General features: G+C 55.1%; 1 protein-coding gene across 1 annotated transcript; it reads right to left on the bottom strand.

The window, feature by feature from the left end:
* Positions 1-18,601: 18,601 nt before the first annotated feature.
* FLT4 (fms related receptor tyrosine kinase 4) lies at positions 18,602-62,352 on the bottom strand. The gene is made up of 30 exons (XM_087816243.1): positions 62,274-62,352; positions 47,574-47,670; positions 46,716-46,960; positions 46,421-46,533; positions 46,135-46,297; positions 45,802-45,941; positions 45,298-45,466; positions 44,868-44,985; positions 42,499-42,653; positions 42,249-42,411; positions 40,699-40,822; positions 39,536-39,644; positions 38,172-38,534; positions 37,876-38,022; positions 37,658-37,789; positions 36,488-36,594; positions 36,078-36,213; positions 35,493-35,597; positions 35,035-35,148; positions 34,792-34,880; positions 34,512-34,662; positions 33,901-33,995; positions 33,397-33,519; positions 32,162-32,273; positions 30,921-31,020; positions 30,523-30,628; positions 29,850-29,998; positions 28,815-28,935; positions 25,895-25,980; positions 18,602-21,296 (listed from the first exon to the last, which is right to left on the bottom strand). Exons 1-30 carry the CDS (start codon positions 62,338-62,340, stop codon positions 21,098-21,100), a joined length of 4,098 nt encoding a protein of 1,365 aa, XP_087672369.1. The 5' UTR covers positions 62,341-62,352; the 3' UTR covers positions 18,602-21,097.
* Between the last annotated feature and the right edge of the window lie 1,582 nt (positions 62,353-63,934).

Below are 63,934 nucleotides of genomic sequence, written 5' to 3'. Positions count from 1 at the left end.
CCCTGCTAATTTCAGTCTCTCCCCTTCGTGACAATCCTACTAGTGCTGTTTGTTTCCAAAGTTGATTTGATTCTTCAAAACCTGGTCCATGAAATATATTGAAAATGGGAACGATGGTGTGACCAAAGCCAGACAGAAGAAATCTGCAAAATACAGGACTTACTTTCTGTTTAATATTCACAGTGGTGCAGATGAGGGGTCTAGGAAGTGTGTGCAGCTGTGAATGGAGTGGATTTCTGGTGGGAGTACACTTGAGTGGCTGGAGCACAGTGGGTGGTGCCTTTTGAACCTTGAGCCATATGCTGAAGCTAGAAGTTCATCCTGTAGGTGGTGGTAGAGAGTCATACAGGGTTTTAAATGCGAGTAGTAGCATTACCAGGTTTGCGTTCTAAAAAGGTTGCTCTAGCAGCACTGTGGGGGGTGGACTAAATAAGACTAGGTAACTGGATTCTGATGTGTTTTAGTTGACAGAAGATAAGCTGAGGACAGCTCGCAAGGCAGTAAGAGTAGAAAGGAAGGGACTTTGAAATATTTAGGAAATGGAATCATTAAGAACCTTGATTCCTGCCTCATTCACTTGTGTGAGAAAAGACAGGTGAGTGAGTTTTGTTCAGTCACTCGTCCCCTGACAACCCCTCTCAGGTGTTTATCAGCAAGGCTTTAATTTTTCCTTTGCTGAGCTGACAGAAACATTTGGTCATTTTTTATTCTGCAAAAGAGATCCAGTATGCCCCTACTAAACAGTTGATTAATCCAGAAAATACTAAAAGATAGCATTTGATGCTAATATAATTCTTTTAGCCTATTTTTCCTTTAGACTCTTACATTCTTGATAATGATTTAAGTGTAAAGAGATTGCATTAGAAAGTACTGTAATGAAGCAACACACAACAAATGGAAAAGACCCAAGAATTCTAAAACCAGTTGAGTTTCCCCTCATGTAACAGGTTACACTGTGGTGTTCAGTATGGTAGCTTTTAGCCACAAGTGGATTTTGAGTACTTGAAATATGGCTAGTGTGACTGGAACTGTAAAATGTTTTTCTGTTAAATGAAACATTGTTTTGACAGGACCATATTTCCCTTTATCTGTTGCATTGTGTAAGATATGGAACCAGTATATTGCTTGTTTGTATTACACACAAACATTACCAGTTGATGTCAAATAATTGATTCCATTCTAACAATGTTTTACTTATCAATAACATTATAATGTGTTGAATATTTTATCGAACAGCATGAGTTAACTGTACCTATGTAAGATAACTGTCGACAGATTACTAAATTGAAAGTCATTTCTGATACAGAACTGAGCTAGTACCACAACTGAAAAAGACTGGAAGACATATTACAAATTCCATGATGGGTGGCAATTGTAATTTGCTGCACCAGAGCAAAAGAAAAAAGTGGATGTTTACTCAAAAAAGAATAGACAAAATTAATCACCTGAAATGTCCAACAAAGTTTTTAAGCAATTTATAACAGGATATGAGCTTGTATATTTGGCTTCTATTTATGCACAGAAAACAATTTAATAGAGATGCTTTTTTTAAGTATTATGGAAATTTTGTTGGAAAATTATGAGGAAAAGATTAAAAATGTTTAAGAAAAGTGAAATTTCTTCAGTTAAGCCAACAGTTATCTATAGAATACAAGACCTAATACTACTAAAGGTCCATTGATTCAGAATTTGAAAAATTGAAGTGTCACAGTTAAAATTGTTTGGTAAAAGCAAGTGGGGAAATCTCTGGGATTGGATAAAAAGTAAAATGGAGAAATATTTTTTTGGTGGGGACAGGATAGTTTAATAACTTTTATAGCACAGAGAGATGGTATGAGGGGAACAGACAATAATGAGGGTTCTGTGGTCTCTGCTCTGGTGCCCTGAGGGGTCTGTAAAGGAGATTACTCTTGACATTTTAAAGGTACAATAGACAGGCTCACTTAAGGTAAAGATTTACCTTTGTCAAGGAAGTTACAGGCCAAGCACATGACTTCCACTTTTCTTTAGTTAGGAATTTTTATGTTCATACCATCCTAATGTGGTAACTTTCGGTTGCTGAGTTTGTAAGGCCCACCACGCAGGCCTCCCTGAGCTTCACAAGTTTAGTGGATGGCCCCTTTTTCGTCCACAATTCCAATTAAGATTATCTTGCAACAAGAGGAATGCTTCCCAAATACTCAGTAATCAGAAACAAAATTTGTCAGTGTGATAACACATTTTCTCACTATTGTCACACTGCATAGGAATGAACTAAAAGTGAAGCTCCAAAGACAGGAAAACCTTATTTGTCACCTTCACAGGCAGATACAAGAATTTGTTGAAACTTCATAATACAAATCATGAATAATGACTTTTGCACATTTTCGGACATTTACAAATTTTAACTTATCAGCATTTTGTAAATTGGCTGCAAAGTCTACAAGAAAAATTTGAACACTTGATAAATTTAGAGTTGCTCTTCAAATTATGCAACTATCCCTTTTGAATATTTTTTTTTAATATTTTTTTATTGATTTTTAGAGATAGAAACATCAATGAGAGAGAAACATCGATTGGCTGCCTTCTGCATGCCCCCTAGTGGGGATTGTGCTTGCAACCCGGACATGTGCCCTGACTGGGAATCCAGCCAGTGACCTCTTGGTGCGTGGGTCAACACTCAATCCACTGAGCCACACCAGCTGCCCCCCCCCCCCCCCCCCAATGTGATGTTAACCTAGAGTTGACAGAATTAGTATTTGGATAGAAAAATTCTTAACTTGGAGAGAAATTGGTAAGTTTTTGCTCTAAAGTTAAATAGATTCATCTAAAAAAGAAAAAAGTTTATTTGATGTGGATCCAAAAACAGTTTTAATGATTTTTGAAGATTTAACTCCATTATGGGAAAACATAAGTATATTTGGAACAATTTGGGTATATGAGTCTACTTTTTCAATTATATTTTACAAAATTGAGTATGAAAACCATTAAAGAAATTGAAATGTTACACTAGAAAATGTTAATGCAAAAAATAGTAGTAAAGGTTGAATAAAGGAAAATGACATGACACATTGAAAAAAGTAAAATGGCAGACATAAGTCCAATGGTGAGTAGATTAACAATCCATTCAAAAGACAGACTAGACTGGGTAAAAAGCAGTCCAACCATATGCTATCTACGGGAGAGGGACTTTAAATTCAAAGATACAAATAGGCTGAAAGTAAAAGAATGGGGGAGTATTTCAAGCAAACAAAGTTTGAGCAGCTCTACTGATAGACAAAATAGACTTGAAAACAAAAAATGTTACTAGGGATAAAGGGACATTTTTAAATTACAACCAACACTAAACAGTGCTAAGCAACTCCAAACATCATGAAGTAGAAACTGGCAGAATGGAAGAATGATACAGACAATTCATCAATAATAATTCACACTTCACTACCCCACTGTTGTAGATAGCACAAGGCAAAAGATCAAGGGAATAGGTTTGAACAACACTTTAAACCGACTAGACTTAACAGAAGTGTAGAAAACACTACCTTGACAGCAGGATGCATATTCTCAACTGCAAATGGAACATGCTCCAATAGATCATGGGCTATGCCATAAAAGAAGCCTCAGGTTTAAAAGAACTGAAATTGTACAAAGCATATTCTCCACTTACAAGGAAGTAAAAATAGAAGGGAAATTGGGAATTTGGAAATATGTGGAAATTATACTACACACTCCTAAATAGACAGTAGTGAGTCAAAGAAAAAAAAGAAATTAGAAAATACTTTGAAATAAATGGAGATACAACATACCAAAACTTAGGAGATGCAGTGAAAGCAGTGCTTAAAAGGAAGTTTATAGCTATACCTAAATTAAATAAATATCTAGCCCTGGCCAGTGTGGCTCAGTGGTTGGAGTGGTGGCCCTTGAACCAAAGGATGGCTGGTTCTATTCCAGTCAAGGGCAATGACACATACCTGGGTGGCAGGTTCGATCCCCAGCCCGGGTGCCTGCGGGGTCAACCAATCACTGTGTCTCTTTCACATTGATGTTTCTCTCTTTCCCACCACCCCTCCCTCCCTCTCTCTCCTCTTCTCCCTCCCTCCCTTCCACTCTCTAAAAATCAGTGGGAAAAGACATCCTCATGTGAGGATTAACAACGATAAAAAATACCTCAAACCGCCCTGGCTGGGTAGCTCAGTTGGTTAGAGTGTTGTCCCCATATGCCAAGGTTTCGGGGTTTAATTCAATGAATGCACAGCTAAGTGGAACAACAAATCTCTCTAAAATCAATTTTTTAAAAAATCTCAAATCAATAACCTAACAATAACCTAACTGGAAAACAAAGCACAAGGTAAACTTAAGCAGAAGGAAAACAGAATTAGAGCATAAAATAATGAAAGAATAGAAAAATAATAGAAAATTAAATAAAACCAATCTTTAGAAAGATCAGGAAAATTGATGAGCTTTTATATAGAACAAGAAGAGATTACTAAAATTAGGAATGGAAGTGGGACATGACCAACTCCAAAATAAAAGGGATTATTTTGGAATACTATGGACAATTGCATGCTAATAAATTAGATTACATTGATGAGATAGACAAATTCCTAGAAAGAAACTACTACCAAAACTGACTCAAGAAAAAAAATGGAAAATACGAATAAATTTATAAGAGATTGAATTATGAATGAAAAAAACTATATGGAAAGAAAATCTTAGGCCCAGATGGTTTCACTGGTGAGTTCTACCAAATACTTAAGAATAAATATTAATTCTTCACAAACTGTTCTGAATGTGACTCTTCCATGAGGCCAGTAATACCCTGATGTCTTAACCAAAGATATCACAAGGAAAGAAAACTACACGCTAATAATCATCTATGAATATAGATGCAAAAATCCTCAACAAAATACTAGCAAAACTGAATTTAGCAATATGGATAAAAGGGTTATACACAATGATCAAGTGGGATTTATCTCAGGATGTGAGGTTGGCCTAGTTTCCCCACTTAATGTCATACTGTGGCAATAGGATAAAGGACAAAATGACAGGATCAACTCAAACAGAAAAGGTATTTGACAAAATTCTGCAATCCTTCATTTAAAAATAACAAACACCAAACAGAACTTCCTCAACCTGATAAAGGGTGTTTACAAAGAACCCATTGCTAGCATCCTACTTAGTGGTGAAAGATGAAGGCTTTACCCTAAGATCAGAAAACAGACAAGATGTCCACTCATGCCACTTCTGTTCAGCACTGTGCTGGAAGTTCTGGCCAGGGAAATTAGGCAAGAAAATGAAAAGGTATCCAGATTGGAAAGGAAATAAAACTATACTGTATTTGCAGATAACATAACCCTGTACGTAGAAAATCCTAAGTAACCCATACACCAAAAAATCTGTTAGAACTAATAAGTGAGTTCAGCAAGGTTGGAAAATACAAGATCAGTATATAAAAAGCAATCATCCACTAGCAATAAACAAACTAAAAACAAAATTAACCATTTTATAACAGAATAAATAATTAGGGATCAATTTAATAAAAGGAAACAAAACTTGTACCCTGAAAAGTATAAAACATTGAAAGATGTAAATAAATGGAAAGATATTTCATGTTCATGGATTGAAACACTTTATACTGTTAAGATGGTGATACTCTCCAAATTGACCTACAGATTCAATGCAATACTTACCAGAAGCCCATCTGGCCTCTTTATTTGTTGCAGACATTGACAAACTGATCTTAAAATTCATGTACAGAGTATATTAAGGACCCCCAAATAGCCAAATGATCTTGGAAAAAAATGAAGTTGGAGGACTTAAACTTCTTGGTTTCAAAACAAATTAAATATTGGCATATTAAGTAATATTGGCATAAGGATGGCATATGGATCAATGGAATTGAATTGAGAGCCCAGAAATAAACCCTTATGTTTCAGGTCATTTGATTTGTGACAAAGTCTTCAACAAATAGTGCTGGACAACTGAGTATGCAAGAAGCAAAAGAATGAAGTTGGACCCCTACCTCACACCATAAACAAAAATTAACTAGAATCAAAAATCTAAATATAAGAGCTAAAACTTTTTTAAATCCTTAGGAAAATACATAGGTGTAAGTTTTCATGACTTTGGTTTGGGCAATAGTTTATTAGGTAAGTCATCTTAAAGCATAAGCAACCAAAGAAAAAAGTAGGTTAATTAGGCTTTATCAAAATTAAGAACCTTTGCTTCAAAGGAAAAAAGGAAAATGACAACCCATGGAATGAGAGAAAAAATTTGCAAATTATATCTGATAAGTCCAGCCTCGGAATAAAGAATTCTTAGACTAAAACAATGAAAAGACATAACCCAGTTTAAAAATGGATAAAAGGCTTTCAATTCTCCAAAGAAGAGTGACTTCTAATGGGTATGGAGTTTCTTTTTTGGTGCGATAAAAATGTCCTGAAATTAGTGATAATGGTTGTACAACATCGAACAGTCTAAAAACCTCAAATTCCATTTGCAGGGGTGAATTTTAATGGTATATGAAGCATCAAAAAATAGACATAAATGAAATCTTTTGTATCGCCTTTGTGGGGCTTGAATTATTTGGTCAGTATGTTGTAGAGATTCACTCATGTAAATGCATGCAGTTATGATACTGCATTGTGTGATACTTGTGTGATACTGCATTGTATGAATATTCCAGAATATATTTCTCAGTATCTCTGAGTTGTTTCTAGTTTTCTTCCACCTCCCGCCCCCTTATAAACCATTCGGCCCTGGTCGCTGCCAGAGTGCGAGGCTTCTCTGGAGTAAGCCTGGGGCTGGACCTGCTGGGCCGCAGGGCGCGCAGGGACGCGTCGCTGTTGCGGATCGCTTGCCCCATCCAGAGTGTGTTCCTACTCACCCACCTGCGGGTGATGAGATTTTTTTGGTCATTGTTCCATCACTTTGCCGATGCTTGTTTTTGTATGACTTTTCATTTTTGATAATCTGGTGGGTATAATAGTATTTCATTATGGTTTCAATTTATATTCCCCTTATTAATAAATGGCGCTTTTTTTTTTCTTTTGCTATTTCAGGTTCTCCTTATGATTTTATGTCTCTTGAGATTTTTGCCCTTTTATTACAGTTGGCTCATAATTCTTTACATTCTCGGAACAGTTGTCCTTTATCATTTGTGCTGCATGTGTTCTCTGAGTTCTCTTTTAATCTTTCCCTTTTTAAACTTTGTATTTTGAAGCGTCTCTGACATATATCCAAGTGTGAAGAACACTTGAATGGACTTGATTCACCCACCACCAAGCTTCAGTTACCATTAAGTGGCCACTCTTGATTCAACTAGTCCATCATTACGCACACCCTGGGTCATTTTGAAGCAAAGCCCAGACATATCATTTCATCTATAGATATTTCAGTGTCTATTTCAAAGTGATAAGCATCTTTTAAAAATATATATTTCCCAGTTTTCAAAGTAATGGGTTGATTTCCTTGTGTCCTCCAAAGATTGCATACAGACTATTTTTCCCTGTGTTAAAAACATGGATTTGGTCATATTTGATGAGTTTCATCCCTTGCACTTATTACCACCAATGATGTTTGAATTACCCCATCATTGGCCAGTGGGAGCTTTATTCAAACGGGACCTGTGTCTTTTCGATCCTGATAGTCTTTGGCAGCCTCCTGCTGTTCTGGTATGAAAAGATGTACCAGATTCTTTTACATTGGCTTCTCCAGACCTGAAACTGGACAGTGCTCCCAAGATTCCTCGTTCCTCTGGTGGGAAATGGTATCTGGATGCAGGGATTCTCACTGCTGCTGAATTGGTCTGTTTCTGGGTCCTTTCAGGAGACAGATTTTTTTCCCCGTAAAGATAAACTACATCAGACAATTATACTTCCAGCTCAGATCAAGCTGTAAGGTTTTACTTTAGCATTGATCTTATATCAGCATCTCCTTTCAACTTTGCCAGAAATCTCAGGTTTCAATGACATTAACTTAATGACTCATTTGACTTCTCACCGAATATGTGAAGAATGGCCTCAGGGTAGCAGTGCCACCAACAAGAGAAGTTTGTTTTTACAGTTCTTGTCCTGCCCCGGGGTACCCAGCCCAACCCCAGGAGGTAGAGTCAGGTCACTGTAGTTTCATGTTGCTTAGAATGGATCCTCTTGGGTGATTATACCACCACTGGGAACAAAGTTAGGTTTATTGGTTTCTTTTTATAATTTCAATTTTTTTAAGTTGCTATAACATTTTTTATTTGGTCTTTTATATCATGTAAAATCTTTACATGGTTACAAAGTGAAACTGGTAAAATAAGATATTTAAATAGCTTTCTCTTCCCCAGGATTATGGTTGGTCCCTTTTCCCAGGAATCTGTGGAAGGCGGGAAGCTAGACGTAGCAGGTAGCCTGGGGGCTTCACATGATACTCCGGGGTCTTCCTCCTCTTGTAGGCACTGTGCTGTCCCCTCTAGGGTTTCCTGGGAAGGTTCTCTAGGTGGGAGGTAGCCGGGCCACAGGATGGAAACTCTGACAACCCCCAAGCCCCCCAGCAGTTCCAGCAGCCCCTGTAGCATTCAGTGTTCCTCCAGAGATTCCACTGAGTGTTTTAATCCACAGCATTAACTGAGGAACTGCTACCAGACAGCCTGCCAAGCACCTGGGTGTGTAATGTTGGGAGCAACTGGCCAGTCAGGTGGTGGCCCCGCTGCCCTCTTCACCAGAGACGCATAGTGATCATCTCACCGCTTCATTTCTGCCCAGACCAGAGCATCACACCTCCGCTCAGAAACCCCTGAGGGTCTCAGGGCCATGTGTGACAGCGAGATTCAAATTCAATCTGGGTCCAAGTGGCCTCCTTACTCCCTGTTGTAGTTTGACTATAAATGTGCCCAAGTGACCAAAAATTAAATCCCTGAATACCCTTGTCAAGATGGAAAAGGAAAAAAGTCAGACCCATGTTTTTAATATAAAAGACGCGAAAGTGAATTTAGTTTGTCCACAGTGTGTTGATGGGCAAGGCAGGGAGAGCCCTTCCCAGGGAACATGACGCGGAGGTGCCTATAGGGCTGTAACTGATCAAACCAGGGGCTTCCGCTGCGAAGTCCCTGAGGTGGACACCAGTGTTCGCATTTGGGGCACTTCCACCACCACTGGTAGGTAGAAGGAATCACAGCCACGAGGTTATTTTGCTGAAACCACAGGGAAAGCAAACCATCAGTAGACTTCCCATGGCCCTCAATCCTGCTCCTTCCAGGGAAGAAATCGAGATTCGGGGAGGAAAGCAAACACTCTCAAATATTGGCAACAAATGGCTTTGTTTGGAGAGTTCCTGCCAATCTTCAAGGGTTAGACAATTCCCCTGCTTCATAAACAATTACAGACCGTAATGGGGGGAAGCTCCCAGTCTAGTTTTCAAAGCCAGTCTAAGTTGGTACTTGCCCAGGCCTTGTCCCCTTTCATTGCTGGCTTGTGCCCCCTGCCGAATGTCAGTAGTCTCTCGGTCTCTGTCTCTCACAGTCGGGGCACATGCCCTCCTGAGGTGTAGGGACCATCTCAGCCCCTCCCCAGGCCCAAGCCCCTCTTCCTTCAGTGGCTCACAGCAGGGGAGGAATGGGACTGGCGTTGAGGCAAAAAGACATGAACCCAAAGCTGCTCTTTAACTTTTTATTGAGGGGGGGGAAGGGTGCACAGTTGGGGCTGGCGCAGGTCCCCAGCCTGAAGGTGAAGGTGGCAGCATCTTGTCCCCAGGCAGGGATACTCCAGCTGGTGCTCAGCCAAAGAATGTCAGGGCTCCCTGGAAAGCAGAAGCAAAGCTGGAGTGTATTCATGAGCGTGGGCGACGCCCTGTGCAGTGAGGGGCCTTGGGGGCAGCCCAGCTTCTGCCCGGGCCGGGTCTCTGGGCAGGCCCTGACACCTGCTCTACTGGGACAGGCATGCTTGGCAACCCTTGACAGGAGCGTTCCTACCTCGTCCCCGCAGGCCCTCCACAGCCCCCCCCTTCAGATATGGTCCATCCACCCAATTCCCACTCGCCACTGAGCTGCCCCCGGGGGCGGGAAACGAGGTGGCGGTCATGGGGTTTAGAGGAGTGGATGGGCTTCCGCACGGGAAGGCAGCGTGCACAGGGAGGTGGCAGGTGCCCCACTTACCAGCAGCGACTTCACGGCCCACACGGACTCCGGGCCCAGCTCAGCCACGCACTTCCTGGAGCCCTCCACCAGGTGATCCACGGGGATGCCCAAGCTGGCCAGAATGAACTTCAAGGGGTTGAAGCCCTTGAAAAATGTGTAGGCCCCAGTCTCAGCCACAGCATTGGCCTTATCCACCAAGGCAGGGGCCTTCGGGGCCGTCGGGGCCATCGGGACCGTCGGGACCACAGGCTTGGCCATGAAGAAAGCTGCAGCTGCAAACACAGTACAGAAGGGTTGCCTGCCTGTGCCCCATACCCCAGGAGAACTGCTGAGGGCCCATCTCCTCCAGGAGGTCATCGGGCCTTTGAAACCTGCCAGCACTCCTGCCACCCACCCCCTCGCCCAACCGCAGGCAAGGAGCTGGGTGGACAGAGGGTCAGGAGATGGCCTGAGGGTGGAAGGAGGAGAGGTGAGCCCTGTGGGGACCTGGGCAGGCGTCCCAGAGGAGGGGACACCTGGGCTTGTGCATTGGAAGATGACACAGAGAGCAGACAATGCTTCCAGACCAGGCCGGCACTCACACCAGGCCAAGGCTGGGAGAGCATGCAGCTGGTGGGTGAAGAAGAGAAACGGGGTGGGCAGGGGCGGGAGGCCTGAGGGCTCAGGCGGGGGCCCCACAGGACTGGCCTTAGGAGCCTGGAGCCCCAGGTACGGAGGCAGCAGGGTTAGGACCTGCTGGGTGGGGGCTGGGGGGCAGGCAGAGGCAGAGCCAGGGCCCCTGGTGAGGGTGGGAGGCCAAGGCCTGAGAGCACTCACTGCGGTGGCTGAGCAGGGCCACGCCGAGCACCAGGAAGGTGGCGGTGAGCTTCATGGCGGGTTGGGTGCAGCAGATGCTCCTGGGACCAGAGACACGCTTCCCAGAGTCTGACCCTGTGGGCTTCATATACCCCATCCTCGCCCCTCCCCAGGGCTGGGCCTCACCCACCCTGTCCCCCTGAGAAAGGTGCTGTTTGCTCAGCTAATAGAGCCCTGGCCAACTTCCTGCTCAGGCTGGTGGGCCCTGGGAATCCCATGCCCCCAACCCTGCCCGGGTTTTGGGACTTCCTCTTGGCTGGGCCTCTGAGTGCAGGAATGAGGCTGGGCTTTGTGTGCCCCAGGCCCCCCCCAGCTCTCTGCCCTTCAGGGAGCTCTCTGGCCTGACCCCATCTGGCCGCAGTGCTGAGGGCCAGCGGGTGAGGAAGGGGCAGGGCTGTGACCCCAGGCTTCCCTGTTCCCAGAGCCTGGAAATGTCAGGCAGCGGGGTCCTCCTGGCTCCTGGTCCTGGAGAGGCCATGGGCAGCTATCAGCGCCAACAGAAAGACATGGGACATCTTTCCATCTTTGAAGTCGGTCTTGACGCGAGTTCACACATCTCTCTCACCCGTAGAGCGTGACAGTGGAGAGCAAGCAAAAGACAAAACACACTTAGCCCGTGGCACAGGTTCACCAGGGGTCCTGGAATGCTCCCCCCTCCCCGGTTCCCGGGTCTCCAGGCCCCGAGCCTGAGGCCACGCTCACCCTTAGGGTTCCCTGCTCTCCCACCTGCATGTGGCTTGTGTGTCATTAGCAGCCGTGACTACACATGTGCACATGCATGTGGTCTCCGCTCCTTTTATACATCTTCCCTTGACTGTTTGGTTTGGGAAGTTTGCATTATAAATGTATGTTTTGTTGGCTATTGTGAAAGTAATTTTAATAGGACGTGTATTTTCAACTTGAGAAAATTCACCAAGGGGCTTTTGAGAAGGAAGACTGCTCACAAACCAAGAACAGGACATTTGTGTTACTGTGGGGGCAGCAGGTGGGAGAGGTAGCTGCCCGGCGGCGGCACCCATAGTGTCCGAGCCTCATCCTCTCACGGGGCGCTTGCCAAGGGACACGGCTCTGGGCAGCCCCCTCCTGAAAAGCCTGGGCCAGCAGACGCCTCACCCCTCCCGCGTCGGGGCCGCGCTGCCCCTCCCCACACCTCCCCACAGGCGGGGGTTCGGGAGCCTGGGGAAGGCCGGGGGCTTCTCACGGCCCCGCGGAGGTCTGAGGGCTCCTTAAAGCGGAGGCTGGTTTGGGGACGAGGGGAAGAGCAGCACAAGGTGGGTTAGGAGAACATGGACACGGCCCAGCAGTTTCTTCCAGATTAAAACCCAGGAGGCTCTGTGTCTGCCCCCTTCCACTTCCTGTGTCAACACAAGGCTAGTGTGTCCTCGGGCCCAACACATGGCTATGGTGTCCCATGCGCTGCTGGGGTGGGGATACGTGAGGAGAAACTTCAGTGGCAGTTGAGAATTGTCAGTAACGCTTCCTAAGTGTGTGTGGATGGCTGGGGGCGGGGGGTGCTGGTGCCGGCCCCAGCATGTTCTCATTTGTCCTCTTGTCCCTTTGAAACTTGGGGACAGGGGCCTTGCAAGAGCTGGCATGGCTCATGCCCGTGTGAGGTTGGGAGAAGCACTGGGAGTTCTCAGGGCTGCCCTACCACTCCGGTCCAGCTGCTGCGGAAGGACCCCAGACCCACTGGGGCCTGTGGTGGTCATGGGGACCTCAGAGGGCTGAGGTCAGGCTGCCATTCGGCGTGGGGGCCGGAGTCACACACTTTTTCCGATGAACATTTGGTGTGGGGATTGCGGGTGGGACTGCTCTCCTGATCAAGCACCGCCTGGGAGTGAACCTTCCAAACTGGGCTCACTGGGTCCTTGGCCCCAGTGATTGGCGTAGGTAGATGTTGGGATACCTTCCAGCATGCAGACAGGATGAGAGAAAGCTGACCTTAGGGACGAACAGAATGAGCCAGAGGCCGAGAGCAGGTGGAGGCTGCTGTCTGCGTGCTCCCAGCAGCACTGGCTACCCGGGCACAGCATCCCAGTGGCCCCCCTGCAACCCCTTTCTGGCCCCCTTTATCTTTAAAATACCCCCATCCCCATTCTGGCCTACAGTGTCCCTGTCTTCCCATGAGCCTACACAGAGATGGCAGGCCTCACATGCACCCCAAGATTTCTAATCCCCGCAGTTACCCAGCAAAGTGTGTCTCATAGTGCCTCCATTTTCCCACTGAGACCAAGGGACTTGCCTCTGGTTCCTGAGTCATAATGGTCAAGTCCAGGACTCCAGGCTGGTCCAGCCCTTTACCCACACTGGATCTCCGAGCTGGCCCTTCTGGACCATCTGCGGAGGGGCGGTGGGGGCAGCTGAGGGTCCAGCCTGGGCCCTGGTGTCCGCCTTGGTGGGCCAGGCAACACTTTTGTATTAGTTACCTGGGCGACTGACAACTCACCACATACTTGGTGACTGAAAACATCACACATTTATTTGCTCACTGTTCTGGAGGCCAGAAATCCAGTATTGCTGGGCTGAAATCAAGGTATTGTCAGGATTGCGCTCCCTCCAAAGGCTCCATGGCCTCGCTCAGCTTCTGGTGACTGCCAGCATTCCTTGGCTTGTGGCTACATCACTCCAATTTCTGCCTCTGGTCACGTGGCCTTCTCTCTCTCACTTGCTGTCACTGTCTCTCTGAAATCTCTCTCAACCTCTCTCTATGATTACATGTGATTGCATTCAGGGCTCACTGGATAATCTAGAATGTAATCTCATCTCAAAATCATTAACTTCATTACATCTGCCAAGACTCTTCTTCCATATAAGGTAACATTCAAAGGTTCAGGAATTAGAACCTGGATAGCTGTGGGGTGCTTCCAAGCCTACCACACCTCCAAGCTCTGCGTAGCTTCCTCCCTTTCCAGGCCAGCAGGTTGGGTGTCAGAACCCAGCTGACACAAGGAGAAGGTACAGGGATGGACAGCAGCCATCAGCATCCACCTGGGCATCCCCAAGCCGGCCCCTGCACACCTCCTCCTGCTGGGAGAGGGCTGGGGTGATATTGAGGTACCCTTACTTCATACCTCACTATCAGCCTGTCCTGGCAATGTTTCCAGGACATCCTTTGTGCTAAAACAAACATTGGCACCTGGCCCCACTCCTCCGAGAATGACGTACTGGAAGTAGCCAAGAACTCTGGTGGCCCCAGGGTGTGGGCTAAATACCAAATTTGAGCTTAGAAGGATCATGGGGCCTACCAGGCCGTGGGAGCCAGGCACTCAGGTAGGGTGCTGCAACCAGGAGCCGAAGGGCCCAGCCAGCCCCCTCTGCCTGGGCATCCCTCGGGGCTCTGACGTCAACAATCGCCCGCAGAGGGCGCCTGGCAGTTGTCCCTGTGTGGTGACACAGGCAGCAAGGTCAGCAGACCCTTCAGTCTGGCTGGGGCCACCATGCATGGCACACCACCCCTGAGGCCCAGAGATCTCCCTTAGTCTCTTACTCTTTCTGTCCGACCAGCACCAGTGCTTCTGAGTCCTGTCTGAGAGCCCATTAAGTGAGTTACTAAGCGGACTGCAGCAGGCTGTGGACCCCAGTTCTGCCTCTCGTGAGGATGGCCACTCTGGGCCGCCCCTGTGAGCGGCAGGAGCCCCCCGGTCCAGGCTATCAGCCTGCTTACCGAGCACCCACGAAGTTCTCTTGGGGGATCCTGGACGCCCACCTTTTGCTTTTTCTATGATAGCTCACTGTCGTGCGGTCTCCTTGTGGTCACTGGGGTTAGGGGCTGGTTTGGCCAGCCCTGCCAGCGTGATCTTGGGCTTGGAACGCCTGTGGTGTTGCTCAAGTATGAACTGCTCCTATTTCAATCTCTTTGGCTGGTGCGCATACAGGCCTGGAAACACACCCTGGTGCCATGAGTGCTGGGCATGGGTGGGCAGACTTAAGGGAGCCCCTCCAATAGCCTGGCCTTGGAGACCCCCCCGTCCACACCGTCGCCCTCCAGGGAAGTCCTTGTGGGCACTTCCAGGGCTCTTCTGGGAGCTGAGATGAGGCCACCTCGGTGGCTTTAAGAGGAGCAGGCCCTGGGCAGGGCCAGCACAGGAGGGTTGCTGGGCTCGCCTGCTAAGTGCAGAGCTGCGTGTCCTGCCCAGGGGTCACACCACAAATCTGCCACCGCCCACCTCAGCTCCTTCCTCTTCCTCATAGCTCAGTCATCAGGGCCCTGGGGCTCTGGCCAGTGTCACCAGCATGTCTTCTTCCTGCCTCTGTGGGCACCTTCACTTGGATAAATATTGATCTGGTTTCATTGAGCACTTCCTTCTGCCCCTTCCCCGTCCAGAGCCCTACCTCGGGGAGGGGGGGCAGGGTCAGCTGTGTGGGCTCCGGGTAAAAGTGCTGGAACAGCTGGCTTGCATGGCTTAAATTCAGCAAAGACAGAAATGCTGTTTTTTCAGAGAGCTGTCTTCCTTGGGGTTACAAGCTGGCAGCCGCAGTGCCAAACCTCAAGACACTGATTTGGGCTCGGAAACAAGTTGCTGTCCTCCTGGGCCTCCCATGAGGTTTCACTGGGTGCCCCTATTCTAAGTGGCTGTGCTGACCACAGCAGCCATGGCCAAGCCATGCCCTGTATAGTTAGGTACAGTTTATGTGTGTCAGCCTGGGCGGGGGTGGGGCCCCACCACCCAAATACTGAAGGTAAACCAGTGGGGGTTCCCTAACTAGAATGGGACTAGGGAGCGTGAGTAGTATCGCCTCCCGGTCAGCAGAAACATAGCTCAGAGAACATCAGTGACCTGCCCAAGGTCCTCTGGTCTCTTCTCAGGCCTGGTGCCCCGTGGGACTGGAAGTCACAGGGGCTGGGAGCAACCACCTGCAGGTGAGGGGATGTCCCAGCCCAGACTCCAGGCCATGGCCCCATCCACATAGAGATGTGCTCATTGCCACCCCAAAGAGAGGCCTGCTCAAAGCTGATGCAACACAAGTAACCCAAGGATTTCATAGCAATCCCTCTGTTACTTCTGTCTTTCAGAGGCCATGGAAGGGACCAGGATACTGGCTGTGCCCAAGAGGGCCAGGCCCTCTATTCCTGGGAGGAAGAGCTGCCTCCTAAGGGGACCACACTCTGCTACCCAGCTGCACAAAAATCAGCTCTGACAGGCTCAGGCAGGGCCCAGAGAAGTGCTGAGACGTCACCCTGGGCTCCTTACCCACCTGGCTAATTGCACCTTCACAGATGCGCCCCATCGCCTTCCAAATCCCTCCATTCTCTCTCTTCCCGGGTTCTCCGGGTTCTTCCCTCAACCCTTGTAGTAGCCCCTCCAGTACATCCCACAGCCACATGTGGTTTATGGCAAGCTTGGCCACCTCTGGCTCCAGCAGGAAGGGAACGGGGTTCCTGTCTCCCTGCAAATGCTGGCTCTGCCGCACAGTGGTGCTCGCCACTGCGGCCCGGGCGGGGAGGGCACCGCCCTGCAGCGATGCTGCAGCCAGTAGCTCCTAAGTTAGTGAGGAGCACAGCGGGTGCTCACTGGCTCCCAGAATTCCCCAGTTGGGTCTCAAACAAGGGATGTGTTAACATCACTGACCTGAATCCTTCTAAAAACAGGCTTCCCACCTCCTCTGCCTATTGTCTTCACTGAAGCCCCACACTAGCTAAGAATGCTCTGCCCATATCCTCAATGGCTGCAGCCCCAAAGGCCTCTCTGATCCCTGACAGGGGCGTTTGTGTGGGTGGGTGTCTGTGGGTGGGGAAAAGGATGGATGGATGGATGGATGGATGGATGGATGGATGGATGGATGGATGGACGGACTGGTGGGTGAGGAGATGGGTATCTTAGAGATAAGTAGATGGGGGAGTCAATGGAGGAGAGGGGTCTGGTTTGGATGCCACTGTGGACAGTGTCTTTCCCAGTTAATGTTGCTTTCGAAGGACATGGTGGGGTCAGGGCTTCCTCCTCAGTGTGGTCACTCTTGGGGGCATTTCAATAGTTATGCCATCACCAAAGCTCTGCAAGATGGCAATTCAGACATGAAAATGAGGCCCCTGGGGCAGTGCCTTGCCCAGGGTCACCCAGCCTCAGGTGCCACATCCTCCACGCTCAGCCCTGAGCGGCCCGAGCCCAGCCTGACCCATGCTCTCTGTCTGGCAGCTCAGGGCACCAGGGCCTCGCTCAGTTGTCCCCGGGCAGACCTCCCTCTCAGTGATGCTGCTGTCCCCTCTCTGAACCTGCATGTGGACATCTGGTGGAGAGGCCCTGTGACATGAGCGCCAGCCAGTACCTTGAACGTTCTCGGTGGCCTATTATATGGGCTGAGCACTCGGCCTCAAGAGTTGGCCTGGGACCAGCTGAGGAGGAGCGGCCTGGGGGTGCCACCATGAGGATGGAGGGGCCTGTGTTTGTGCTGGAGTACTGCTCTGGTAGACCGCTTAGGAAAATGATTTTTTCTGCATATCCAACCTGGATAAGGACCCAGCTGACGACAGAGCTCCTCCTCCTCTTCCAGGTCTCCCACCGCTGTCCCTGCTGCCCTCAGAGCCACCCTGGTGCAGCCCAGTCTCTCCCACCCAGGCCTCATCAGGCCCCACTCTGTTCCTTCAAGATTCGTGCTTCTCTGAGCATAAATACAAATCTGAGCACATCACCCTTTCCCAAAACTTCCCCCTGGCCTTAAAAAATCTAGCTCCTAAGTTTGGGCCTCCAGGCCCTGTGAGATGGGCCCCTGCCAACCCCTCCTCTTCACCCCCCCCCATTCTGAGCTGGCCTTCACAGCCAGTCTTCCCGTGCAGAGCTCCGCCCACGTGTCCCTCCTTATAGCAGGGACCCTGGCCTGTGAGTTCCATGGAGAACAGTGACTGCTGTGCCCTAGGACAGCATGTGTGGCTCAGAGGAGGGCCCAGGAGCTCTGCCGGATGCAGTCAGGATGGAGTCGATAACATCAAGGACCACTCCAGCGTGCCTTTGGCTTCTTCTAAAGGACTTGATTCATGGCTCTCTGGCAGAAGAGGGGATGGAGGGGAGAGGAGGTGGGTGGGCACTCCTGAAGAGCTGGGCTGGAGAGGAGGGGAGGGGAGAATATTCCTAGTAGGCAGGAAGGGCTGAGGGACCTCAAGATGGGAACACACCATTGCCCCAGGGCATGGCCCCCATGGCCCCTTCTGCCAGCTGAATTCTCTTTCCCACCTGGAGTCCCTGGTGCTCTGGGGAGTGAGGGTGGGCTAGGACTGGGGACACTGACTGCAGCCTTGAGCATCTAGCCCGAGCAGGGCCAGAGGAGCCCAGAGTGTGAGCACAGCCCCACTGGAACCAGACACACGAGAGTGGGGTTTCTACCACATGAGGATGCTTAGGCTGGCGTCCTGATGGCCAACACCGAGGCTGAAGCATTCATTCAGAGAAGTGGCTACATTCAGCCAATAATACCATAGAGTTAAATTGTCCAAACCCAATGGGAGGGCGGTCTTTTCTGTATTCACATTTAGATTTATTATAGAAGTAAAAATAACAAACCCACCAACCACCTCTTCCCACTAGAGTTGAAAATGAGGCTTGAACAGCAGGCATCACGCCAACAGGGGGGTGGGGTGGGGTGGACCCAGCAGGCCCTAGACCCCGGAGGAGTGTTAGAGGCCTGGATGGGGCAGGCACAGGGCGTGGCCTGCAGGGTGGCCTCTGGCTCCTGAGCTTTGCTGGGTTTTTTGTTCTCCTGGTGAGGTGCCCACAGGACTGCTGACAGCCCTGCCTGGCCCCCATGTGCCTGGGTCCAGCCCGGAGCCTGGTCCAGGAGTCATTGTTGACTTCCCCTCCTGAGCCCCTGGAGCTGCTGCTGGGTCAGCCCTTCCCAGGAAGCATGCTGAGGCTGAATCCAGATGGCCAGTGTCGCGCCCCAGTCTGCAGTCACCACTGTGCCAGACACTCCCTTGTGAAGGGATGTTGCACAGACATCACCTGGCAAGGCCACTTACAGCCCTGCCACACTCTGCTGGCTGGAGCTCATCTCCCTGGGTGGGGCCTGAAACTGGGGTCCCAGCTCAGACCCTGACCTCGGAGTCCAGGCACGCACTCAGACAGGAAGGTGACCCCAGGCTTGTGCTCTACCTCTCTGGGCATCCTGAGTGATCATAGGCACATGCTTCACATGGGGAGACGTGGGGAACCGGTAGCAGTGACCCAGCTTGGGCCACGCCCTCAGACCCATCGGCCACAAAGTTCCATGTCACTTTGGATATAAAGTAGATAGGAGAGCGCTTTTGTAGCCCTCCAAGCCCAGGCTGGGTGCTTCCTGGTATCCTGGTGCCTCTCTGGCGCTCTCTGCTGGTGGCTTTGGGGAGTTGTTCAGGCTCAGCTGCCTCTGCCGCCCTTTGGTGGCCTGTCCAGTGGCCTTGTGGGGCTGACAACCCAGAGGAGGAATGCCGAAATCAAATCTCCAAAGAAAGCTGAGACTTAACTGAGAACCCATTCATTGTAACTCAAAGACTGGCATCAAATTTATTATTATCTTTTGTTAAATATTTCAGATCTTTTCAGAGCACTGGGTGTACAAGGGCATGGTAGGTTTTCTTCCCAGTACATTTTTCGTGTGTGCGGTTGTGACAGGAGAGGTGGCACAGGTGGCATGCACAGGGAGGCGCCTGGGGGGTCAGGCTCTGCACCTGCATCATGCATGTGGCTTCTCTAACAGCCTCTGAACCTCTCTACCAGGTGAACCTGAGACCCAAGTCTCACAGTCATGTGGCATCAAAGGAGCAGGTCCAGCGGGGACCATGAAGATCGGTCACATGTGCACTGTAGGTATCCTGAAGACACAATACACACTGGGGTGGGGTGGGGGAGTCTAGGCAAGCCCCTGCTCGTTGCACGGTCGCCTGTCCTGCAAGCGTCTCGTGTGGTGGGGGTGAGGTGTCCATCTCTGTGGCGCTAACTGGGAGGAGGGTCTTCCTTCTTCTGAGGGTGGGGGTGGCTGGGCAGTGTGAGCTGGGGTGGGGGTCTGAACAGAATGGCTCCAGCCTCCAGAGGGTCCTTGACTGCTCCCTTGTGACGACAGACGCTTGAACTGCCAGGACACCGACATCGGGCAGAGACCAGGGGACAGGAGAAAGGGTCCTCCTGAGGCTCCTGAGGCCACAAGAACATCTGCTGATTGCCTGGTGGCATGGAGCCTTCTGCCGTGGAGTCCCTGGTGTTCACCGGGCATAAGGACCTTCACAGCTTGGGAGGTGCCTCGGGCGGCAGATCCAGGCCCCAGAGGGAAGAACCAAGCACTTTTTCAAAAGGGGCTGCACTAGACCGTCAGCTGCTTCTTCCAATTCTGGGCCGGCAGGTGGGGCTGGAGCCTCCTCCAGAAGAGGCCGTGGCTGCGTCTGCTATGATGGCACCAACTGGGGAGCAGGGGCAAGAACCGTCTAGATTCAGAAAGAATTTCCCTGGGCTCCCTTCAGACTGAAGTTTTAAAAAGTAAATTCTTCACAGCAGCTCAGTGTCTGAAGTTCTAAAGAAAATAATCCGTAGGCTCATTCCCACTCAGTGGAGGGTGGGTGTAAGGGGCGCCGCAGAGACAGCTGCCCCTGAGGTGGTGAGCTGTTCGCCTGGGCTCGGGAGGAACGCCCCACCCCCACCACTCCTCATTGTGCTTTGAGATGAGAATAAGGGACTGTCCCTTTAGCCCTGGAGCTGCAAGAGAGAAAGGCCTGCCCAGGGGAAGAAACAGCGTTTGAGGAGGGGGCCGGGAGGCTGCAGCTCAAGTCTGGCTTCGCCCACATCATCTGTGAATGTCAGACCCTCAAATTCCTCATCAGAAAATGGGGACCACGCTACCGGCAGCCGTCGTGGGAGGAGGCAATCAAAGGGACATCCCACTGGGAGTGCCTGGCCCAGGGCTGGGCTCTAGGGATGTTAAACTAAATGGAATCTGATGTGAAGGGGAGAAGGGTCCTGGGGGTCCATGGGGAAGTCCTGGGCCGGTGTGGTGATGGAGTTTGGGGAGCCCTGGAGCTTGGGTTTTGCTCTTCATAGCTAGGAAGGGGTAGACAGGGTGGAGGAAACGCCTCCTGGCTGGACCAAAGGAGATGAGCTCCCAGCCTGGGTCTCCAACCCTCCTCTTGCCCTGCCAAGCATGGCCCTGCCAACTGTGGGAGCCCAGGGCCGTGGGGGCCTTGCCAGAGCCTCCTCAGTAGATGTTGTCTGCGAAGAAGGGTGCGCGGGCCAGTGGGGTGCAGTCGCCCTCCCCACGCGGCCCCACCAGCTCCCCATACTCGCTGTTGTAGAACACCTGGCCTCCCTGCGGGCCCCGGTCGGGCCTCCGCCGCCGCCCCTGGGGGTCAGGGTGCGCCCTGGTCACGTCCACATTCCAGCCGGCTCCTTTACAGCTGCTGAGACAGGGAAGGCGGTGTCAGCAGGAAATGAGGGAAGGAGGGACTGGACCGGGCAGGTCTGATTGGAATCACCGAAGACATACCTGAGCTTAAGTGAGTGCAAAGCCAGTGGAAATACACCCAGGCTCCACTTAATTAGCAAACCAGACCCATGTGACTGTCGGCAAACACTGGAGTTTTCTCCATCCCGAGCCTGGGTGTGGGACGACGGAGGATGCCCAGCTTCAATCCCCCAAACCTGCTTCCCGCCCTGTCTTGCCACCTCCGTAAATGGCACCAGCATTGATTCCGTGGCTCACACACCTGGCCGGCATCCTTGCTCCCCCCTTCCTCTCACCCCTCATATCCAAGCCATCCAGGAGTCCTGTCTGTTCTAACTTCAAATATATCCCTGGCCCCGTCTCCACGTCCCACCCCTACTCTGGAGCAAGCGGCCATCCTTGCGCGTCTGCTCCGCCCTCCCAAGCACACCCTTTTCCCTCACTTGTCCCTCCCTCTAGTCAACTCCTCAGAGATCCTTGAAATTAGAAGATCTTCTCCCAACAGACCCTCCAATAGCTTCTTCCCGTCACCCTCAGAATGAAGCCCATGCTTCTCTCCCTGGCCTAGCAGGCCCCGCACATCCCAGCCTCTCCTGCCTCCTGTGACCCCATGGTCCTCCCGCCTTAGCTCTGGCTTTCTTTGAGTTCCTTGACAATGTTGTTCTGTTGCTTTTGTTTGGTTGGTGTTTCGAAGGTACTATTGCAAAGCTTGATGTCAATCTCTTTTTTCTTCCCGAGTTGGCCTTTTTGCCTGGATTCCCAGGATGTTTATCTCTAAAGTCTAATAGTTCACCTAAGATATGCCTCAGAGTTTACTGTCTGGGCCAGCTTTCCCAGAGGTAGAGTCAGGTCTTTTACTTAGGAGGGTTATCTCGAATTACAAGTTTAAAATAGTAATTCTGTTCCACTCTCAGCATTTTCTTCCCCAGAGACTCCAATTTTACCCATATTGGATCTTTTTCTATTCAATTTCTATATCACTTTTTTTTTCTTTTTTACCTCTATTAAATATTTCCACTTTATTTTCTTGACTGTTTTCATGTCCATCTTCTGGGTCCTCCATTGCAAGTCTGACCCCATCTATTGTCCCTTAGGTACCCTGGTATTCATATTTCAACTTCTTTCCTGAACTTAGCTTCCAACTGATATCTCCACACTGTCCACATCTATTCTACATTTTTATTTTTATTTATTTTATTATTATTATTATTTTAAAATAGATCTTTATTGATTTCAGAGAGAGGAAAGGAGAGGGAGAGAGAGAGATAGAAACATGAATGATGAGAGAGTCATTGATCTGCTGCAGCCCGCAACCCGGGCATGTGCCCTGACCAGGAATCGAACCCTGATTGCCTGGATCCTAGGTCGACACTTAACCGCTGAGCCACGCCTGGCCGGGCTATTCTACATTTTTAAATTTCTGATTCCTAGTGCAGCTGCTTGTGTAATTACATGTTTAAATCATTTTGGAGTGTTTATCACAGTTTTTCTACTTTTCTTTTTTGTTCATATAATATCTCTGTATGAATAGTGCTTTTTCTTTTTTCTGCTACTGATGATTCATGCTGGGATTTCCTAGACCAGAATAGCTAGTGACCCAATGAAAGGGGCTAGGGATGTGGGTGGCTTTCTAGATTTCTTCATTCAGGAGTACTGTATCACACCCACATCTGTGGTGTCACCTTGAATTCCTTCAACTGTGTCCTTCTTTCCAACAGCTCCTTTCATGTCCCGCATCGCATCGTATTGCCACCAGGGACCAGCCAGCCACTTAGCTGGGAGTGCGGGGCCCCCTCTTGGCTGCTGCTATGCTGACCTCCCACAAGCCCAGGGCTGGATGATATACCACACTGCGGGGCGTGGGATCTGGCATCCCAGGTGTCCACTGAAAGGGCTGGATGAGTAAGCTGGAAATGAGGACGAGTTAACTCCCCATGGGGTGAGTGCTGACCAGTGGTTAACAGAAAACAGGAAGGGACTGGGAGATAAATGCACTCCTTCCCGCCTCAGACCCCTCTGAGGCACATTCTCTGCTTGCACCTGTGTGGGGAACATTCCATGTGCCAAATGAATGCACCTGCAGCACTTGGTGGATCATCATGATATATTTCCAGTGGGAACCTGTACACGGCATGTTGCTGCAACCATGAAAGGAGTTTCTGTGATGAATGGCTCCCTTCAATGTGTGTCTGTCTTCTGGATTCTTAATATGATCTTGCTTCCGCAGGACTCTCATCGTCTGTGACTTCTTCCCTTACCACCAAGCATCTGAGATGCACGCCCCCTTCCTGCTCACTGCTCTTCAGAAGCAGCGTCTTCCCGCAACGGCGGCCCCGGTGCCTCAGACTTTCCCAGGAGCCCTGCTCTTCCTACCAGATCTCAGCTCAGTCTGGGACCACTGTCCCAAGGACCTGGTCACAACTCCCTCTCCTGGGGCAGTCCCTGTCTACCTCTCCTTCCGCCGTGGCTCAGGCATGGCTCTGCTGGTTCTAGGGCTGAGTTCCCTCCTTACAACTAGAGTCTCTCTCCTGGTTATGTCACAGGCTCTGAGTGGCCTTATTCTATGTGTGAAGATTTGAATTTAAGTAGCTATCATCCCTTCGCTTATCTTCTTATGGAATAACTTTTTTTTTTTTTTTTAGAGATAAAATACTGTTTGGTAAAGAAACATTAGCCAGAAACTATTTCTGTTAATGCAATTGGCATTAATGTCCCCAAACCAGGTTACTAATAGAGGTCACCAGATAGAATCGATAAAAACAAAAACAGAGGCCAACATGCCCCATTCAGATGCATAATTATTCCTGGGCATATGACCCTACAAATGGCAATGTTTACAGTCCTGCAAACTCTCCCTTTATAGGCTGCTGGGAAAATAACCAATAGTTGGCGTTGATCCCAAGATTGAATGTACCTGTTGAGAAGGGCTCCTTGTGGCTAACTGGGCTCAAATTTATAAACAGAGCCTAGCAGCTGTTGTTAGATAGGGGCCTCTCACACAAGCTGCACCGCAGGGAGAGGCCTGCATTGCGCTGCCTGCCTGCACTGCATTCCCACTGGCTGAGCCAACCCTTCAGCCAACAGGACTGAGACTTTCCTTGTCTAATCAGAACTGCACAGCTATATCCTCATAAGCATCTTCACCAACCAACCAGAGAGGCTCCATTCCAACCAATCAAGACAGTGTTTTTTGGACAGATCAAGCTGTGAGGATTTAAAATCCTCATTTGCATGAAGACTGACCAATCAGGGTTTGCAGCAGGGATTTCTCTCTCTATAAGTCAGCTTCCCTCTGACCAGGGAGAGTGCACTTTTCATTTCCACAGAAGATTACAGACTGCTGGTTCCCCTGCTGGAGCTGAAACACCACAGAGGGCTCACTAGTCCGGAGCAGAGCAGAGCAGACAGTGGAGCTGAGGTGAGTGGAGCAGCTGTCTAGCCAGAAGGGGGCCTTGCGCCCAGGGCCTCCTCACAGCCGTGCTAGGTCATAACTGAGCTGCAACACTATTGAGTTGTCTCACAGACGTGCTGTTCCACATCTGTGCTGTAATCATAATTGAGCTTTTTGCACTGAATAAGTTCTCCTCTTTCACTGCACCCTAAACTGGGAATACCTGTTGACATTGAACTGGCATCAGTGACCATTGGTTGACATTGGTTTAGTTGTAGAGGTCATAAATACACCTACCAGAAAGGTGAAAAAATACATCAACTATGCTAATGTGACACAAATAAATACTTGTGGTTTATGGTAAGATATTCAGTGACAACATATAAATTGATTAGAAAAAAGCATAGGCAAAAGCCAAGGCTGGCTTTAGGAAACTGTGTCAGACGACACAAAAGGGGCTCTTAGCAGAGATGCAGATGTCAAAGGTGGAAGTGAGTGATCTAAGAAAGCAGAGAAGAGCCCTGTTTTGTGTAATACTGTAGGTCTTGCCATTTAAACAACTATGTTGAAGTCAACTAATAAAGTGAATCAGTAGACATTTAACTATTTTATCTATACCCTTAAAAGTTTAAATATTCACAATTTTTGGGAGGGGTTATCTTCTTGGGAAAATGGTGGTCACTTTCTATCCAGGTCACCTTCTGTACAGGCACACCAGTGAGGATTTCTCTGTAGCTGTATTCTTATCAAAACAGGAAACCAGCCAGCTCCAGGTTACATGATCTGTCTGGCTCCACAGACCACTGGCCTAAGTCTTGGGGGCCTGGGGAATGGTGGTGGCCTTCCCTGGCTGGGCTGTGAGCACCGGACATGGTGGATCATACTCGGTTTCACAAAGAGGTGGTGTCTGAGCATCTGTCAGATGGAAGGGAGATGTGGGGACCAGAACCAGGTGTGCTGTGTCAGGATAGTGGTAGGGAAGGGTGCTCCTTTGGGAAAGCTGGTGGCCAAAGGCCTAGAGTCCCAGAGTGGATTGCCTTGAAGACACAAAAAGGCAATAGGGAGCCATGAAAGGTATCAGGTAAGAGAGTGACAGGCACACACAGGCCCAGCCTACCTCCCTGGACCCCTTGCAGGGGAGGAGACTCAGGAAGCCCTACCTGAGCCCGCCTTCTTGTCTGTGCCTGCTCTCCAGCTGCTCAAACTCCTCGGAGGCCAGCACCATCCCGCTGTCTGTCTGGTTATCCTGTGTGGATAGAACAAGCCAAGGCTATGAGACCCACCAAGGCCAGGCTGCAGGCACCTGCCCCAGGCAGGATGGGGCCACATGGACCTGCACTGCACCAACCTAACACCCATCTCGTGAGCACGAAACAGGTGTCTGTTCCCTCACTGAAGCATGCAGGTGGTCATACGCCCCACCACAGAGGGAGAGGCCGAGGCAGCAAAGCTAGGATGCCCCATGGTGGGGGACCTATAAAGCAGCTATGAATGTATTCAGGGTGCCAGATAGGACAAGGGTCTCGAGGTCTGGACAGTTCTTATTAAATGATATTCTTGCTAAATTTTAAAATGTAGCACAGTATTTTGCAGCAGTAAACAGGATGAGCTTGACAGGAACTCTACAGATAAATGAAGCCAACTGAAAAAAAGAAGTCAGCGTTGTCACTGACCAAATAGTGTACAGAAGCTATGACTAAGCTTCCCTTCAGGGAGACAGGGCTTTGGATATGGATCCCCTGTCTCCTTGCTGTAAGCAAATAAAGCTACCTTGTGACAACCACGTGTCATTCTTAAATAGAGCAATCCAAGCAGTGAACTCGCAGTGACAAGTATGGCAACTCAGATGGACTCTCCTAAAAGCTGTCCCTTTCAGCCTGGTTGGACACTTGCTGAAGCAGTGGGCAGCAAGCAGCAGCTCGCCCGGGGCCTGCTCGCTGTCGTCTCCACTGGATGGAGAATCTGCTCCGCAGGAGAGCCTGCTCGGTGCCGACCATCAGAATGGCCGCCTGGAGTGACCACCTAAACCTGTTTCATTCAGTGTTTCAGGGGGAGGTGGGGAGGTGAGCCCCTGTGGTTGCTTTAATTAGCATTTCTATTCCTGTTTGGGGGTATAGGGTTGTCAGAAAGGTGGTTTCAGTTCTGGTGCATGTTTGATTTCTGGTTGGTCGGGCAGGAACCGTCTAGGATGCCAGATTCAGAACTGAATAAAAAGCTCTGTCAATTTGACTTCAAGAACTTAAGTACTTATATAAATAAGGAAATATAACAAACGGGTAGATGGTAGGAAGCTGCCTGTCCTGTCCAAGGCGGCCTTACTCCAGGCTGGGAACCTACGGTGGGTTTGGGGAGCACTGTTCTACGTGCAGCTTCTTTTCTTCCTTGGGTTTTAGCACTTACTACCCACACACTAGCTTCTCCCCTGCAACGCCCACCGCTTCCACCAAGGAGGGCACTTTCTGGAGCACCCGTGCCAGGGTTGAACCCGATGGGAAATGGGAATGGCGCCCCAGCAATTCCCTGAACAACCACGAGCTTCCCATCAGACAGGCTGCACCACCTTCACTGAGGAGGAGCCCTGAGCTCATGGTCTCGAGCTGAGCTGAGATAAAGAGAGGGTCTTTCACCTAGAAGACAAGCAAGGCTGAGCAGCGAAGATTTGGCCATGGGGACTTGGGGGCCAGGCCATGGCTAATGGTGGAAAAAATACATGCTTGCGGTTATATGGGAAGAATTACTAGTTTTATCTATGAGATCTTCGAATAAGACTTTCACTGCTCTGAAAAATAAGAAAAAAATTACATGCCACAAATCTTCAAAGAGTCCCACTGATGTAAAGAGATGTTCTATGAGCAGGTGTGATTTCAGAAATTTTACCACCAGTGTGGTAACACAGGCCAAATATTCTAAGAGTATTGAAAACAACACACACACACACACAAAACTAAGATTATCTGATTGGATTGGTGCCAGAAAAAGGGAGAAAAACATGCTATGATTTAAAAATGTAGTTTGAGCAAACTTCACTGGACTTGCAAAACTAAGCAGGTAGAATCAATCACATGTCTGTATTTTGAGTAACAGAAGCCAAAAGGGTGGGCTTCCTAGCCACGGGGTATGTGAGAAAGGTGGAAATAACGAACTACTTTAGTAAGGTTTGGAGCGGTCCTGAGAAGTGATTTACTGGTTTCTTATACATTCACCTTCAGGATGGTTTTGAGGTCACTGACTCTGGGCAGGTGCACAGTCACGCATTCCCTGTGTCAGAGTCCAACCAAGTCCTGAGGACTCCTGAGACCTCAGCCTCTTTTCTGAGCAGCCCATTAGCTCCCCTTCCTCTCTCTTCTAAAGTTGTGGGGGTGGCGGGAGGTGGGGCAGGTCGAAGTGAGAGAGCTCGCTCTCTGCATCCACAGTCAGGAAAAGGTGCTTCTAAGCTGTGTCCCCTCCTTGAGGGTGGCCCCCACTCAGCTTGGGCACAGGCCCCTGTGGCTTTGGGAGTCTGCTGACTGGCAGTGGGATGGGCTGCCGGGCACTCACCCTGCTGCGGAGGCAGTGAGAAGTAAGCAGCCCAGTGATTTGTCACAGGCAGAGGCAGCCACGGAAGTTTAGGAACAGACACCGCACTGTTGGGGTGCAAGCTGGAGGGAGACAGGTGCAGGGAGGCCACACCTCTTTTTAGCAGATTGGGCCTGAACTGTAGCATGCTAGCCAAGCTATAAAACGAGGTATCCTGGGCTTGTCCTCTGGCTCTCACAGTCCCACTTGTCTGGACAGGGTGGGGCCAGCCTTGGGGAGGCCTCCTCAGTCCCTCTTCTCTAGGAGTCCAGAGCCAGAGGGCTGAGAAGAGCCGGGACCTATAGCTGCTGGAGCGAGGGCCGTGGCTGTATGCATGAGGAGGGCACCGGCAAAGCAGCTGAGAGACTGGGGTACTGCAGGAACCCCCAGCCCCCAGCATGGTGAGGCGCAGCCTGAACGCACCCAGGGACAGCCGGCTCCCTTGCCTGAGCTGGTTCCTGCAGCCCGCCTCCTACAGAGAAAGCCTGGAGGCCCTGAGCTGGGGTGCACAGCCCTCCCACTTACCACCGATGCCTTGTAGGTCGTTGGGGTCATGGGAAACTCTTCGAACGTTTTCATCCCGGAGGAACCCTGGGTCTGAGCCCCTCTGGCCAGGCTCCCAGGAAAGGACACACAATTGTAATATCTGTGGGGAGAAAACAGAAAGTGCTGAAGAAATGCACCCCAGCATCCCTCCTGAAAGCTCGAGCCCCCTCTCCCACCCTGTCTCCTGCTGGGAGGGACCCAGGTCTGGGGTTGTGTGCTGCCCTGGCCGCCCCCCTGGGTACCCTCACACTTCTGCAAGAGGATTAAACCTCCCGAGGGCACTGCTGGGGACAGTGCAGAAGGGGAGTGGCGGCACCCAGCGGGTGTGGAGTCTGGGGAGGCCTTCACCAGCCCCGTGCCAGGCAGGCAGTCCTGCAGGCCACCGCCTGGCCTGCGAGTGCGCACGGGGGTGTGCGTGTTGAGGGGTTGATGGAAGGAGCCTGGCGAGAATCAGCTGGCTGTTCCTGTCCTGGGGCCTGGCTGGGATCTGCACTGGGGCAGAGGGGCAGGAGTCTCAGAGCCTCCCCCTCAGCAAGGCCAGTGGGAATGAGGTGTCACTAAGAGAGCCCTCCAACTGGAACTCTGGGACCCCAGGCTACGTTCTCAAACAGAGATTCTGGTTAGTGGGTGGCCTACCCTCCTCTCAAGGATCCCTTGGCGCTCATCACCCCTCCCTTTTCTCTTCTTGAGATGCAAAGCCAGCCTGGCTACTGTACCCCAGATGGGCATTCCCTCTAAATTGGAGAGTCAGGGGGGCTGGGAGTGCAGGAAGACGGAGGGCAGAGAGAACAGCAAGGAGCAAAGTTGCAAGGCCAGGTGGCCCTGCAGGCCCCCCTCACCCGACCAGGAGGGCATTGCCAATACCAGCACTGCCATCTGAAACTGCTTTGAAATTACAGCGATCTCTCAAGTCCTTGTCGTTGGCTTTATCCTTGATGACTGACGATAAAATACACCATGCCTAATCTGCTTTCTCCTCACTAGGGGGAACCCCTGGACCTGGGAGGGGCTGACCTGGCAGCCAGGCTGTGCCGGTGCAGGCTTGGCCAGCTGCCCTCCTTGGTGGCGTCAGCCTCGGGGACATGCAGGGCTGTGGTGGACGCCTGCAAGAAGCTGCCCTCCTCCAAGCTCAAGCTGCAGGGTGCCATGCAGTCCTCCTCCTCCTGGTGACAGGAATGGGAGAGGTGGCTAGGGTCAGAGGCCACCGTGCCCCCTCAGCCCCAGCCCAGCACTCAGGGCTGCTGGAGTCCCCGACCTGAGAAGTGCTTCCCTCTGAGGGTTGAGCATTAAGTGAGCCAGGGGAGCAGGCCCAGCAGGAGCATCCCCAGGGCGCCCCTGCTCTGCAGCCTCAGGAACCAGCACCAGTGCTTCCCACCCTCCTCTTGAGGCCGAACTGGATGCCAAGTGCCATGGCCTGGGTAGCAGGCCTCCCTGCTCACTGCTCCAGGTCCCAGAGCACCGTGTGACCCTAAGCCAGTCCTGAGCGCCCCAAGGGGAGTGACCACAAGGCAAGGGCTGGTGCAGGGACAGAGTGGCAGCAGGTGTGGGAAGGGGGGGTAAGCAGGGAGGAGGAACACATCACTCTTCTGCCTGGAGCAAGGGACTCCTCCAGGGCCAACAGGGCTCTCACCATACCACATGACAGCCCAAGTTGCTGCAGCAGGACACAGCCGAGAGGGGCACTCACCTGCCAGCCCCCACCCTGGAGCAGGTCCCCCAGTATCTCCACCAGCTCTGAGAATGCAGGCCTCTCTTTGGGGTCTCCAGACCAGCAGCTTAGCATGATGCGTCGTCTGGAGGGAAATGCTGCTGGGCTGGGGTGTGAGGGCCACACCCTGCACCAGCAGACCCGGTCCCCCCACCTCGGCCCTCACACCCACCTGCCTGTCCCCTATCCCTAGGGCTCAGGCACCCGCTGTCCCTCCTGCTTTCAGGAAGGAGAGGGGTAGAGAGAGAGTATGTCTACAGGCCTCTATCCCCACCCCTGCCTGCATTACCTCCCTACTCCTGCCCCCTACCTGCATATCTACTTCCGTACCCACCTCTCCTGACCCCCAAAGCCCGCTTGGTCAGCAGAAGACTCACATGGCAGGAGTGGCCAGCTCTGGGGCCCTCATCCGGGTGCCCTCTTTCAGCCGCTGGCAAAATTCCTCGTTGATCTGCACCCCTGGGTACGGGGAGGCCCCTGACAGCAGGAATGGGGTGGGGGTCGGTGGGGGGCAGGCAACTACTGCTCAGCCCAGCCTCCCAAATTGCCTCTGCCCTGGGGTACTTGCCCAGTAGCTCCTGGCAGGGGCCCTGGCAGGGGCCGGGGCAAGGCACTCCCCTCCCCCAGGGCCAGTTCTCTTTTGGGGTAAAATAGGAGGGAGGCACCGCCTGCTAGAGTTGCAGCAAGCATCAATGCTTTAGTGAAAACAGGGTTCTGGGATCATCAGGGTCCTAGGGGCCTTTTGGTCTCCTTCTGCCCCCCTAGGGCAAGCCACACAGCAGTATGAGCCAGACTGCTTCCACCCTTGCTCAAAGCCCAGCACAGCTCCCATTAGACTGAATTCCAGATACTCACCCAGCCTGCATGGCCCAAAGGAGCTGCAAGGCCACCTCTCCTATCTCTCGCTGTATCTATTGACCCCAGCCCTGCCCACCTCCAACCTTTAGTGACCCTGGGCCTGGCTGCCCTCTGGCCCTGGCTACTGTCCTTCTAGGCCCACTTGCCTCACCCCACCCCTTCACCAATCCAGCCCCTCCCAGACCCTCTGGCTCACACCTAGCATCCTTCCTGGGCACTCCCTGCTCTTGCTTTAGTAACAGCATCCATCCCAGTGGCCATCCAATGCTTTTACTTTCCCACTTGCTCACTGCCTTGCCCCACCCTAGCATAGGGGCTTTATCTTGGTCCCAGCAGGGCCCAGGTTCCCATGTGGGGCTTGCATAAGTAGGTGGAGACCCAGAGTGAGCACTGAGCCTCCTGCAGTCCTTTCCCCAGCTCTTGGGCAAGAGCAGCATCCCCACAGCAGATGAGAAAGGGCTCAGCCAGGGAGGGAGATTTTGGAGGACCCACTATGACTCTCCCTCTGAGACCTGTGGTGAGTCAGGGGGCTGCCAAGTGAACACAGGCTCTGTCCTGGCACAGGCTGGAGCCCAAGACCCTCCAAAGGTGCCAGGATGGCCCATGCAGGGGGATAGGGAGGGGGGTTCTCAAAACACCTGCCTCACAACGACCTGGCTGTATGCTCCAGGGTTGCCCAGCTCCCTGCACCATAGGGGCTGGTGGTGCCTGGAGCCTGTGAGCCCACCTGTCCCCTCCCTGCACCCTGCCCTGCACTTACCCAGGGAGAAGATCTCCCAGAGCAGCACCCCAAAGGACCACACATCACTCTGCGTGGTGTACACCTTGTCAAAGATGCTCTCAGGCGCCATCCACTTCAGGGGCAGCCGGGCCTGCAGGAGGCAGAGGAAGTGTGTCGCACAAGGGAGGGAAGACAGGAAGAGGCCAAACCCTATGCAGCCACCCTCCAGCCCCTAGTTTCTCCTGGACTCTGGGGCCATGCCACAGCTTTTGGCTGGCTCCTGCAATTTGCCCTGCTCCCGTCACCCCCCCAGAAGATACTTGGCACCTCCCTGAAGGCTTCCTGTCTGCTGCTGTCCTGGGTCCATGCAGCCCCTCTTGGCCCCTGCACTCTCCCAGAAGATCTTGCACCCGTCCTCCAGCTCCAGACCCTCAGTCCAGCTTCTGGAGGAACTGGGTCCCTGCAGGCCTTCTTTCCCCCACCTCATCCACTCACTTGGACCCCACACTTGGAAGCCCAGTGTCACTTCCGGCCCCTCCTCCTGTGGCTCCTAATGTACTTCCCACCATCTGTCTCTCTCCCATTGATGACCTCTACCTGGGATCCCTAAGGGCCATGGCCCTTCCTCACTGGCCTCCACATCCACACCAGCACCCCACTCCTATCTTCTCATAAACCCCAGGGGGGCTTCTGGAATGCACTCCTGCCCCTCACTTCCACACATCCCACCTCCTGCCCCTCACCTCCAGACACCCCACACACCTGCCCCTCACCTCCCTGTGCCCCTACACCTGTGAATTAGAGTGAAAGAAAAAAGCCTTCTGCATAGTGGCCTATCACAGACTGGACCCATCCTGGCCCTTGCCTCCCTCCAGCCCTCTTCCTTCTCTGGGGCAAACACTTAATCAGCTGTGGGTACTCATTCAGGTGCCTGCCTGACCACCTCTGAATGCCACCAACAAACACACGGCAGCTAACAGCCATGTGCCTGCCCTGCACCTGGCCAGTCCATCTCCAGGGTGGACACCATGCAGGGTGTCCCTCTGCATGTGCAGCCCCCACAGGGCAGGGACAGGAGTCAGTGTCCAACTAATGGACCAAGGTGCAGGCCAGATACAAGCTCCTATTGGAGCAACCTGGTCCCTAGACCTCAGCTCCTGTCCCCATATGCCTAGGTGGGTCATGTGGGTCCCCACAGGCTTCAGACCTTCCATGTGGACAGCAGTGAGCCTCCCACACCTCTCCTGGAAAGGAGGCCCACGGCCTTCACTCACGCTGCCTTTGCGCACGTAGTCAGGATCCTTATAAATGTCCCGGGCCAGGCCGAAGTCACAGATCTTCACCACATCGCTTTCTGATAGCAAGATATTCCGAGCAGCCAGGTCTCTGTGGATGCACTAGGGGCAAGAGGAGGTGCGAGGGGCAGTCAGTGAAGGCCCCTTGGGCTATGGCCATGACCACGTGGGCCCTGCTCCTCCCACCACAGATCTTTGTGCACCCCCAGGACTCCCCATGGAGAGTGCTGTCCCATGAAGTTGTGGGGACAGCCGAGGAGGCTGAGGCAGGCCAAGCTGATTCCACATCCAGCTCTGCCACAGATGAGCTGGACATCTTGGGAAGTTATATCCACACTGTGGGCTGTCTTCTCCTCTGCCAAGTCGGGGAGACACCTGCCTCGACCTCGGGGTCACTGTGGGGTGAGCTAGGGCTGCTCACATCATGGCATGCTGGTGGGTCTGTGCCCTTCTCCCCTCTGAAGGGCCTGCCAGGGCAGTCACCTTACGGGAGGCCAGGAACTCCATCCCTCGGGCCACCTGGAAGCTGTAGCAGACAAGGTCTTCCATGGTCAGCGGGCTCAGCCACAGGTCCTCGGCTGCATAAAGGAGCAAGGTGGGCTCAAGAGAGGGTCCCCTCCATGATTCCCATCTTCCACGCCACCCCAAAGGGAGTGTTTGTTCATCCAACCCTTGCTGCAGCTTTCTGGGCCAGGCCTCTGAGGCCCCTGGCACTAGCTAAAAGCACCTGGGCCCTCTCTCCACGACTCAGTCTCCACTCTGTACAACACCCACTACTTCCAGGTCAGTGAATACGGCTGCATTGCTGGACCTCTGCACTTGCTACGTCTACTTGTCTGCCCCCCCCCCCTTCTGCAAGGCAAACTCCTATTCATCCAGTGATGCCCAAATCAAACATTAAAAGTTTCTATGAAAACTGGCCCCAAGGTGCCCTCCCTTCCTAAGGCAGAACCCATTACATGCTCTCCCCTGTAAACCCCTCTTCCAGCTAAGCTCCTCCGGGAGGGCCCTGGGCCACATTATCCCACAGTCCCCTGGTCATGGGGCATCATGGTGCCAGGCACATTTGGGGCAGGAGGAAGCCAGGCTCTTACCTTCTTGGACGGGAGTGGCCCGCCCCGCCTCGCCCTTGCCCATCAGGAGCCTGGTAAAGAGGGCCCTCTCACTGCTCCCGGGCCTCCTCCGATCAGCTTTGGCACCCTCCACCATGGCTCGGAAGCGCCTTCGCCGCTCGGGGGATTTCTCCTGCGGATAAATCAAAGCGGGTCCGAAGCCTCTTCCCTCCCCTCACCACGGCAGAGGCATCACCCCCTGCGCACCTCGGCACCCCGCGGCCTCACCGCAGCACTCTGGCCCTGCAGGGTGCCCACTTACTGCATAGGGGCTGAAGGCCTCCCGCTTGGCGCGCAAAAAGTTGGAGAGGTTGCCGTACTTGCAGAACTCCACGATCACCATGAGGGGGCCTGGGACACGGCAGGGCGGAGGCCGGGTGCTTGGTGAGCGAGGCCCCCCGGGAGGGCCAGCCCTGCAGCAACGTCCCCGCCCACCACCCCTCCTCTGCCCCAGCTCGGCAGGCGCCTCGCGCCCCCCCCCTCCCCGGGCGCCCAAGCTCCTCACCGTTAGGCTTGGTGCACGCCCCCAGGAGGTTGACCACGTTGAGGTGGTTACCAATGTGGATTAGGATCTTCAGCTCCGACATCAGGGCGCGGTGCTCGCTAGCTGTGGCGCCCTCTGGAGGTGACACAGGGCTTTCCCTTGGTGCCAGGTCCGCCCGCCTGGGCCCCAGTCCCTGCGCTTAGCTAAGTCACCTTTGGTGCTCTCGCCAGCCACCGGGACGCAGGGTCCCCAGCGCCGCCCAGCCGCCCCTTTGAGGCAGGAAGTTCAGGTGGGATTGGGAAGGATTACTGCGACCTGAGCCCCAGGCCCAGCTCGGGCTCCTATGGACTCCCTGCAGAACCTTGGGTGAGACCCTGGCTCTGAGCCTCAGTTTCTCTTCCTGCACCACATCGCTCCCAGCCCACCCAGAGCTGCCGCTCCTCGCCAGCTCCGAGGCCCCTCCACCGCTGACCCCACACCTTTCAGCATTTTCACGGCCACAGTGTCACAGCTGCTGCCCTTGTTGATTCCGAAAGCCGAGGCTTCCACCACCTTCCCGAAGGCCCCGTGGCCCAGGACTCGCCCTGTGGGGGCAGGGAGCAGGTTCCAGGTGAGCGGCACTAAGGTAAGGGTGGAGACGGATGGGCAGCAAGGGCAGCCTGCGTGGAGGGCCCGGAAGGAAGGCCCAGGGCGGCAAGGAGCCCATCTGCCCAGGACAGGAAGGCCCCGGACAGGTTGGGAACCCCTCTGCCAAACAGGAAGAGCCTGGAGAGCAGCGCGGGCAGGAGGAGAGGAGAGGCAGACAGGAAAGCCTGCATCCTCTCCCAGCAGGTGCCGCGGCCCACCCTGCTCGGAGCAGCGGGGGGTGACCTCCAGGGCCTGGGAACTGGGAGCCCTGGCTGTGGTTCTGGGGCTGCACTCTCAGATGGGCAGGGCAGGCCGGGGGGGCCAGGCGGGACTTTCTGGCATGAGTTCTGAGAGTGGGTGGGTTGCAGGGCTCCAGCCTGCTGCTGCCTCTGTCAGGTAGGACAAGGCGGGCGGGGCGCGCTGGGTGCTGGCCTCACCGAGGTGCAGCCGATCCCGGGGGAACTCCCACTGGCTGGCATCGTAGGACAGGTATTCACACTGCTCCTCCAGGGGTACCTCCCCGGGGTCCATGATGATGGACAGGTAGCCGGTCTTGATGTCTGCGTGGGTTGGCTGGGAGCAGGGGTGGGGACAGCCCATTGGCTAGGGCACACCTCCAGGACTTGGGTGACACTGTGTCCAGGACAGACGGGCCCTCCTTCGAGGCTCCATCAAGGAGGGGACAGTGGGGCCATCTCTGGTCGAGTGAGAGCCCCACCGGGAGGGGCAGGGAGATTTCCGGGGAGGTGAGGCCTCCAGGTGAGCCGGGACAGGGACCTTACTCCTTATGTTTGGGGCTGGCCAGAGTGGAGAGAGACCCTGTGAGGAGCTGGGGATAGGAGCTCACCCTCCTTATGTTGCAGAAGATGATGAGGAGGAGGACCCAGAAGAAGACGGCTATGACCCCGGTGCCCACGAGGATCACGATCTCCATGCTGCCTCGGTCCTCGGAGCCTGGGCGGGCAGAAATAGCCGTGTGTGCGCCTCTGCATGTGTGTGTGTGTGTGTGTGTGTCTGTGTGTGTGTCTGTGCCTCTGTGTGTGTGTGTCTGTGCCTCTGTGTGTGTGTGTGCCTGTGCCTGTGTGTGTGTGTGCGCCTCTGTGTGTGTGTGTGTGTGTGTGCCTGTGCCTGTGTGTGTGTGTGCGCCTCTGTGTGTGTGTGTGTGTGCCTGTGCCTGTGTGTGTCTGTGCCTCTGTGTGTGTGTGTGCGCCTGTGTGTGTGTGTGTGTCTGTGTGTGTGTGTGCCTGTGCCTGTGTGTGTGTGTCTGTGTGTGTGTGTGTGCCTGTGCCTCTGTGTGTGTGTGCCTGTGTGTGTGTGTGTGCCTGTGTGTGTGTGTGTGTCTGTGTGTGTGTGTGTGCCTGTGCCTGTGTGTGTGTGTCTGTCTGTGTGTGTGTGTGTGTCTGTGTGTGTGTGTGTGCCTGTGCCTGTGTGTGTGTGTGCGCCTCTGTGTGTGTGTGTGTGTGTGTGCCTGTGCCTGTGTGTGTGTGTGCGCCTCTGTGTGTGTGTGTGTGTGTGCCTGTGCCTGTGTGTGTCTGTGCCTCTGTGTGTGTGTGTGCGCCTGTGTGTGTGTGTGTGTCTGTGTGTGTGTGTGCCTGTGCCTGTGTGTGTGTGTCTGTGTGTGTGTGTGTGCCTGTGCCTCTGTGTGTGTGTGCCTGTGTGTGTGTGTGTGTCTGTGTGTGTGTGTGTGTCTGTGTGTGTGTGTGTGCCTGTGCCTGTGTGTGTGTGTCTGTGTGTGTGTGTGTGCCTGTGCCTCTGTGTGTGTGTCTGTGTGTGTGTGTGTGTGCGCCTCTGTGTGTGCGTGTGTCTGTGCCTCTGTGTGTGTGTGCCTGTGCCTGTGTGTGTGTGTGTGTCTGTGTGTGTGTGTGTGTGTGTGTGCCTGTGCCTGTGTGTGTGTGTGTTGCGGGGGCACCCCCCGCGAGCGCCCCCTTCTGGTGGGCACGCCTGTCGTGCCGTGGCCACAAGAAGGCGCGCGGTGCGGGCGGGGGGTGGGGCGGCCGGGCGCGGGGCGAGGCCGGACCTTCCACGGCCACGCTGGCCGAAGAGTTGACGCAGCCCTTGGCGTTGCACACGCTGCACAGGTAGCGGCCCGCGTCCTCCTCGCGCACGCGCTGGATGCTCAGCTTCTGGTTGGAGTCCGCCAGGTCGATTCCTGCGGGAGTTGGGGCGCAGGTTCGAGTCCAGGCGGGGCCTTGGCCTCCTGCACCTCCGCACCCCGAGTCCGGGGCCGCTCCCTACCGGACTTTTCCTCCAGCAGCCTCTCGTCTTTGTACCACATGATGCTGGGCACGTGTGTCCCCGCCACCGGGCACCGCATCTCCAGGGAGTCGCTCACGTTCACCAGGAGGTCGGTCAAGTTCTGCGTAAGCCGCGGGGCTTCCAGGGCTGGGGGCAGGAGTCAAGAGGGAGCTAAGTGGGGTGCAGAAAGCCAGAGGCCACCAGGAAGGGGGCCTCCAGAGAGGAGAGGGTGGAGACTGAGGGCACGAAGCTGAACGAAGGGGCCGAGTTGGCCCCCTTGGCCCTGCCGGCCTCACCGTGCACCGACAGGTACTTCTTGTGGCAGTGCTTGTCGTGGCTGTGACGGTCCTGCACCTCGCACACGTAGTCGCCCTCGTGCTCGGGTGCCACGTGGGGGATGGTCAGGCTGAGCGTGGCGTGGCGCGCCCCCGGCGCCGCCTCCTCCAAGCTGGCGGCCAGCGGCGTGGCAAACAGGTGCACGTTCTTGCAGTCGAGCAGCAGCGGGTTCCCGTGTGCGTCGTGCAGTGTGGACAGGTTGAGGCGGTACCAGCGCAGATTCTCGTAAGTGTAGTTGTCGGCCTGGCAGCTCAGGCGCACGGCCTGGCCCTCTAGGGGCTCCTCCGATGGCTCCGATTCAATGCTGAAGCCGTCGGGGATGGCTGGAGCGGAAGGGAGAACCGCCCTGACATTGTGACTCGCCCGCCAGGTGCTTGCTCTTCCTTTCCCATTGGCCTTGGGACTCACTCAGCTCTCAACCAAAGGTACCAGTCAGGTAGATGTGGGCCAGGGACACCACCCAGAGTCTTCTTTACCCCTTCACCCCCCTCACTGACCAGGGACTCCGATCCACAGAAGTCAGCCCCACAGGCTCTCCTCCTGCCTGCCTCCTTCCAGCTCTCTCTTGGACATGCCCCAGCCCACTCTGTCCCCACCTTTCCCAGCTGCTGCCTCTCCCAGTAGCCCCATCAGTAAGATTTTTGTCACCAGACCCAGGGTGGGCCTGAGTCTCCATCCTGCCTTGCCACCGTCCTCCACACCCCACCACTGTCCTCTCCGTGGAGCAATCTCATTGCTTCATTAGCTTTCAGCTTCAGCTTTCTTGCTCCGATTTCCTCTGGCCACTCCTCGTCAGGCTCCTGTGGGCTCCTCTCCCTCTCCCCCACCCAAAGCATTCTCTCTGGCTCCATCTCTCTTCCAGCACCCCTCTCCCAGACACCCTTGGGCCCAGTGACTTCCCTTTCATGGGCTTCTTAACTCTCCTGAGGTCAGTAACACGTTTGAAAAATCTGAGGAATCTATGGACCTTCTCCCCATGGCAACACACACCCATGAGCCACCTCTTCAGATCCAGGGCTTGGGAAGAGGGTGGGAGGGAGGCAGAGTTAGGTGGAGCTTCAGGGAGCAGGATGGCACCCCTGGTGAGGAGGTGCCTCCAGGACTTAAGGCAGAGGGTGCCACTCCATCCCGGTGGACCAGCATGGTCTCCAAATCTATCCCTCTTACCCAGGCGCAGGGCCTCGTGGGCCCTGGATATCTCTCCTGGGTGCCCCACAGTCACCAGAACCTGAGTGGTTCCCAACCTGGTCTCATTCTTCTCTCCCAGGAGACTCTCATACCCGCATGGTCCCTGACCTCCACCACAACCGCCCAAGTCACTCACTGGTCACGTAGAAGTAGATGAGCCGCTCGTCTTGGCCCACCTTGTTGAAGACCATGCATTTGTACATGGCGGACACATTGGCGTCCTGGATCACCAGCTTGCTCACCGTCTGGGCAAAGCACAGACAAAGGATCTGTTTCCTGCCTGTGTCCCCCCACCCAACCTTCCCTTTCTGCAAGGAAGCCGTTGTGCCCATCAGAGTAATGGGGGAAATGGAGGCTCTGAGCTGGAGGTGATGGAGTTCAAGGCCAGGGATATAAGGCATGGAAGAGAAAGTAAGGCCTTCAGGTAGCAGAGGGAGGGGCTCGTCAGAAAAGTCAGGGGACAGTGCTATGGACAGCTGGCATCAGCAGTGGCTGGGGTCAGACAGTGGCATAAGGTACGGCCAGAAAGACTTCTGGCTGTAGATGTGCTTAGGCTGTGGCCATTTGAGGAGAGGACAGGGGCCTAGTGGTGCTGGGCCAGTCCAAGCCAGGGTCAGGATTCAGGCTGGGGTCACATCAAGGGTCAGGCTGTGGCCTAAGATGAGCAGCAGGTCATCGTGTGAGATCCTTGCAATAAGTGCACATTTGCTCCAGGGCTGCCCACAGCACCTCTCTCAGTGCCCTGGGTAGTGGCAAGAGGAGGGGCTGGGTCCTAGACGTCCAGAAGGACTCTGGCCTAGGGGAGTAGGAAGCTTGGAAGCAGGGAAAGGAAGAGGGCCACAAGCCCTGCCTACCATCCAAAGAACCCCCTACTTTAAGCTGGGCACTTCCTGGCCAGGCCTGGAACAGGAAGAGCTCTGGAGGTGTGTAGGAAAACAGGAAGTGACTGTAGGAAGTGGGTGCCTTTGTTCAGTCCCTCCCCTGCCTGGCCTCTTCTAAGTGTTGCCCCCAGGCTGGGCCGGAGCTCAGCAGCCTTTGGTGGGGACCAGGCCAGCCCCCAGCCTGGAGCCAGTGGGCAGCTGGAGCCCATGAATCTTATCTGTCTTTCTTGGGAAGGCAGCCGGAGGTGCTGCCCCCGACATGCGGGCAGGAGAGCTGAGGCCCGGAGACCTGCAGAAAGGCCACGCACTCAGCTGCTGTGTCAGAGCCCTGCGGGCCTGGTGGAAACCGAGGCGGGAGAGGGCTCCCCCCCTTCCCTTCGCCTTCTCCCTGCCAGTCAGCAGCATGGCTGGCCCATACCTTGTTCTTCCCCTCCACAAACTCGGTCCAGCTGTCTAGGCTCTCAATGGGGTTCACAGCGTCCTGCGTGGTCACCTCTCTCCAGTCCCGGCACTGTGGCATGCGGTCTCGCTGTTGCCGCCTGCTGCTGGGGACCAGGGTGGACAAGGACCAGTCAGAGGCATGGGCGGGGAGGGCCCACAGTGGGGATAAGGTTGAGCCTTTGTCATATTCAGGGCTGTCTTCTGCATTGCGGTGGGTAAGGCTGGCCTTTGGCCGGGGTGAGCAAGGGGTAGGAGCATTTGCTTCTGGAGCACCGTCTCCACTCTTTATGTCCAGGGCCCTGTAACCCACCCTGTGGGGGCTGCCAGACACAGCTTTCTGCGGCTCCGTGGTTGCCCTCCAGCATGTTGTGCCCTCCCAGCCCCCATTCACATGTGCGCCTCCTGCAAAGTCACCCAGATCCCCAAGGGAGCAAAGTTAGCACTCCTGCTCCAGGAAGCCCTCTTCCCTCCCTCCCTGCAGCCCCTCCTTGGGCCAGGTGGGATCTGGGTCTCCCACTAGGATTTGGGGCCCCTGGGGAGGCTTGTATCTACCCCTAGCAGAGCACAGCGGCCCCAGAGCACTGGCAGTTGGTAAAAACTAATGGTAAAGCATCAGAGGGAAGCAAATTTGAGGTACCAGCAGTGACCCACAGCCTTGTGATCTAGAAGAATCTCTTATGAGCCTTGGACATTGTGGGCTCAGGCCCACAGGCCACCCCTACTTAGCCTTCCACGCTGATCATGCTGGGGCCACAGCCCCTCTACCAGTGCTGCTGCCTTGTCCCCTCCCTTGGTTCCCAGCTTCTGTCCTTCCCTAGCCTGTGACCGACCATCCAACCCGCTAACAAGGATCTCTTGCTAAATGGCAAATATGACCTGAGACTCCTCTGCTCAGCACTCTTCCCTGGCTCCCTAGTGCCTTCCAGACCTCTGCCTACTTTTGCACCCTCCTCTCCTGTCCCCTGCTTGTCCAAGCTGTCTCTGCCCTGAGAGTTCTCCCCAGCCTGTCTGTCCTGTTGGCGCTGAATTCAGTGTAAGCATGGCCAGCAGCTAGGCAGGCTCTGCTGCTTAAAGCTGTGACCTTGGAAAAGTCACATCCCTTCTCCAATCCTCAGTTTCCTTTTCTGTAAGGGATGATTGTAAGTGCTGCACAGATGAGCTCATGAACATGGGCATGCTTGGTGTGCCATGTGGCTCAGGACAAATCTCGTGAAAAGTGGCCCAGTTCTGCCCGCTTGGCAGGAAGTGTCCTCCTGGATGCCCAGAGGCATACTCCTTGGTTCTCTGATGATAGTTTTGTGCCTGGGGGCTTTGCTCTCCAGGTAGGTGGGTGGGCCTGACTAATGCAGGGAGGGTCTGAGCCTTGCTCAGATGGGATGATGTCAGGGATTGGCTACAGTGCAATCATGCCAGGGTTTGAGTTTAGAGCAGGGCTCCTGGGAGGGGTGAGTGGCAGTGAGTGGAGGTTATGGCTGAGTTTGGGGACAGGGCTGGCAAGTAGGGAAAACAGGCTGGAGCCACACTCACAGGCTGCGCTGAGTGAAGGTCTTGCAGGGCGTCCACGGCCGCCAGTACCACTGGACGCTGAGAGGAGGGGGCACCCCGTAGGCAGTACAGGTGAGGGCCTGTCGACTGTGGCGGGAGTAGATGCTGGGGGAGGAGGCCTCCTTCTCATGGATGTTGGGGGGCACTAGAGGCACAGGCAGGCAGTTGGTCAGCCGGCCACTTGACCACACCCACTGCCCACCTACCCCTCTTCCATCCCACCCACCCCTACCATTCACCACCAGCTCCAGGCTGATGTTGCGCTTCAGGCCGGCCATGGAGTTCCACAGGGCAAGCGTGTAGATGCCTGCACTGGCCTCTGTCACTTCCTTGAGCACCAGGGCATGTGGACTGTGGCGCCCCGAAACAGCCTTTCTGTCCTTGTACCTGGCCCAGGAAAGGAGTTCAGGGTGCTTCATGGACCCGGCCCAGCCCCATCCAGGCACGCTTTCCCTGCAACACCCCAACCCCTACAATGGGAATGTACTGTCAGGAGGCAGGACCCCTGCAGACCAGGAGGCTGCTGGGAACAGGGTAGGGCAGCGGACTCTGCACTGGGGAGCAGATGGCCTAACAGCTATGGAGGTGGTCTCCATGCATGACCACAACCCCAACAGGCTCAAGAACACTGAGGTCTGCGACAGCATGCTTAACAGTCCCTGCTCCCCACTGCTCGGTGCATGTGCCTTCTCTCTGGCCATCTGTGGCCAGGGCCAGCCTTCGGCAGCCAGGCTCAGAGGCCTAGCACAGGAGTGTCCTTCCCCCTTCCCAGTAGGCCCTGTCTCTTTCTCACAGGTTTCAGTGGTGGGTGCAGTGAAGGAGGGGAGGTACAGTCCCCGGGGAGCACAGCCTGGACCCTTACCATGTTGGGGCCTTGCCTCTCTCTCGACTCTGCTCTTCCTGGAGCTTGCACTCACTGTTCCCCCCTCCCTCCAACATGCAGTCAAGTACCCAAGCATCAGACATAGTTGTTCTGTGAGCCTGGGGTCACAGGGCAGGGCAGGGCCGTGCCGAAGCCACACAGCCTGCGGGCTCTGGTACAGAGTCCTGAGTCTGCTGCCTGCCTCATCTGTGATCCTAGCAAAACCCTTCACTATCTCAAGCCCCGTGTCCTCATCTGAAAACCGGGGGAATGAAATGCACCTTCTGGCAAGGCTGTGAGGTCTAACAGAGGTCTGGCACTTGGTGTCAGCCTCCTGCTGTGCACACAGAGGGCGCCTCAGAAGCTAAGGACCAGCCTGTGTGTCAGCTCCGTTTCCACCCATTCACTTATTCATAATCATCACTTACTCAAAGCATGGGCCCCTGTGGGGCTGTGGTGACCACTAGTGCCCTGGGGAAAGTGTCTCCATGAACAATGGGGCCAGCTGAGCACTTCTTGGAGGGAGATGTTGGCCAAGTGAGAAGAGAAAGACCAGATGTGGTGGGAATGGGATATGCAGCCAGCTGATCGAGGATCAGGCCTGGGCCAGATCCCAGGTGCAGCACAACCAGCCAGCCACCCAGAGCAGGGTCAGTCCTGATGGCCTTGGAGGACAGGAGCCAGGGCCCCAGGTGTCTCCTGGAGGCCACACCTGTGAGGGAGCCTCCAGGCTGCATCAGTGCCCTTCAGGACCCTGCCTTAAGGGCCTTGGTCTTGCACCAGGTATCCCCGATGGACCCCAAAGTCTGTGGCCTCAGAGGCAGGGTCACACCAGGCCCAGGACCAGGGGATCCTAAGGCCCTCCCAAGAGAAGCGTGCTTCCAGTGAACTGAGCTCCTGCTGAGAACGTCTGGAGCATCTACATGCCCAGATCCAGACTTTCAGAAGAAGTTGTTCTGTCTGAAGGAAGGTGCCCCAGGCTAAGGCAGGCAAGGCTCCTCTGGCAGCTGGGGAAGGACAGAGCAGGGCCTCCTAGGGGTCTATGGGCTCAGGTAGAAATGCCCTTCCCCTTTCCTGGCCTGTTTCCTCATCTCTATGATGGAGGTCAGGCTAGAGTGTGACATCCCAGGGCTGGGCCACGTGGACTGCTCAGACAACCTGAGGGTACATGGGGGGGTGCTGTGCCTTCCTGAGTTCTGGGGGAGCTCTTGGGAGTGCTGAGCAAGGGCCGAGCAACCACTGAGGGCCCCCCTCACTGACCCCATGACCTTACTCTTAGGTCACAGACTAAAGCTGGGGTTCAGCAGCCTGCCTCCATGAACTCACTCACTGCCACACAGCTCAGGCCTAGCTGAGGGCCTAACAATCTGTGAAACCCCTGTGGCATCTCTGAATTTCTAGATAAGGGGGCCCTGGGGTGGCAACCTGCTTGGAGTGAGGCCTAGGAAACCTGAAGCCATTGCCACAGGGCAGAGATAGAGCCCAGCGCTGTGCCCACCATACCCCTACACAGCAGGAGGCTGGCATTTACCAGTTTCACAGTTTAGCAGCAACTCCAACCAACCTTCCCTTTGGCTGAATTATCACATTATATGCATATTCCTTAGAGTGTCTTCAGAGGAGTTCCTCACAGGGTCTCAGGGCATAGGCCCTGCCTGGGAGGATGCTGCCCTTCTCACTCAAGGTCAGTTCTGGAGCAAGGCCTGGCAGGTAGTGAGGGGCAGAAGCCAGTACTGTACCATTGAAACTCCGGTGGGGGGTACGCTGCAAGCTTCACGGGCAGTTTCACCAGCTTGTCTCCCGCCGTGGCTTCCAGGACAGGACCCTTGAGCCACTCAACGCTGATGAAGGGCTTTTCTGCCAGATGGGAGGCATCATTGTAAATCCAGGGGCTGGCATCGCTTACCCACCACTGCCCAGGGACTCTCAGCTATGGCTCTGCACCCCCAGAGGACAGACACTTGTAGACTGGGGCTCGCTCTGTCCACCAGGGTGTGGGTACCAGGCAGGCCATCCACTCACAGCCCTCCCTTCCCCTGGGCTAGACTACACACTGCTTGGTGCACTATGACCTCTGACCCTGGGCCCAAGCTGCACATGGACCCTTGTTCCCCAGGCTTGATGACTACCTGGGCCCTGCTGGGCACGCTGACCCAGTCCAAGACGTACCGTGCACAATGACCTCGGTGCTCTCCCGGAACCGCTGGATGCCATTGTTGGCCTCGCATGTGTATGGGCCCAGGTCGTGCTGGCTGATGTTGTGGATGGTCAGGATGCTGGAGAGCTCTGTGTGAGTCTGCTGGGAGCGCCGCTCTGGCACCCACTTCCCCCGCTCAGCCTGCCCGTGCCCAGGGGAAGTCCAGAGTCAGAACAGGCAGGCTCTGGCAGAGCTGACCACCAAAAGCACACACCTAGCTCAGCCAGCAGTGCCTCCGGAGCCTGGGACCCGGACCCAGAATTGTCCTTAGGGTGGGAGAACTTCCCCATCAGACCAAGGCTCCTGGGGCAGAGCTGAGTCCTCACCTCCTCTGTACAAAGGCCAGTGTGTGCCGGGCCAGGGCAGGTGTGGGCGGTGACGGGGACTTCTGACAGGGTGGGCACAGGGCAGGTGTGGGCAGTGATGGGGACTCCTGGAGGTGGCTCAGGCACAGCCCCTGCAGCTGCTGGCCTCACCTGCTTCCCTGGGTAGTCCCAGTCAAAGGTGACGCCGGAGTTGAACTCGGCCCACACGGTACAGTTCAGAACCAGCTTTTCCCCGACTAGCAGCTCCATCGACTTCTTGGGAAACAGCTGGATGTCATAGAGCTCGTTGCCTGGTGACACATGAATGGTGACCCCCAAGCCCCTCACCAGGACAGCGCAGAGAGTGCAGGGCACAAGGCACCCACCAAGACCAGCTGTGGCACCCACAGCCCCATTACTGAGAATTAGGGGTCTCTGCCTTCCCCACCCCAGGATGTGGGAGTGGTCACTGGGCCATGACCCTGTGGCCCCGGCAGTCCCTACCTGTGATGTGCACGATGAAAGGGTTGGATAGGAAGGACCGGCCACCCCAGGTGGTCTCACACTGCAGGTACAGGGTGTCGCGCAGCAGCGGAGTGGACACCCGCATGCCCCGGCGGTCGTCCCACACCACGTTCTGCCCATCAGGCTGCAGCACTGAGCTTTGCTGCAGGGACATGGTGGCCATCAGCACCTGGCTGCCCCTTCCTCCCGGCCAGATCAATGGCTGCATTTCCCAGGGAGAGGACAGGAGGGTTGGATCCCGGGTGGGGGGGTGGGGGGGCTGTACCGAGCGCAGCGTGATGTTGAGGCCGGGGATGGACACCAGGCAGGGCACCCACATGGAGTCCTTCCTGTTGACCAGGAGTGTGCCTGGCTTGTTGATGAATGGCTGCTCCAAGTCTGCAGAGAGGGAGCAGTTTGTGGGAAGGGCAGGTGGAGCTTGGGAGGTCTCTGCCCAGGTGGGGGGCACAATGGCAGTCCCACAAGGTCCGTAGGCCGGGGGGTGGGGGTGCCAGCTGCCCCCCCAGGACCTTGCCTACCACCTCGTTGGCTGCAGGAGCATGTGGGGCTGGGCCCCTCACCTCTTACGAATACATAGGTGCTGGCCAAGGTGGTGCCCTCGATGCGGGCCTTGATGTACTTGTAGTAGCAGCCATAGCTGCCCGTGTCGTTGGCATGGGCCTCGGGAAGCAGCAGCACCTTGCAGTAGGGCCTGGCATCTGTGCCTTCGCAGTCTCGAACAAGCCCCATGTCTTCGCTGTCCTTTCCCCCTGTGGCTGGCGCTTCCTGAGCCCCTGGCCAGGCCCACTGGAGGGGGTGCTGCCCCCTGGCAGAGGATGCAGAGGTCAAGAGGGGCCCCACTGCAGCCCCAAGGGCCACAGCTTGCCCAAAGCTTGTCTCACCCAGACGTCAGGACAGCCCAGTGCTAGGGCACACACCATGGACCCACAGTGGGGCACTGAGTCCCCGGGGCCTCTGCCTGGCGCCAGGGCCTCAGTGTGGCAGGCTGGCCCGCAGAGAAGCCTGGGCCTTGGTCATAGCTGAGCTGCAGGGAGAACATGCCTGGGGCCTTCGAAATAGGGTAACTGGCCTGGGCTGAACAGTGGCTGCAGAAGTGGATGCAGGGTGACCTAGGGGTGGGAATGGGGTGGCCTGTGCTCAGTGTGGGGTGACCCAGGGGTGGGTGTAGGGTGACTGGTCTGTGGTCCATGCAAAGTGACCAGGGGTGGCTGTGGGGTAGGTGGGTGCAGGATGCCTGTGTCTGCAAGCTCCCAGACCCACGCGCCCGGGAGACCCTCTAAGCCTTGAGGCTTCTCTGCCCTGGAGAAGAGCGACCTCCTGGGCTCTCGGTCACCATCTCCTGCCTCAGTTCTTAGTCTCCTTTGCCTGACAGACAGGAGGGACCCAGGCCCCTGCTCCTCTGGCAGGGGGCCGAGTACCTGCAGGAGATGGACAGGCTGTCACTGGAGTCAATGACGTGCGTCTCCTCCGTGATGTTCAGGGTCGGGGGGGTCATGGAGTAGCCACTCACCAGGCCTGGAGAAGACAGGGTTAGTGTGGCACTGGGTCATGAGTTCACATGATAATGTCAGTCAGGTGCAGACCGCTCCCTAGGCAGGGGCTCTGGGCAGCATGGACAAGGCTGCTCCCAGCCCTCAGCTACTGGCTCGGCCCCACCCAAGTGAGCGCTGATGGAGGCCTGGATTGAGCCCAGACCTCTGGCCCCATATGAGCAGAGCTGCCAGCACGGTGTTGGCTGGGGATGTTGCAAACCCCATCCTACATTGGGGGTGGCCTACATGCAGCGTGTCACCTCGGCCTTGTGACCCCCACATATCTGCCTGAAGGCCCCTCCTTTCTGCACTTCAGGCCCATAGCCACTGCTTGCAAGGGCTTCCTGCACAGTGCAGACTGTCCCCAAGCATGCCCGGAACCGAGGGCTTCAGCTCCCCCAGGACCTCATACTCTGCCAGGCCCACGGAGTCTGACTCATGGTTCCTCAGCTCCCATAACTTCTGTCCACCCTCCAGCCCCACTAGCTGCCTCAGCCCCCCATTCTTCCCACAAGCACACAAACAACTCCACCTCGCCTAGGCGAGAACCCTTCCACAGCCCTTCAGGACACTGGCCATTGGCCCTGCAGCTCCTCACCCCCCCTCCTCCTACCAGGGAAATGGCATGTGCGTGCATGCAAGCGCATGTGTATAGGCGTGCATCTCGCCAGGTGTGTCTGTCTCTACCTACGGGCATGGATCTGTGTTTTTGTGGGGTTGGTGTATATGTGACATGTCTCTGACATGTCAGTGTGTGCACATATGGACTTTGACATGTTACAGTGTGTGTGTTGTGTGTGAGAGAGAGAGAGAGAGAGAGAGGGAGAAAGAGAGATTCAGGCAGGCCCCAGGGAGGTCTGGATCTGGAACTCGGGCAGATGTATCCTGCCAGGACCATCCTGAGACAACAGGAAGAGAGGATTGCATGGCTAGAGGCCCAAGGCTGTGTCCTGTCCCTCCCCCCAAGTCCCTGTCCTCCTGGGGCGCAGAGCCCACTATCCTGCCCCAGCCTCTTCCATCCCAATAGGTCCAGCTCCTCTGCCCTCCCCCATCTAGCTCCCGAGGCTCGGGGCTCCACCTTAGTTGGTTCTATACCACCCTAACCCCCCACACTACAAACATCCCTAGGAAGAGGCACCTGGGCAGTACCTTCCATATACCAAGATCTCATTTTGGCACCAAATGGAAAAGATGGCCAGGGCTGGAAAACCCTTATCAAGCATCTAGTCCCATTGTACAGGCAGGGAAACTGAGGCCCACCAGCAGGAGTGCACTGCTCCCCTGAGATGCACTACGACAGCTGCAAAGTCCCTCCTTAGCCTGAACCCAGGGCACTCCGGCCAGCAGCACAACCCTGGGGTCCTAAAGTGGGAAAATGGCCCTAGATTCTACTCCCAGGGGCTTCTCCATGTGAGCTCTGCCACCAGGTCCACTCTAGGTGTGTGCCTGGCCGTCCATGCACACCAGACCCCCACTGGCACCACCTGGGCTGCTGGCAAGGGGGTATCCACAGTGGGGAGGCCCTACTGGGGTTGTGAGGGGCCGGGAAGGAATCCAGGAGGGCAGCTCTGACCTGGGCCTCAAAGGACAAATGGGATTTCCCAGGAAACTGCATGAAGCCACACTAGGCAGACAACTGGCCTCTGAGCTACGGGAAAGGGGGCAGGGTGGGCTTAGGTTTGGACCTGTAGGGGATGAAAGAACTGGCTCCCCCAATGGATGGCATGTGTCACCAGAGGAGCCTCAGGCGCCAGCACCCCCTGCCCTGGGACCATGCATTCCCACAGTGATGCCTGCAGTGTTGCCCTGGGTACCCCGGAGAGGCTGAGGGTTCCCTCTCTGAGTGCACATCCAAGGCACACCTGCCCTTAGCTATGAAGCTGTAGCAGATGTCACAGATGTCAAAGGCTCCCCTTTGCTTCTAAGATAAAGCAGGGCAGGTCAGGCCTCTCCCTTCTGCCCACTTCCCCTCTCTTCAGCTTCACCTCCTGACACGTCTCCGAGAGGCGAGGACCTCTCATCGTCATCCCAGAGCGCCAGGCTTCTCATATCTGGAAGTCTTTTGCCCAGGACATTTGTGCTCCTTCCCTCCTAAGAAGCTGCCTTGTTCAGGTCTAGCTCATGCTATGGAGCAGTCACTGTTGCTCAGACAGTGTCAGCCTCTGCGGGGCTCCTGCTGGCTGGCTGGCTGGCTGGTGGATCGGTGGGTGGGTGAGTGGATGAATGGGTGGGAGATGGTTGGATGTGTGGGTGCTGAGTGGATGGATGTATGGGTGAGTGGATAGATGAGTGAATGGGGGATGGGGGTGGGAGAATGGATGGATGGGGGAGTAGAGGAGTGGGAGAATGGATGGATGGGGAGTAGGGGAGTGGGAGAATGGATGGATGGGGGAGTAGAGGAGTGGGAGAATGGATGGATGGGGGAGTAGAGGAGTGGGAGAATGGATGGATGGGGAGTAGGGGAGTGGGAGAATGGATGGATGGGGGAGTAGGGGAGTGGGAGAATGGATGGATGGGGGAGTAGGGGAGTGGGAGAATGGATGGATGGGGGAGTAGAGGAGTGGGAGAATGGATGGATGGGGGAGTAGAGGAGTGGGAGAATGGATGGATGGATGGATGGATGGATGGATGGATGGATGGATGGATGGATGGATGGGGGAGTAGAGGAGTGGGAGAATGGATGGATGGGGAGTAGGGGAGTGGGAGAATGGATGGATGGGGGAGTAGAGGAGTGGGAGAATGGATGGATGGATGGATGGATGGATGGATGGATGGATGGATGGATGGATGGGGGAGTAGAGGAGTGGGAGAATGGATGGATGGGGGAGTAGGGGAGTGGGAGAATGGATGGATGGGGGAGTAGGGGAGTGGGAGAATGGATGGATGGGGGAGTAGAGGAGTGGGAGAATGGATGGATGGATGGATGGATGGATGGATGGATGGATGGATGGATGGATGGATGGATGGATGGATGGGGGAGTAGAGGAGTGGGAGAATGGATGGATGGGGGAGTAGGGGAGTGGGAGAATGGATGGATGGGGGAGTAGGGGAGTGGGAGAATGGATGGATGGGGGAATGGAGCTTGTAGAAGCTTCCTCCCTAGAGCCCACCGTACCACCAAAGGAAGTATCTGTCCCCTATACTAATGCTGTATAAAAGAAGCATCCACTGTGCATGTCAACCTTTCTACCAGTCCAGGTGAGTCTCTTCTTTGTTGCCATATGCCCTGACTTGCCCCAGTGCCCCTCTGTCTTCACTCACTTCCACTGGAACCTGCATGATCAGCAGACTTGCTATAGACGTCACTGTCCTCCATCCTTCCTGCCTTAATGAAATGTGGCTTTCTGAGGACACCACCACCCGCCCCTGCAGTGGTTACTGCTCTCCACTGCACACACTTGACATTGGAGAACTTATGGCCACCTCCCCTTCTCCGAGGGCACCACCCACTGCCCACTAAAGCTGTCATCAGTGGTCTTGGTCACTTCCCCTCATTCTCTGCTCCTGGCTCCCCAGCCCCTCCGCCTCAGGCCATTCTCCATGACTTCAACATCCACACAGATGACTCACCAGCACCCTGGCCTTTTCGGGCCTCATTCCTACTGCCCTCCTCCCACTCACCCTGGGCCCCTCACTTCCCAGGCACACCCTGGACCCGGTCCTCACCAGAAACTGCACCATCACCAGTGCCTGTCTCCCTGAGCTTCTCTCCTGCCCCCTCTGCCTCCTGCTAAGTGCCCTTGTCCCACCACTGCTAAGTCCTTCAGCCACATCCAGGGACCTTCCCCACTATCACCACCTCCTGGCCTCACCTTGCGCTGGAACAGCATGGCCCATGGTCCGTTACTGCCTCACCCTCCACCCCAGCCCTGTGGCACCACCGTGCCCCTTGGTGGCTCAGCACTTTGGACAAAGGTGGAGTCCCACACTGCAGCCCCCCTTTCTCTTCCAGTCGTCAGACCCTAACCCCTTAACCCGGCCCTGGGGCTGCAGCTCACGGTGGTTTTGCCCGTCCTCTGCCACCCTGCCCTCTCAGCATCTTCCCACATCCAAACCCCACCCCCTAGCCTGGTCCCTAAAACCCTCGGACACTCCCACTCCCAAGGCCAAGCCCTCCCTCATGTCAAGAATCCCAGCCCCCTGGACCTGACTCCTTTCTCTTCTGATCACCAATATTTCTCTAAGGAGTCATCTGTCTTATAAACAAAAATCAAACCTCCAATTCCTTGACCCTACACTCCCTTCCGGCTGCTGCCCCTTTCCCATTCCCCTTCATAGAAAGCTCTGCTCTCTGTCCCCCCCCCCCCCCATTTGCTCAGCCTCCCACTGTGGTGCAGCCCCGGCCCCTGCCTCGTGGCCTCCCACAACCACCAGGCTGCAGGACAAGTGGGCTCTCGTGGGCAGGGAGCAGAGCTGTCCCTTCTCTGCTGCCTTCTGTGGTCTCTCTCCCCTCCCCCCCTTCCCCTCTGCCTAGCACCAAATGCTCTGCTCCTCAGTATGTTTTCCACTGGTCTCTCCCCTAAGTGTCCAGATACCTCCAAATTCCCTATCTCCTGCCCATACTGCTTTCTCAACTCCAGCTTAAAGGATCCAGCTGCCACTGTTTGGCTACCCCATGGACATCTGAGTTCCACATTTCTGACCCTGAACTCCAGACTCACACCCTCTCCAACCCTGCCAGACTCCTCTTCCATAGCTTCCATCTCCCCAGACGGAGTGGGTGACCACCTCTCCTGCCCTGGCCCTTCTGTGGGCCACTGAAGCATCTCAGAGCCAGGTCCTGCTCTCCTCCTGGGGGCTGCAGCCTGCCCACGGCACTCGGCTCCGACGTGGCTCCTGGGGCCCGCTCTCCACCTCCACCTCTCACACAGTTGTTAGCGATCATTTAAAATCATATTTGTGCTTTCTTCTCAGTGACTTCCCAATAAACTTTCAGGAAAATCCAAACTCCTGACCCTGGGCTGGCCCGACCCCCTCTCCATGCCCCCTTGGTCCACTCTGCTGTTCACACCCTCCAGCCGCCAGGCCTGAAGGCGCCTCCATAACAAGCCGCACTTCTCCTAGCCCCCCACCCCAGCCCCCAGCCCCCTGCACACACCTCTGCCCCTGGCCTGCCTCCCCTCACATGCCCTGCACAGCTGGCTTCTCCTTTCGCTTGGATGCAACCACCTCGCCTCAGCCTCCAGGTGGCCTGCCTCATCCTTCTCACAGTTCGTAATTACCTATTTACTTATTTGTTTAAGTTATTTTTTCCAATTCCTCTACTAGACCGTCAAGTTTCAGTGGGATAAGGCGAAGACAGTCCTCTTTTCAGTGCCTAGCACAGCACATGGCACAGAGTCAAGGTTCCATAAATACGCGTTTAATGAGTAAATGGATGAACGGATGAGTGGAAGGAAGGATGGAAGGAAGGACAGCCAGATGGAAGGACAGATGGGCAGGCAGGTGGATTGACGGGTGGATGGCTGGATGGAAAGAGGGAAGGAAGGACGGCTAGATGGAAGGACAGATGGGCAGGCAGGTGGAGAAAGGATGCATGGACAGAAAGGTGCACAGGATGAATGGGTGGATGGGTGGATGGAAGGACAGGTGGATGGCTGGCTGGCTGGCTAAATAAACTTCTGAGGTCTTCCTTTGGGTTGGAACTGTGTCAGGCTCTGTTGTTCCTTTGGAAAACACGTTCCAGTTTTAAAGCCCAGGATGCCTGGTGACCGTGTGTACTCCAGGCTGCTCTGCAGCTGGGGCAGATTCGGGCCTGAGGGCTGCCAGGCCCAGAGGCTCCATGTTGCCCAGCCCCCACCTGCAACCCTGAAGAAGGAGCATCCTTCCTGCCTGGCTGTTGTCTGTCCCTGCTGTCCTTCCCTTCCCGCAGCAGGAAGTACTGTCATCCTGGCCTCTGCCGCACTCCCCCTGCCTTCCTCTTCCTGGCCCAGGAACTGGCTTCTTCCTTCCCCTGGCCAGTGGCCCTGGCCCCCCAGGCCGCGGCAGAGCAGTCAGGCAGGCACCGAGCCGAGGTCAGGGAGGCCAGAGTGCACACCTCTTCTCTGCTGTCAGCAGCCTTGGACAGCGGGGACCCTGGCGTCAGCCACATGAGGCTGCCTGTGGGAGCAGCACACTGGGATCCTGGGTGAGGGGTGGCCAGGAGCGGCAGGAAGTCTTGTGGGTTAGTCACTGACCATGGCCCAGCATTCACTGCCTCCTTTGATCCTCACACACCCCGGGAGGGAGGGCGGGACCCCTGGTCCAGTCGACAACAGGGAACTGAAGCTCCAAGCCCCACAGCCGTGATGACCAGTGGCTGTGCAGGAGCCCAGGCCTGCGGAGTCCAGGCCTCTCCCTGCCCGGGGCCCAGCCCTCACACCTCTCCATCTCCTCTCCTCCAACCACCCTGAGAGCCAGCCTGCCTCCCTGCGCCCCAGCAGCCTCCTTCCCTGCCTCCAATCTGTTCCTCAGCCCAGAGGAGCCACAGTCAGCCACCTTGGCTGGCTCTTCTTGGTCCTCTGGAGCTGTACATGACCTTGGCCTGGCCTCCAGGGTGAAGCCCATCCCCAAAGGCCCCACCCTCTTGGCCAGCTTCTTCTCCCAGTACACCAGCCACACCCACTGTCCACCTGCAGAGTGACCAGGCCCTGGCCCACTGCCCAGCCGGCTCAGGCTGTGTCATCTGCTCTCTGTGCCTGGAGAACTGCTATTGCTGCTCCAGGACGCGTGCAGTGTGCCTGAGACTGGAGGCTGAGAGTATTACCTCCATTCGGGCCCTGACCCGGCCACAAAGGGCTGCCCCTGGGAGTCAAGATGTCAGTAGCCCATGGCTCTGTCCCCAGGTCCAGGAGGTGACATAGGGATGTCATAGGATGGTCTGTAACCTCAGAGGTACCCTCCATCCCTGGCAGAGTGTGGTGGTAGCAGTTACTACATTACTGCAGGCCTTGCCCTGGCCACCTGTCGGTGATGGGGCTGTGTGGCAGTCCTGCCAGTCTGGCCCACACTCTCAGCATCTGTGCCCAGGAGGACAGAGGCAGCCAGGGTCAGGCCAGTGACTGCAGTCAAGAGGTGAGCTGAGGGAGAAGCTTTGGGGGACAGCTGGCCATGTGGGGCCAGGCTTGGGGTCTCTGTGCATTGGCCCTAGGGCTGGGCAGAGTAGGGGAGACCTGCTCCAGAGCCTGTGTATAGACCTGGGGGAAGGTGCAGGGGTGTCCCCCCACCTGGCTGGCAGCCTCTGTACCTTCAGAGATGAAGAGTGAGGGTCAAGAGGCCACCAGTCCCCCTACCTCCGGCCATGCAGGACTGAGATGGCTGGGGCAGGAGGGTCCCCCCTGAACCTGGCTGTGTGCACCACTATGCCACTCTGGCTGTGTGGACATGGGCAAGTCAATTTCTCCAAGCCCCAGTTTTCTCACTTGTGAAATGTGAACTGTCCATTGAATTACTGGGAACTACAGACAACAAATAACATAATACTGCATTAAGAACCATCGTAAGAACAAACTGTCGCTGGCTCATGCACAGGGAGCCCTTCTTTTTTGCTGCCTGTTGAATGCTTTGCCTGTCACAGCTGTTGCATCTCACTGTGACCCTGTGTTATGGTCACAGTATGGAGGTGGGGAGTCACAGAAAGCCTTGCTGGTGGGAGGAGTGTTCAACAGGCTTAAATGGACTTTGTAGACTGAGTGGGAATATGCTGTCCCGGAAGAAGACACAGGACAGAGGGACCGGTGCAAAGGCCAGAGTGCAGGTGACTTTGGGCTGTATGGTAGAGGAAGAGATGGAGCATGGTGTGGAAAGATGTGGCCACAGTACAGGGCCACAGGTCACAGATCCAGCCTCACGCTCTTGGCCAGATCCTTTCATCAGGGGCCCTGCTCTTCTCATTCATGTGCTCCCTCCTCCGGCAGGTAGCCACCCTCAGGGCTTCAAGGCCACCTCTGAGCTCCCCACTGTCCCTGGCAGCTCTGCTGAGCTCCAGTCCTGGGAGGCCCTGCTCTGCAGACGTCTTCTGCTGGGTACTCGCCAGCCCTCAGACCCTGACCAGATCACACCCACCACTGGGGAAGACAACTTGAACCACAGGGCACACGCCGTCCACCCCACTCCCCAAATGAGCAAGTGTTAAAATGATGGAGAGTTCCCAGCGTTGGCCAGGATGTGGGCAAACAGGCCTCACAGTAATAAAAAATGCTCATACACTTTGACCCCTAATTCTTCTTACCCCCAATACATCCTGTTACGACAATAACAGCAAATGTGTATTTAGCACTTTCTGTGGGCTGGCCTGCTATGCACACGGCACTCCTCTAATCTCTAATGTGCCCCCCCCCCCCCCATTCTATTCCTGTCATTTTGCAGATGAGAAAACTAAGGAGCAGAGGTTAACTGCTAGTCAGAGGTTACCTTTGGGGGCAGGATTATGGGAAGCCACTGTTTACTCCATACGGGTCTGCATTACTTGCATTTCTGCAGTTTACAGGATGTAGAGGCCTTAAATCAACGGACTCATCCTCCCACGACCCTGTGAGCTTCGCCATCCTAGGGGCAGTCACCTGCCAGGCACTCCTGACTCTTCATCCCCACAGCCGACTGGTTACCAAGTCACGACCATTCCCAGGGCCAGCATCAAAGACAGGATGGCCCAGAATATCAGGCTTGCCCCTCTCCTCTCTCTGCCACCCTGGCAAAGTGCTTTGTACACACAGCACTCAGACACCTTGCAAGGGACACCTTCTGGCCACCCTAGACATTCTGGGCTGCCCTTCTCCAGTCCCCCTCCTCTCCTCCTCACTATCTGGCCAGCCTCAATGTCCCTTCCCTGACTCAACACACCAGTGTCCCCCCACTGCTTGAGGCCTTATCCAGTGGTCAGAGGACCTTTCTAGAACACAAGTTTCTCCCTGCCTAAAACCTTTCCAAGCTTCCCCAGTGTTTGGGGGCAGAATCTGAGCTCTTCCCATGACCTTCCAGCCAGTTTTGTCACCTGCCAGCTGCCTGGTGCTCACTCCAGCCCCAGAATCACAAGCTGAGGCCCCTCCCATGGACCCCTCTGCACAGTCCCATAGCCCACAGCTCCAGACCAGGACTGGCTCCTTGCACTTGATATTCCTTAATACAGACTAGGAGGGCCTCTCATGGTGTCATCCCCAGCATGGGACTTGACCAGTGGTTGCCCCTGACTGGCTTTGAAGGGTCTAGAGGGCAAAGGGGCAGCACACAGAGTGTGGGCAGGTGTAGAGGTGAGGGACGGAGGTGAGGTGTCCTGCACTGAGGTGAGCACATCGGCCACGGGCAGACCTGGGAGAAGACAATGTGTCTGTGCGGATGACCATTTGAAAAGTCTCTGCGATAGCAAGGCGAAAATGTCCCGAGGTGGTCAGACACTTAGGATCCCACATGCCCACCCCTCTAGAGCTTTCCCCAGGGAATGTGGACAACCACCTGTGTGCCTGCCCCTTCTTACCCACTTGGCCCCCATGCCAGCTGGGACCGGACACCTGTCACCTCCCTCAAAGCTACTCTAGCATCTAGTGAGCCACTTCATCCCTCTGGCCTTAATTTCCTAGTCTCCAAAAATGGGCACAAGAAGCCTATGTCACAAGGTTGAAACCTTCACACACCATAGTGTCAAGCAATTTGATTACCCATTTTACAGGGAGGCGTGGCTCGCTGCCAGATGGTCCACGTGTGCATGTGCCTGGGTCTGTGCGCCTGGATGCGCTTGTGCCTAATAAACAAACCCCCATCAGGTGAAGTTTAGATGTGAGGGAGGAAAAGAGCTTCCCCCAAGCCCACCTGAATGCCTGGATTCTGGGCTCTCGGGCACACAGCAGCGGGGATGGAGCGGGAGAGGGGAGCCCTCAGCAGGCCCCTCCCACTTGAAGCAGCACCCAGCCCCCTGCCTGGAGCTCTCTGAAGTCAGGAAGGCAGGGCGAAGGGCAGCGCAGATCTGGTGTGCACTGGGGCTCAGGTGCGTGCTACGTGGACATGGGACTAGGGACGCCCTGGGGACCCCAGGGTGAGGACCTCTACCACCTGTTCAGGAAGCTTGTGCTGATCACTGTGGGGCCACTGAAGGCTCAGGTCTCTGTTTTAAATTTATTTTTAAATTCACTGAGTTTAGAGAGAGAGGGAGAAAGAGAGAGAGAAAGAGGGAGAGATCTGTTGTTCCGCTTGTCTATGCATTCATTGGTTGATTCTTGTATGTACCCTGACCGGGGATCGAACCCACAACCTTGGTATATGGGGAGGACACTAACCAACGTAGCTACCTGGCCATGGCTCAGGTCTCTGTTTTAGAGAGGTAGGTCTGGGGTAGCACGGAGGCAATCTTGGGAAGCAGGGAGCAGTGGTGAGGCTGAGTGGGAGGGGGGCTGCCTGAGTCCCCCTAGAGGGGGGTGTAGGCAGGAGGGAACCCTGGCAGATGCTGAGCTCCCAGCTCAACACAGCTGTGGGTGCAGTTGCCCCTGCCGGCCTGGGGTCAGGACAGGCAGTGTTATCAGACTGCCCAGCTGGCTCAGAGGTGGCCCCCTAGCGCTGCTAAATCGGGCCATGGGCTCCTGCCGCAGGAAGAGGGAAATGCAGGCAGGATGTCCTCTCCTGTGACCGACAAGTCCTTTCCCATGAACCCCTGCTGACCTCGCTGGCCACGTGGCGGGTCTCCCCCACTCCCCACCCTGACCTGCGCCTGTTGGAGGGGCCACCCACACCCAGCCTGGCCTGGGACAGGCAGTGCCTGCTGTCTGACCGCCCAGCCTGAACCCCCAACGTGATGCAGACCTGCACCTTCCTCTCCCAGACTTCAGCCTTTGGCCTGACCGGAAAACCAAGATCCCAGAGGAAGCCAGTGTCTGAAAAGGATCGAAACTCAGGAATCCCTGGCTCCAGCCCCAACACGTTGGCAGGGTCTTGCTCCGAGGTGGGTGCAGGGAGTGTGAGCAGCTTTCTGGACCCCTCTCCCTGCCTATCCCCCTCTCCAAGGGGCATCTCAGAGGGCTGTGGGGCACAGGCTAGGTCCGGGTGGAAAGAAATCCACCACGTGGAGGAAAACGCCCAGACAACAGCAGGAGGGGTGGAAGTCAGATCCAGAGAAGACCTTCCCCTCACGGCTAAGACCCCATTTAACTTCCCTAGGTTCCCTGATCCCCTCAGCCCCATCATACTCAAGTGCTCCCAACGTTCCTCTTTCCTCATCTGGCCAAATTGCACCAACTGGTCTCCTGAGAAGTCCTGTTGGATGCCTCCACCCAGAGGACCTGCCTCCCCAGTGGAGTACTTTCCCCTTCCCCGCATCAAATTCTCCTCCCAGGGTCCCCATCTGGTAAACAACCCCATCCTGTTGCTTAAGCCAGAGACTGGCCCTCGTCCCACTCTCCCACCATCCCCAGTCACTGCTGCGTGTTCCCCTGGCGCATCTCCTGAGTTCACTCACAGCCTTTTTGCTGTGCCTCGCGTCTGGTCTGTGTTTCTGGCGATGCCTTCATGGACCCTGGCCAGGTGGCTCTCTGCTCAGAGCCTCCCCTTTCCAGATGTGCTGCTGCCTCCCACCACCTCCACCTGCCTTGTCTCCCCCCACCCCAGACTCTAGCCTCATCTGACCACCCACATATCCCCATACACTGCCTGGACTTTCCCATCTGTGTCTCTGACGGTTTCTTTGCCCTGCCTGGAATTCCCTGCCCTGGAGTTCGCAGACCCCTCCAGGAAGCTCCGAGCTGGAAGTGCTGTTGCCTTCCTGTGTAGCCGCAGTCACCGGCTGGGCCTCACTGGGGTCACTGAGCACTTTTGTCCCTGTGCTAGATGTCTGATGCCACATCTGTGTTCCTGATAGTCTAACACTAAGGAGACCTCTACAGGACCAATCCAGGTCCAAATGCCCCCTTGAACCACCCTAAGCACCATAGCTTGTGACTTGCACAGAACTGCAGTTGACTTCTCTGGGTTGGGGTGTCACAGCTTGGGGGCAGGGTGGGGGAGGCACAGCCAGGAGCTGGCCAGACAGTCCCCTGTGACACCTCATGACCACTGTGCCCTGGGTAGCTAGAACCCTTTAGCCACACTGACCCCAGAGGCCTGGTGGGCACATGAGCAGCACCTACATCCGTGTCCCGGAGCACTGAGCTGGGGTCCAGTGGTCCACAGGCACCAAGTAATGTGGGCCCAGGCCCCACATCCTGCCTGCACAAAGCTTGCATCCCTGCCCCACCCTCACCCCCACCTCTCTGGCTCAGGGCTGAGGAGCTGGGACAGGGCAGAGCTGGGATGGCCCTGTGCAATTCAGCTCACAGCAGGGGCCAATGTAGCTGCCAGGCTGTCACCTGCTTCCTCTGCATGTCCCTGAGCTGACTGCCCACTGTCCAGAGATGCAAACAGCCTCTCTAAACTAGGCCCATGAGGCAAAGTCTCTTGAAGCTGGCCTCTGCCACCTGCTCTCTCCCCAGGGAGGCTGCCAGAGCAAAGTTTCTGGAACTGGACTGACACCTGGCCAGGAAATCCAGCCCAAGCACAGCCCCTCAGTACTTGCCACCCTGTCACACTGCTACACCCAGAAGAGGAAGAGAGGGGCCCAGGCCATACAGCAAATAATGGGAGAGCTGGGACAAGGGTTTGTTCTATGACTAACAGCACTCCTTTGAGGGGTCAGCTTCAGGGTCCCTAGGCTTCTCACCTGCCAGCGCCTGACCTCCACTCTGGCTGCGCTGAAGCTCAACTGAAGTATCTATGCTTCTGCTCCAGCATCCCTCATCAGGCCGAGGGTCCTCATCACCCAGCAGTGGGTGGGGCAAGTGCAGGCCTCAGGCAGGGCAGCAATGGTCTCCTTACTGTCCCTGGACATCTTCCCACCAGCCGAGCCCTGATCCAGCCTGGGCCACCCCCTCCATAGGCCCCCTTCAGCAAACATCCTCTCCCTTCCCCTTCACTGCCCAACTTTGGTAAGAATCACCTGTAGTCACAGCAGGACTGGCCTCACCATTGTCGCTCCTCCACCTCCCAAGCACTCGGACACCAGCCTCTCCTGGTTCTTACACCCTGCAGAACGGTGCCATCTCCCTGCAAGCCTCTCCCTCTCTGCCCTTTTCTGCGAGAGGGCCTGTGAGAGGGCATCCCATCCCAGGCCCTTTTCTCTGCTCCCTCTCCAGCTCCCCAGCCCAGCCTCTCTCTCAGACACTACACCCAGCTGCCTGCCAGATGTCTCCTCAAGGTGGGGTCTCCCACCCACTCAGTCCAGCCAGGGGCCCATTCACTTCTCCCACACTCAGTCACTCAACACCCGGATACTGAGCACTGTGAGAGCCTGGCCCTGGGCTGGGTTCAGGGCAGTGAGAAGAGCCCGGGAGTGGCAGGGTCTGTTCAGATCGGTTCAGCTCGAGGCGCAGAGGGATGCCCTCCCCCGGCCTCTCTGGAGGCTCACCCACACTCCCTCCTGCGGGGAAGGCTCTGCTATCCCAAACACCTGGCTACTTCCTTTCCTGCCGGCTCCTGGGAGCCTTGGAGAAGTCACACACGTCCTTTGTCTGAGCGCCCCCACCTAAAAAACGGCCTAACTCCCTCGTGAGGATTAAGAGATGAAGCATATAAAGCCAGTATTTGTTGCCTACAGTTTTCCAAAGTGGTGAGATCCCCATCTCTCCCTGTGACCTCCCAGCACTCCTCCCCGAACCACTGGGGACCCAGGATTACCCTCGGATTTCCAGAGTCGCCAGGTTTTGTGTGGCATTCAGCTCGCCCCCTCTCCACTACGGATGCTTTACCCCTGACGTCTCCGTCCGACCATGCCCTCTGCTCGCTCCTCTCTCCAGCCCCGCGGCGGCGTGTTCCCACCGCAGACCGGACCTGGCCTCTCGCGCGCTCCGGACCCTTCCGTAGTAGGCCCCGCCTATGGTCCAGGCTCCTCCGCTCAGCCCGCAGGGTACCCGCGCCTCCAAATACGGGGCGGGCCGGCCTCCTGCCTCCTCGTCCCGCTGGACGCTCACGAGTTGCCGACTCAAGACTCGCCTCAAATTCCAACACGCACCTGCGCGCTACCCTTCGGCCGGCGCTGGTCTGCAGGGGTCCCCGAACCCCGGACCCCGCCGCCCTGGCCCGGGGACGACGGGAGCCCGCCCGGAGCGCCCTCTGGGGCCCGACCTCGAGCGCAGACCCGAGGCGTCGGGAAGTGCGCAGCCAGGTCTGCGGCCCGGCGGGGACGCCCTGGGCGATCCTGGGCGCGCGCGGGTCGCGGGGCCGGGGCTCCACGGGGAAGCGAGGAAGGAAGCGAAGGATCCAGAGCGAAAGCGCAGCGCGCCCGGGCCCGGCTCCGAGGTAGCTGAGCCACAGACGGTGGCGCGAGGTCGGGAACCCGGGCACTACCCTCGCGCGGCGGCGCGGCCGGAGCCCGGTCCCTGACCCGCCCCTTCCCCGGCGCGGCCGCGCGGGCCCGGCCCGACGTGCTCCGTCCCGGGTCCGTACCCTCGGCTCCCGGCCCCGTCTCCCCTGCTGCGCCAGGCTTGCGGGCGCCCAGCTCCCCGCCCGTACCCCGTCGGCGCGGTCCCCCCGCTCGCCCCGAGAGAGTGACCCCCATCGCGGCCCGCCGCGCGCTCGGGCGGGCGGAGAGCTCACCGCGCTCGCCGTCGAGGAGCCCGAGGCAGAGCCACAGGCGCAGGCACAGCGCGGCGCCCCGCCGCATCTCCGCCGCTGCCGCTCAGGTCGGACCTGCGGGGCCTCTGCTGGCGCGTCGGAGGGTGAGCTCGGGCCGGGGCCGGGCGGGGCCGGGCGGGGCCGGGGCGGGGCCAGGCGCCTGGGACCGCCCCCCGCACCTCTCAGCTCCGCCCTGGGCCGAGGGAGGCCGCTTGGCACCGGGGCTGGAGGCTGCCGAGTGCCCGCTTGTGGGTGAACCGCGGCTCTGAGCCCCCCGGGCCGCTCGGGGCGGAGAATGCAGGTAACGCACCTGTCCTTCGTTGGGCGCTTAAACCAAAACGGAGCCCGGCGCGAAGAGTCCCAGTTCCATTCCGGGCAAGGGCACGTCCCTCGGTTGCAGGCTCAGCCCCCGCCCGGGTCCCCGCGCTAGCCGGAGGCAGCCAATGGATGTCTCTCACATCGAGGTTCCTCTCTCTCTCCCTTCCACTCTTTCTGAAAAGCAATGGGGAAAATATCCTCAGGTTAGGATTAAAAAAGAAAAGAAAGAAAAGCTACATGTCAAATCTTTGAGGGCATTCCTCAGACTTTATCTCACCACCCACGTGGTGTGGATGGAGGCTGCATGTACCTTTGGGCCAGGCACCTCATGTAGTCCACCTCCACCTTGCCCGCAGGGCCTCCTCTTTAGATCGTCTCTAAATACTTCTGCTCTGAGCTCATTCTTAAGTCGTTTTGTCAGGTGACACTTTACTCTCTGACTTGGCAACCCTCCCAAAGACTTCCTTTCTCTTTTCAGTTCTGTCTCTAGAATTTTCCTACTTAAAAATAAATACCACTCTAGCTGGTAGGGATATGTGGTTAGAGCGGGGGCTGGTGGAACGAAGGGTCTGGGGCTCAATTCCTGGTCAAGGGCACAGACCTGGTTTGCAGGTTTGATCACCTCCAGGGTGGGAGTGTGTGCAGGAGGCAACCAATTGATGTGTCTCTCTCACATCGATGTTTCTCTCTCTCTCCTTCCCTCCCTTGAACTCTCTCTCTGGAAATCAGTGGAAAAAATATCCTCCAGTGAAGATTAACCAATAAATAAATAAATAAGTAAACAAACAAACCATGACCATGACTATCTCCCTCTTTTGCTTTTATTCTCCTTCTTTCACACTTCTCCCACCCATCCCCCAATCCATTCATCCTTGCCAAAAGCCAAGACCAGACTGTTGATTGCAACCATTACCAACTCTCAAGTGTAAGTAAGAATTAAACACATTATTAACTTGGAATCACAAATCAGTGGGGATAGTTCCAACAATTTAATGATCAAAGTGGGGGAAACGAGGCAACCAAATAGCAAATGAAGTTAGATTTTTTTTTCACCCATACATTGATTTTCTTCTAATACTTTTTAGTTTTCAAGTTAAAAAACATTCTTGTGAGATGTAACACATATGGAAAGTTTTATCGATGTAATATAGATGTAAAATTTAAAACAAACACCTATGCATCCGCCCCCAGATCAAGGGATATAGAATGGCACTAGGGATATAGAAGCCCCCCCTTTCCCATCAGAAATCCCTCCCATCCCCCAAATCCTGGCTTTACCATTCCCCTGCTTTTCTTTGTCATTTTATTACCCAAATACATGTTTT

Source organism: Miniopterus natalensis, chromosome 4 (assembly GCF_054644295.1).
Source record: "Miniopterus natalensis isolate mMinNat1 chromosome 4, mMinNat1.hap1, whole genome shotgun sequence".
Taxonomy (NCBI): Eukaryota; Metazoa; Chordata; class Mammalia; order Chiroptera; family Miniopteridae; genus Miniopterus; species Miniopterus natalensis.
This window is presented reverse-complemented; position numbering and strand designations above follow the sequence as displayed.

Bases quoted from the DNA above. Each gene is read 5' to 3' on its own strand.
- FLT4 (XM_087816243.1), bottom strand. From the start codon at position 62,340: ATGCGGCGGGGCGCCGCGCTGTGCCTGCGCCTGTGGCTCTGCCTCGGG. The intron at 38,535-39,535 runs GTGAGTGACTTG...CTTCCGCTCCAG, and splicing joins CATCTACTTCTACGTGACCA to CCATCCCCGACGGCTTCAGC. The intron at 32,274-33,396 runs GTGAGTGAAGGC...TGCCTCCTGCAG, and splicing joins ACTACGTGCGCAAAGGCAGC to GCCCGGCTGCCCCTGAAGTG.